The 72,089-nt window shown below is 43.8% G+C and overlaps 1 protein-coding gene across 1 annotated transcript; it reads left to right on the top strand.

Moving 5' to 3' along the window:
* Window positions 1-29,335: 29,335 nt before the first annotated feature.
* LOC134408126 (protein NKG7-like) lies at window positions 29,336-41,524 on the top strand. Its single transcript, XM_063140233.1, has 5 exons — window positions 29,336-29,402; window positions 32,575-32,787; window positions 35,316-35,462; window positions 39,638-39,751; window positions 41,380-41,524. Exons 2-5 carry the CDS (start codon window positions 32,622-32,624, stop codon window positions 41,415-41,417), a joined length of 465 nt encoding a protein of 154 aa, XP_062996303.1. The 5' UTR covers window positions 29,336-29,402; window positions 32,575-32,621; the 3' UTR covers window positions 41,418-41,524.
* Window positions 41,525-72,089: the final 30,565 nt, after the last annotated feature.

Below are 72,089 nucleotides of genomic sequence, written 5' to 3'. Positions count from 1 at the left end.
ATGAGGGAGAGGGCTTTCTCTGTGGTGGCACCCTGACTGTGGAATGCCCTCCCTGTGGAAGGCCCTACTGGTGCCAACACTGATTTTATTCCAGCACCAAGTGAAAACATGGCTTTTTAACAAAGCCTTTAATTGTGAAATTCACTAAGATGTCACATTATTTTAACTGTTTTGATTGTTTTTACGGCTTTTAAATTACATATTGTTTTAACATGGTTCATGGTTTAATTTGTTTTTAGCTGTGTATATTAGGGCTATGCTCTGCTCCAATTCAAATTGCAAATTCAGAGCGGAGCTACCCGATCCGCCAAAGGCGGATCCAAATCGGGTCTGGGGAGCTGCGGAACGAGGCGAAGCAGTTTGCCTCCATCTGGAGGTCTCAACGCAGGTAAGTGGGGGGAGGGGGGCTCACCTGGTGCTGCCACAGTCCGTGCGGCACCGGCGGTGGAGCCAGGTAAGGGGGCAGGGGGAGGGGGGCTTACCTGTGTCTGTCATGGGCCGTTGCAGGCTTCAACTTAGGCCTGGGCCTCAGTTGAAGCCTGCCCCAGACCGGGATGGAGGCAGGTAAGTGGGGGGAGGGGGGCTTACCTGTGACCATCGCGGTCTGGCACCAGCTTCAACTGAGGCCTGGCCCTCAGTTGAAGCCGGCACTGGACCGCAACAGAGGCAAGTAAATGGGGGGGGGGGCTTACCTGGATCTGCCACCGCAGTCCGTGCAGTGACTGCGATGGAGCCAAGTAAGGGGGCAGGGTGGAGGGGGGCTTATTCACCCCCCATTTTGTCCCCCCTTCCCCACTTACCTGCCTCCGCTGCAGAGGCAAGTAAGTAGGGGGTGTGCAAAATCTCAACCCGTCCCTCCGGATCTCACTCCTCTCCATAGAGTGGGAGAGGGTTGGATCGACCCGAAGCAGTTTGGGCCCGATCCAAAAGTTCCGGATCGGGCCATGAAGGGGTTCGGGTGTGTGTGCACACCCCTAATGTATATTTATTGCTTTATACTGTATGCTTTTATCTGTATGCCACCCTGAGATCTTAATGATATAGGGCAGGATACAAATGTTTTAAATAAATAAATCTACTTTGTCATAACCCATGGGTTTGAACTCCCCTATAATCAGGAGATGTGTCTTGGGAAGGGTGGTGGCTTGAGGAACTCATCCTGAAAATGAATCCTGGAAGACACCACTCCTCCAGTGACATTCATGAGAGAAGAACTCCTGAATCTGGCATTCTGACATCCTGGAATAAAGTTAAACCTCTACTGCCTTCTGGACTAACACCTTCAAAGCTTTTGATTGCAATGAACAAATTAGTACAAGAAGTATCATCACTGATAGAGCTTTGTGGGCAATTTCTGATTTAGTAACAGTGAAAAATCTTGTACAAACATCAGAGTTATAACATTTCAACAGGTAGAAAGGATAATGAGCTCATTTAAGCAACCATTAGAGAAGTATATTCATTATATGCACTGATCAAGAAATATGCTCCTGTTAAAGAATTAATAGTGTTTGAGATGTAATTAGATGAAGGAAGCGCTGAGAGCTGGTAATTAAAATATATTGACTGGTTACCTCAAGTAATAAGAGTAAAGGCTTTTCAGGAAAAAAAAAATGGGATGGGGGGAATCAGAAGACCCCATATCAGAAAATGTATCAAAGGAGACACTCTGGTACTCCCTTAATAGGGAAATTCTCTAACTTGTAGCCTTGGTGGTTCACCACTTCAAGTGACCACAAGTAGGAGTCAATGGTGCATGATGGATGACTAAGGAGGGTTATTTAGGGAGGTACAAGAATTTCATTTATGTTTGCAAAACTTCAGAAAATGTCCCATTTGCAACAGATGTAACCATGAACAGAAGCACCTGCAGTCACATTTTGCAAAAAAAAATGTGAATTTTCATGCCTTACTCTATGGGGGGGAAGTACACCTTTCTGCATGCTCTTCTTCTTTTTAAAAGCACATTTTCCCTTTTTGAAATGCACACTTTCCCCATTTGAACAAAATGAGAAAAGAGAGGAATTAAACACATAGAAGTTGGTGTTTGGGGAATCTCCGCAAACATGAAAATCACTTGTTCACCCATGCCTAGGTTTAGTCAGGCAAACATCAGGGAAAGTTGGGCTGGCATTACAGGACCTTGGATAAGTCCAAGCAGATAACTCTGTGTGACTTTGGCCTAATCCACACCAAGCAGGATATTGCACTATGAAAGTGATATATAAAAGGCAGGAGCCACACTATTGCTTTATAGCAGTATTGAAGTGCCCTGACAACTGTTGCGGCCCATTAACACATACCATATACTGCTTCCATTGTGCTATATCCTGCTTGGTGCGGCTCCTGCCTTTTCTATACCGCTTTCATAGTGCAATATCCTGTTCGGTGTAGATTTGGCCAAGGTCTGGCCTTCAACAGCAGCCTTTTATCCTTCTTGGATATCCCACCCTGGAGTTCTGCCTTATTTGTGACGTGTGGGGAGCCTTAGTCCTCTGGGCTGGTGTCCAGCACTGCTTCACCACTCAATCGCTTCTGGTCTTTTTGACATCAGGAAGTGTGAGGCCCACGGTGTAAGGTTGTGGGGAAGTTCCTCAGGGGAATCTGTCTGAAGGGCTGCTGTCTTTGTGGGTCCTACTTTGGGGGGATCTTGTTCAAGAAACTCCTGGCTGAGAGGGTCTTACTGTGTTGGGGGCTGAAGCTTGGTTGTGCACCTCTACTGCTTGTACTACTGGTCATCCTGATGCAACTGATTCTTCCACCTCCTCCAGGTCAGAATCCTGGTTGCTGCTGGAAGTTGGAGTCATGACAAGCCGTTGACTAGGTATGCCAGTCATTTGCAAATATGGTCCTTTGGGGGGCCTGATGGACTCCTGCTAGGAACATTGCTTTCCCCCGTAAATAGAAGGGCACACAAAATTTGCTCACCCACCACTTACTTAATTTGTGCAGACTGTAGTTGCATTTTGCACAAATTAAGCAAATTATGACTGGTATTTGCACAAATCGTGCAAATTACAGCCGCGATTTGCACAAGTTTCTCTTTATAAGGGGAAATACCCCTAGAAAATCCATGCACTGGCCTGACTTGGCAGATTGAGTTGGGCTAACTCATGGGACATGAGCCAAAGTCTAAGGGGTAAGCTGATGAAAGCTCAGTGAGTCCTCCCCATAGATTCATCCAACATCCCTATCCCTGACCCAAAGGTAGTATTATATATGTCATCAAGTTTTGCTGTTTAAAGGAAAAAAGTTTTAAAATCTTATTTTCACATCCACCCCTTTAGGAATATCTAAATTAGGACTTTGAATCAATTTTCTCAACAGCTGGGTTTTAATATATGGATATCTCAATAGGTTTGATAGCTTGTAGATGAATCCACAGGCTATGGCATCTTAAATTGTGTGGTTTAAGCCAATCCACACAGATTCTGATAGGCACAAAACATCTTTGCCCGTGGACTCCCCTGTTCCCATGAATGGAGGGGACAGCTTAGCAGACAAAGAGATGGCATTCTGAAATGCACTTGACATTTCTTCATAGACCACAGGAAATAGTTCAGAAGCAACCACTGAGAGATATCAGAAAATTATCTTCCAGATGGAATGTAGTGATGGATTTGCAGTTCCGGCTGTGCCTAAACCACACAGGAATTGAACATGGGCTTATTGGAATTCAGGGGGTTGTTACCATGGTGCTGAAAGGTTGTGGCAATACATACTGTGAGGAGTCTCAAGCAGTGATGTGTATGCTTAACCTGGAGAAGAGAAGACCAAGGGGAGACAGACTAACTGACTTTAAATATCTGAAAGGCTGTCATTCAAAAGTTGGATCAGTGTTGTTGTCCATTGCTTTAGAGCACGGATGGAAAGCCTCTGATTTATGGGCCAGTTTGACCCACCTGGCCAACCAATCTGACCCATGAGACCTCAGTCCCTGCCTTCTCCCTCAAGCTCTGCCTCCTTCCCAAACTGGGTCTCTTTCGAGCAAGCAGGGAGAAGAATCCCCCCTGTTAACTCTGAGTTCTGACTGGAGATAACAACAGAGATCCCCCTGTGCACCACTCACCCACTGCTATCTCTGATCAATAGCTGGAGATGGCAACAGGGATTCCCATGTGCACCACTCCCTCCCTGTTATCTCTGATGAATAACTGGAGATAACAGCAAGGATGCCCTCAGTACACTGCTCGCCTTCCCAGTTGTGAGGGGGAGGCACCTGATGGAAGAGTGTCAGGCAGAGGAGAACTCCTCCATTGGCTACCTCAATGTAATTGGGCAAAACATTCTTTGCCCCCCTGGGTGTTGATGATACAGTCAGCACCCATCAGGATTTCCCCAATTTGGGGAAAGGGGGTATACCCCCTGCCAAATTCCCCCTAGGCCCTAAAACACCAGGTGTGTCAGGGGAGATGGCCCCATGGATAATCCTTATTCCAACACTGGGGCGCAAAACCCTTATTTATTTATTTATTTATTTATTTATTTATTTATTTATTAAATTTATATACCGCCCCATAGCCTTAGCAGGAGGCCCTCAGGCATCACTTGTCACCACCAGTGATGCCTCAGAATGATCACCATCCCTATCTAGACCAACGTAGCCTGCCCAAACCAGCCTACCTAGAGGAATGTGCCCAACTGAATCAAAAGAACATAAGAACACCAGAAGTGCCCTGCTGGATCAGACCAGGTGTCCATCTAGTCCAGCACTCTGTTCACACAGTGGCCAACCAGTGGTCAACCAGGGACCAACAAAGCAGGGCATGGTGCAACAGCACCCTCCCATCCATGTTCCCAGCAACTGGTGCACACAGGCTTACTGCCTTAAAATGCTGGAGGTAGCACTGGAAAACCCAGCAAATCAACCCAAGGTCCTCCCATCCCACCTACATTGTGAAGCAGGCAAAAGAAGATGCACAGCCCAGAAAATCAGACTATGTGCCAAGAATTCCTGCTCAGCCCTCGAAGGAGTGACCAGTTAAGCCCTTATATTGCATACAGGGAGAGAGGGAGGGAGCCCCTCCTCCATGCAGTCACACCATTGAGCCTGCCAATACAACGGTCTCCTCCAACCTGGTGCCCTCCAGATATTTTGGACTGCAACTCCTCACAGCCCATGCCAGCATGGCTAATGATCAGGAATTGGGGCCATTGTTGTTGTGACTAGGCCTGTTCCCCTTAGGCTGGGGAAAAGAGTTTCAGGTGATCAATTGGATTCAGATTCTGAAGCAGAAGAGACAGCGCCAGAAACGTACCAGCCTACATGGGAAGTGGGGGAGGTGTTCTCATGGGTTCTTCACCAGCTGGGGATGAACCTTCGCCAGGCGTTATCACGGAAAACGTTAACAACACACAGTCTGTGGGAAATCAGTATTCTTCAGAGGAGGAGGGCACTTTAGGGCTGGCTGATCCTAGAGTCCACCGCAGACTCAAATAGGCAGAACTAAAGAAAAGCAAGAGAAGGTTGGCCCGGCTAGCTTCTCTCCAATGGCTTCTTCAGAACCAGCTTCCTTCAGGTTTTTCTGGGGAAAAAAGCTTTCCCTTTTTCTTGAAAGGTTAGACTCTCTTCAGATGGGAAGAGATGTTTATTGCCTGAATAAAGCTTTGTGGATTACGTGGTAGACCTTTATATTGTCTCCCTACAAGGCGGGAGGTTTTGGGAAACACAACAGTTGTGGTCCAAACCATCTGGAGGACACCAGGTTGGAGAAGGCTGGCATATGCTTTTCCACCGCTGACAGTACATCCCCCAAGCTGTGTTACCACTAGTAATGCAGGACGTTCTGTTCTTCTGTTCATTATAATTGGTCCTTTGACAAGCAGCGTCTCCCCTGGTGGGAATGATCTACTCAGGCTGACTGTCCAGGTGAGATTGGAGTCTGATAAATCATTCGAGAGGGAAAATGGCTTCTTTGCTTAGCCAGCCTGCCCCGAGGCAACATGGGCTGCTAAATAAATATTGCTGCAAATATTCTATTACAAATTGTGTTTCGCTTTTAATGATTTGCCATAACATGCTTGATTAAAAACCTGCCTGAGTTCTAAACCTAATGAACCTTAAACTTTCACATTACAGACATTAATTATGTCAGTCCCACTGGCATCCCTACGCAGGGCAGTTAGCCAGCTTTATGAATATAGAACTGAGGGTTTGCTGTGGAGAGACCAACCCCCACCCCAAGCTATTAATTGAGGTGATGCTAGTGAGTGGGACTGGTAACGCTGGCCTTCCAGCAGAGCTCGTGAACTACACATAAACGCTTGGCTACCTACGTCAAGCGCAGCCAACGATTCATAGCATCATGTCTGCCCAAAATTGCATCAACTGCAAGTGAGCTGGAAAAAAAGAAAGTACAACCTAATTATTTTAGATAGGCCACTGATGTTAAGGGATTGGGTATCCGAGAATATAACCCTTTTCATTTTGTAATGGCATTGGTTTTATTATTCAAGGCCACATTGGTTTTGTTATTCGTTCATTAACATCACATTCATTTTGTCATCCATTCGTTAAAATGACATTTGTTTCATTACCCACATCCCTTTTCGCTTCCTTCCCTCTGCTCCCAACTTCTGCAATCGGCAGAAAACTGTATTTTCACAGCTCTTCTTGTGCCTGGCAAATAGGCATAGCAATTTTCCCAGTGTCAAGAGAGGGAAAAGAGGGGGCACCTAACTTCCTCTGTATCCAGAGCAGCAACAAGGTAGAGGAAGTTGCTTGGAATAGGGAAGACATCTGTCAGTTCTGGTTTCATTTGTTTTCTCCCCCCCCATCCCGCCCCCTGGGCATAAGTTCATTTTAGCCTGAATTTGGCCAGGGGAAAAGACACACCCCAAAAATCTGCAGGGAAGCTCGGAGGATGGTGTGGCGTTACCCACATTTCTATTCCCTTAGGTATGTCTGCATGAGTATGTCTAGAGAGTGCGGAATGTTGGACTGAGTGGGTGTGGCTGGTGATGCTGGGGAAAGGGGGAGGAGTCTATATATGGGGAGCTGAGTGGTCTGAGGGGTTCGGTTGGTGATTGGGTTTGGAGGGTAGATGTGTTTAGCTGAGTGATTTCTTGTCAGGAGTTGTGTGAGGAGTGAGTGGAAATAAGATCATAGGGACTAAGGATTGTTATTATTAGATTGGTTACTACCAGTATTCTTAAGAACAGGCAGGATTTGAATAGAATGTGTAGGAACTAAGAACTGTAAACAACCGTAAGGAACTGGGAACTGCACATGGGGCACAGAGCTCCTTAGGAGCTCTGTGCCCATCGGGGGTGGGGTGGGGTGAGCGGGGAAAGTACTTTAAAAAAAATCACCATTTTTCGCATGAGCGCTCGTGCACTCCGTCTGCTGTAACAATAACAACAACAAAAAGGCGGGCGCGATGTCGCGCACTGCATGTAGACCAGGGCAATGATCTCACGATCATAAAATCGTAAGATCTTCGCTGTAAACCCCCCCGTGGTCTAACTGAGGCCTCTGCTGGAGAAAATCTTCCAGTGCCAAAATGCTCCACCTCATATGGATTACAGATTGTCTCCTTGATTTCTGAGCCCCAAGGATTTCTGGTAATTTCAGGGCATCAATATGAACAGTTCATCACACTGGTGGTTCTTGAACTCTAGCATCTACTGACTCTAGCTGTGAAGTGATATTGTCCCATGGGGATAGATGGAAAAAAATAATGATCAATCAAAGGTAATCTTGTCGATTCTCTTTTCCCACAGACACCTGAGAAATGTGACTATTACACGGTTTTGACAATGTGGCTACTCTTGATGTACACCTTCAAATGCATGTGTAGGAGAAAAAAGAGCTTTGCTTTTGCTTTTGGTATAGAACCCACAGCGTTTATGGTGGGTAAGAATTTTCATTCTCTTTGCGCAGTCTTGAAATGTAGCCACACATCTCTTTGCTGGCATAAATTGGTCCTGGGTCTGCTCTTCCAGGATCGATGGCAAAGGATCTTCCCCCAAATGTTTGGAGCACATGTACATATGCATAAGTTCACTCATTTGTGGATAACAAGTGGTGGGGTATAATTCAGAATCCAATTATGTGTTCATTATGCAGCTCTCCCTGTGATATTGATTACAAATGCTGTTGAAACCAAGCACGCGTCTGTGAGCTTGCTCATTATTGCTCAGCATAAATTTGGAGGCCTTATTTTTTATACTGTACATTCGCTGTTGCGTTGGGAGCCTTAGGAGGGAGGGAAGCATTTGCTGTTCCACCAGAGGCAGCAAAATGTCTCAGGCCAGTTCTGCTCCTCACATCCTTTTAGAGCACCTTCTTTGCATACTGAAGCCCCATAGATTCAATCCCTGGCATCTCCAGTTAGAAGAATCCGGCAGAAGGTGATGGGGAAAGGCAGAGGTTGAGACCCCAGAGAGTGGCTGCCAATCAGAGTAGATGTCCTGCTCCAACTACTTTCAGTTCTCTGCTATGCAAAACACAGAGTTGATTACAAGAGAAAAGTCAAGCAAGGGAAAGTCAAGCACAGGTTTACTGGTCAAACATGGATCTTCCAGAAAGACGTCAAAGGAATAGCCAAGGTGAAACACACAGGATATCAGTCAAGCAGATCTAAAGTCCAGAAGGTAGGATCAGGCAGAAGTCCAAAGGTGGATAACACAGAGGGCAAACATGAGTCAAGGTCAGTGAAATAAGATACAGGCACAAATGGCTGATGCAGGCACAAATTATTTCCAGTACTGGCTAGGCTGAAACTGAAAGCTCACCCAGGGCTCAGCTGTAATTCATTATAGCTCTCTGGCAAGAGTCTTACACATCAGGAGTCCTACACACGATGACTCTTCTTTTGTAGCTGAGCACGTCTTCTCAAGGGAACCCTGCTGGCCAGTTTCTTGAGGCAATGATGCTCCTGGAGGTCAGTGGGTTGCTCAGCCTCTGCTTCAGAGGTGGAGTCCCCTGCCTATTGCAGGGATTGACCTGTGGCCATCTCCTCTGAGAGCCCAGGCTCCCCCTGGTCTTGTGACATTGTCTGATTTGGGGTGTTCTTGATCTCTGGGAACTTCAACTCCTCCTCTGAGTAGGATTCCTCTAGTGAGGCCACGAGAGTAAGCCATTTTAGGCTAGATTGACAAACAGAAGGGGACAAGAATTTCACATGAATCCTGCTCATATGGGAACCAGTCCTCCAACAGGGCCCCACAAACGTGCATTGCAATCTTCAAATAACAAACTGCCTGAATTGTAGTTGAGTCTGATACCATGTTTTCTTCAGTCAATGCCTCATCTGTAGGGAAACTCATTGTCTGCAAAGTATATTCATTTATTTGCCATCTTTCTTTAAATAGAAGCCCCACTGTGAAGCAGAGGCAGTTCATGTGAGAAGGCCAGATGCAATGAAAATGTTCACGTTTCTATTGAAAAAAGAGAGCACTTTCCCTGACAACAAAACAAGCTGATTTCTCCCTGGCCGTATATTAAGCTGAATTCACAAAAGCTCATCTGATATATATATATATATATATATATATATATATATATATATATATATATATGAAATGCCTTCCCTAGGGATATTCATTCAGCATTTTCTGCCTTTGTCTTTTAGATAACAAATTAGTTTTATTGGGCCTGGGTGTTGGCCGCATGCATGATTTAGAACCTTAATTTCCCAGGTTTCTAAAGTTTGTCTACAACTTCAGGACAGTTGTAGGGGCATTGAGGACAGTGATGGAAGTGGTGGAACTAGCATGGCCATACCACCTTTCTCCCACTGCATGACGGCAGCCAACAAATGCAACTTTCACCAAATCCAGAATACAAATAAAATGAATTATGTCAAACGGTGAACCCAGTTTTCATGGCAAAACGTATGTGTGTGCGTGCACCTCTCTGTGTGTTTTCTCTAATAACTTGATCTTATCTGTCCACAAAATGGATTCTGTCAAATTCCCTTCAATCCTGTCAAATTAAAATAGTTTTTCCTCCTTCAGGAAAGATTTTTTTATTTTATTTTGATGGCAACTTTCATTTGATCCCAGCTGTTAATCTTTTCCCTTGGCAAAGCACCACATTTGGATTTGTGTCATTTTGCAAGGAAATGTGGTTTGCCCCTTCTCTCTCCCTCTCCACCCCCTCTCTCTTTCTCTTTCTCTCCCTTCTCTCTCTCTCTCTCTGCACATTGTTGTTATCGAAGGGAGGAGATTCTAGGTACCATCATAGCAATTTTGCTTCTCAAAACAATTATTTATAAAGAAAGACATGAGAAACAACAAAGCCATATCTTCATTGTATGCACAAGGCAGGAAGATTTGTTTAGAAAGCACTGTGGGGGATCTATCAAAGAAGCAAATGAGGCTGGGAATAACAGCAACAATAATGATAATATATAGACCTTGGTGACAAGGTGTTCATTATTTTGCAATCAAAGACAAGGTGTAGAAAAATAGCATCCGTAAGGGAAATCACACACACACACACAGAGGTCACCAGCATCTTTAACATTCACATACATTTTGTACCCATCCATTTACATGGACATGTGCCTGACAAATTGTTCAATTATCACTTTTTAAAGTCAGCTCTGTATAATGTGTGGAACAAGTGTAGTATGCTCTTATGATTCCAAGGTGGGCTTAGAACTCTGGCTGAAGGAACCAATGAGGCCCAATGTAGTGTAGAGCAAGCCACGGGAATCTGTGACCTTCCAGATGATATTGGACTACAACACCTATCATCTCTGGTCATTGGCCATGCTGGATGGAGCTGATGGGAGGTGGAGTCCAATAGCATCTGGAGGCCACAGGTTTCCCCATCCCTGATTAAAATCTTATAGAAGGAGCGGGTTCAAATCCCCTAACAGCTCACTGGTGTACCTGAGATAACTCTTACCTATGCTATAGGGGTGGGAAATTCTGCCAGTTTTGAGTTCTCTCAATTTCTCCAATCTTAAATTTGGTTCATCCCAAACTTGGAGATGATTGATGATGATGATGATGATGATGATGATGATGATGATGATCGCACATGAAATGCTGTATTTTTCTCACATGAAATGCAATTTTTCCAATCAATTTTCCCAATGCAATACATTAGGTTGGAGGGGGAAAATATGTGACTTTGCTAGCCTTGGGAAAATCATGTTTCTTCCCCTCCTCCCCGATAAAGGTCATGTTAAGAGGGCCTTTAAGGCCCCCATTGGCTGCAGGGGAAAGCACAAAGGGTGCACACACGTCAGCATGGAAGTGAGTTCCTCCCCGACCTGTGCCCCCTTTGTCCTGCAGTCAGTGATGGGGCAAAAATCTGCCAGCCATGTCCGCTGGTGCCCTGGAGGGCCAGATGTGGGGGATGTCCACTGCCCTCAAGGGCTCAGGCAGATTTTCGCCCCATTGCTGGGACTAGCTGGCTTCTGGTCTGATCCTGCATTCCTCTTCTTATGTTCTTACAAAAATATGCAGCATTGTACCTGCAGTCTGATTCCTGAACAATTCAGGAAAATTGCTTTGACTTGATTCTACTGGATGCATAAACTGATCCTAATGTGCCAGAAATGAGACAACAGGTGTTAGGGCGTTCCTAGACGAGGCCTTAGCGTGCCTTGAGAGCCGGTTTCCCTGCTGTGCTTCCACATGACGCACAGGGGAATCCGGCTCCAGGCCGCACTGAAGCCTCCTCTAACACGCCATAAGCGAAGTCGCTTATGGCGCACCTTTTCCGAGCTGCGGAACGTCTAGAGACTTCCGTGGCTTTTTGCGGCTACTCGCTTACTCGCGAGTACCGCAAAAAGCCGTGGACTGGCCACAGCGCTGAGCGCTGTGCCCATCGGCCGGGGGGGAGGTCCCGGGGGGGGGGGGAGAAGGGAGCACAGACAACACAGAACACACACACGGAGGGAGAAGAAGCACAGACGACACAGAACACACACACACGGAGAGAGAAGGAGGAGAGACGACACACGGGACACGGAGGGAGAGAAAGATCAGGAAGAGATCAGGAGCGGATGGGGGGGGTTAACTGAAAAAAACCTCTTACCTTCTCCGCAGTCTTCGGGCCGCACGTGGCCCCTTTAAACTTAAAAAAAAAATGGCAGATGCTGCAGGGATCCCGACGTCCCTGTGCGTCCAGCGTCTGGAAGCCCGGGCAGCGCGCGCTGACATCAGTGTGCTGTCGCCCCGCCTCCGTGCTGGCTTATCCCGGCAGGTCTAGCAAAGCCCTTAGAGTTTTATTGAAGTTTTGGCAGACCTTTTTTCCGTTTCCTTTTTTTAAAAAAAAGTTTAGTAAACTTACCACATGCACACAGACACAGAAATCTAATGTATGGATCTAATGTTAGGAACAGAGGAAACTGCCCTATAACAGGACAGACTGTTTGTCCATCTAGTGCAGTCGGACTTTCATACTGACTACTAATCATGGCACAACTGCCCTGGGGCTGCCATTTGTGCCTCCAAGAAGCCCCCAATGACCCTTGAGATCTGCTGATGAGATCCTGTTCCAGACTCCATCTTGTGTGTGTGTGTGTGTGTGGCGGGCGGGGGGAATTAGCCTCCACTAAGGGCAGGGCCTTTTTTATACTGGCCCCAATACTCTTATAAAAATGTTTCCCCCCCTTTGTTAGGGAAATCCCAACACCTCTGCTTTCCTCAGACAAGCAAAATGCCCTGGATTTGTCCCCCCCCCCCCCACTGGTCTCTTGGAATTAACCACTTGTTTTGCTTCATTTTATTAAGGTTGCTGCTCTTTGTTGTTTTCAGTTTGTATCCTATCTTTTATTGCTGGCTTGTTTGTTCTTTTAAAATTGTTGTAATCCATTAAGTGGGGTTGGTGAATAGTGGTATGGAAATATTTTCAATAAATAAATGTTGACTGGAAGAGGACTTGCCTGGACTTGCCTGGGATTGAACCTGGGACCTTCTGCTTGAGTTTGCATTGCCATTCTCAGAGTCTGAAGATTCCAGCCATGAAATCACTAGCATGCCACAGTCTCCCCTATGTTGCCACAGACTGAGGTTGCTAAAACAGACCAGGAGGTGGAGCCAAACAGCCTAACAAAATCCAAGCTCATACTGAAGGCTCAAGCTCCATCTGCTGCTTGTTGGAGCAACATACAGGGAAACATGACTGGCTTCTAGCCCCACTTGGAGCTCTCTATGGTGATGTTTTGTTTCTGCCTCACTGAGAAACCTGATTTGCCCAAAGTCTTGGTAAACCCACAGTCCAAGGTGGGACCCTGTAACCCAAACTCCACCAACATCCAATGATGCTAAGCCCTTGCCACTACAGACAGTGAACAGAACATGGGAAACTCAGAGCCATTTGCTGCAGATGGTCCCTCCATGTGTCCTACAGTGATAACAAACAGATTGCATGTAATTTATGGGATGGAATGCATCATTGTAAACTGGAATCATTGAGATTGCTTGTTGCAAATTGGGAGCTTACATCTTCTGAGAGAATACATTTACTCTCTCTACAATATAAGCACAACGTAATTGTGGATAATTATGTTCCATATTTATAGACATATCAAGATGTGTGTGTGTGTGCATATATTATATCTCCTTGATATAATTATACACCTACATTCCAATGAGTGTTTAGTCACTATGCTGTAGGATCACTGCCAATGCATATGCTGTGAAATATGTGTGACAAAGGCTGGCTCTGAAATCCAGAAACTGTGAATGCACTAACGTAGCAGGAAGTCTCAGAAAAGTGATGCTTAGGGAAAGGTCTATATATCCTCCTCTCAAGAGTTCAAAACATTATTTAATTTTCTCCAACAGCTGAAATTTTCACTCCTTGGACACTCTGGGCCTTCCTAGACGAGGCCTTAGCGCGCATTCTGTCCCGGCTTCCCTGCTGTGCGTCCAGATGACGCACAGGGGAATCCGCAGACAGGCCGCGCTGAGGCCTGGTCTTACCCGCCATAAGCGAAGTCGCTTATGGCGCGCCTTTTCCCCAGCTCCGGCCTCAGGCCGGAGCTGGGGAAAGTGTGGAGAGTTCCGCGGCTTTTCGCGGCTCCTCGCTTACTCGCGAGGAGCCGCGAAAAGCCACGGACCTGGCACGATGCGCTGTGCCCATCGTGCCAGGAGGTGGGTGATCCGGGGGGGGGGGGGGAAGATGGCAGAGGGCGACGAAGGAGACAGCGAGGTGATGGCAGAGGGCGACGAAGGAGATGTTGGGGGGGGGGGCGGAGGGCGACGAAGGAGACGATGAGGTGATGGCAGAGGGCGACGAAGGAGATGGTGGGGGGGCGGAGGGCGACGAAGGAGATGGTGGGGGGGGCGGAGGGCGACGAAGGAGATGGTGGGGGGGGCGGAGGGCGACGAAGGAGATGGTGGGGGGGGCGGAGGGCGACGAAGGAGATGGTGGGGGGGGCGGAGGGCGACGAAGGAGACGGCGAGGGGGGCGGATGGGGGGGATTAAATTAAAAAAAAACCCTTACCTTCTCCGGCGGCTTCGGGCCCCACATGGCCCCTTTAAAAAAAAAAAAACATGGCCGACGCTGCAGGGCTTCCGTCGTCCCTGCGGGTCGGCCGTCTAGGAGGCTGGGCGGCGCGCGTTAAAGTTTGCACGCCGTCGCCCCGCCTCCCTGCCGGCTTATCCCGGCAGGTCTAGCAAGGCCCATTGTTACCTGTGATGAAGAGGCAATTAAAATGGGCTGAAATGACATGCAATGCAAGCATTCCTGGATAGTATCACTTGATCAGGGGCTGTCTCCTCTCCTCTCCTCTCTTCTCCTCTCCTAGAATCCTGAAATAGTAGAGTTGGAAGGGGCCTATAAGGCCATCAAGTCCAACCCCCTGCTCAGTGCAGGAATCCACCTGAAAGCATCCCTGACAGATGGTTGCCCAGCTGCCTCTTGAATGCCTCTAGGGTGGGAGAGCCCACAACTTCCCTAGGTAACTGGTTCCATTGTCGTACTGCTCTAACAGTCAAGAAGTTTATCCTGATGTCCAGCCGGAATCTGGCTTCCTGTCACTTGATCCCATTATTCTCTGTCCTGCACTCTGGAAAGATCAAGGAGAGATTCTTGCCCTCCTCTGTGTGACAACCTTTCAAGTATTTGAAGAGAGCTATCATGTCTCCCCTCAATCTTCTCTTCTCCAGGCTAAACACGCCTAGTTCTTTCAGTCTCTCCTCATAGGGCTTTGTTTCCAGACCCCTGATCATCCTCGTTGCCCTCCTCTGAACATGCTCCAGCTTATCTGCATCCTTCTTGAAGTGTGGTGCCCAGAACTGGATGCAATACTCAAGATGAGGCCCAACTACTACCGAATAGGGAAACCAGTACCTTGTGTGATTTGGAAGCTATCCTTTCCTTCCCCTCCCTGGATTTGTCGGAATTTTGGTGGTGGTGGTGGTTGGGCAAGTTAAGGTGGAATCCTGAAATGAAACAAAAAGAGTGGAGAATTACTTTTGAGAGGTGAAATGCTTTTATGGGGTCTTTAATCTCTGCCACCACAGCCCTCGTTTTCCTTTCCCCCTTCTATGTTTTAATGGTTTGCAGCAGCAAAGCCCTGACTACTACTACTCTTCTTTCCCTGGGTGTAAGCTAGTATGTGATGCAGTCCTTCCCAGAGGCACTTTGCAAAGCAAGAATGGCAGCAGCTCCTAGAATTCTGCTGCTCTTGCCATGTCTATGAAGCTGCCAGCAAAGCCACTGGCTTTAAAATGATGAAAGATGAGATCCTATGCATGTTTAGACAGGGGGAAAATGCCTCTGACTCCCAGCATGCCCAAGCCAGCTTTGTTGGCTGGAGCATGCTAGGAGTTGTGGTTCTTTCTTTTTCTATCTAAACATTCATAGGATTGCATGAGAAGAAGAAGAAGAAGAAGAAGAAGAAGAAGAAGAAGAAGAAGAAGAAGAAGAAGAAGAAGAAGAAGACAGAAAAGGGGGCAGACATAAGAATCCCCAATCATAATCCCCCCTCCTCTTCCCTGATGTATTTAAGAAGTCAAGTCATAACCTTCCAAGTGCGACTAAAGTGACATCCCCAAGTCACCATGTGCAAATGGATGACTAATATCGAGTGGCCATTGGATTGGAGCTGCGTGTGTGTGTGCATGCATGCAGGGGACCATATATTTGAATGCTCTTTGCACATAGAAATTTAGCATGTAAATTTCTATGTGCAAATTCTACCCAGCTGAATTTTAAGATGCCTTTTTTTAATGGTGTGCTGCTTTTAATGATGCACTGGTTTTAAACGTATGAATTAGTTTTATGTATTTTATGGTATTTTTATTTGTGTTGTACCCTGCCTCAATCCAGAGGGAGAGGCAGGTAACATATATATATATATATATATATATATATATATATATATATATTTGAAAGAGTTTAGTCTTCTCCCTGAAATGACATGTTCGTCCTCATTCTAAATCCTCTGAATTGAGTGTACAAATATTGGTGCCTTGATTTTGCACTTAGGAGATTGGTAGAGTCATCAAGCACATGCCAGAATTAGAGGGACAGAGGCAATAGTCTGTGTATTATGTATGTAGCGCACCATTATGTAGCAGGGAATTATTATTATTATTACTACAGAGACTACACAGCATGTCTTTGTCTACAGTCAAAACGACGAGTCGCAGACTGTAAAATACATACATTTTGGAGTATACCTGATTGCAGCAACAGGATAATGTCTCTGCTCGATCACTAAAGTTAAAGATTGGCAAAAACAATTTCTAGGTATTACCATTTTGGTTTGAAAATGGTTATTTTCTGCATTCGCATAAAGCAGCAATCATATTCAGATATTCCAAATGCATCCCTAGCATACATTGTAAATTGTCCATGGCCTCAAATAGCCTCAGGCTTGGATCAGTCTGAGACCCACCCCCACCCACCCCTCTTCTTCTTCTGCAAAGGTACTGATAGCCCGTTAATGGGGAATCAGATACACAGAATAAACCTTCTAAAGAAATGCAAATATGTCTAAGCCTTACAGTGACAGTAATAACATATTTTATATCCATGGTTCCTACATGTCTAGTTCTTTCCTCTATGTACTGAGGCTTTATGTATCTAAATCTCACTTTCATTTTACATTGCACAGGTCTAATAAGCCTGGTTCGAAGGGCCAGTAATTATACAAGTCTTGCATTTCACGCAGGAAGAGTGGTGGCTGTAAAGGTGTCAGCACAAAATAGGCATTCTGGTAATTCCATCTTCAGCAGGGTTTTCTGATACTCCATTCCTCTTAGTGCAGAGAATTCTTGCCAGTGATGAAGTTCGCAGTGATATTCAGCAAATTTCCCCCATTCCATTCCACCATCGTCCTGAGGGTTCATTCTCCCCTTCATTCCACTCTTCCAGGGGGAAGAATTAAAATAAATAAATAAATCCAGAACTGGAACATGTCCACCATACCACAGCTCTCAATTCCGTCAGCTTGTTTGCATCTTTTCTCCCATTGATGTTATATACTTCTTCATAAGACACTGCCCCGCGTAAAACAATCTCAATTTGGCCATATGTACAGTATGATTGACTCAAGATTATTTTTGTGCAGTGTTTTACTATTGATTATTAATGTATAGATTGTCTATGAATTATTTATTGATTAAAGGCCACTATAAACCACCCTTCAGCCTTCACCCTTCCTAGGGCTGTGCACTGCCTCAGGCTGAAGCCCTGAATCCGAGTTGCAGCGGAACGCTTCGGCCTGCCTCAGCCCAAATATGAGGTGGTGCCAGCCCAGCCCAAGGCACCCTGAGGCAAAGTGTGTTGGTATTGAAGCCCTTGGGGTGTCTCGGGATGTTTCAGGGCAGTTGTGGGTCATGCAATTGTGGCAAAGCCACATGGACTCACCAGACTCACACCTCCCTCTCCATCTCCCTCCTCTTCATCTCTGGTTGCCACCTGCCACGTGCTGCCACTGGGACATACCTTGCAGTGCATCCTCCTCCCTTATAGCCACATTTTAGAAGTAAAATCATGGGGCTCTCTCTTTTTAATAGATCTATGGTCACAATCTATGGTGACCATAAAATGCCATTTCCCCTAGCTTATGACCATAAATCTATTAAAAAGAGAGAGCCCCCATGATCTTACTTTTAACTTGTGTCTCTAAGGGAAGAGGATGCATGGCAAGGTAAGTCTCAGAGACAGTGGTGGCAGCAGCAGCAGCTCTGGGCTTGGGGAGGTGGGGAAAGGTGAGCAAGGAGTCCAATGGATTCCTGGTTGGTCTTGCACCCAGCTTTCTTGGGTGCTCACCTGCAAAGGCTGGCCAACTTCATGGCAGGAGAATCCCGCTTTGGCTTTGGTCCCAAAGTGAGGTGGCCATGCCCCAAAATGCCATAAGTCAAATCAGGACCATTTCAGACCCTCCAAAACAGCCTCTGAGTTGACGGGTATGTGTGTGCTATGCACAGCCCTAATCCTTAAAGATACCAGGGTAACCCTAACCAGCATAGCCAATGGTGAGGGTGGATGGGAGTTGCAGGCCAACAACTTTTGGAGGGGACTACAAGTTGTCCATCCCTGGAATACAGCAACTGATTAAGCAGAATAAGACAGAAAATCAAAAAGGCTTTACCCGGCTGGCACAAAAAAGGTTGTCCATGTTGGTCAAGTGTCTTCAGTAAGACCACTCCAAAGCTGGGGTGTCACTGCAGAACAAGTCCTTCTCTTCGGAAAATAAAACCAGATAACACAGCCCTGCTAAAGAGAGTGCCCAGAGAAGGGCATCTATAGACAATGATAAGACACAGGCAGGGTGGTAGGAGAAGACGGGTTGTAGTTCAGTGGTAGAGCTTTTACATTGCATGCAAAAGGTCCCAGGTTCAATCCCCAGCTTTTCCAGGAGGTAAGGCAAGGTAAGAATCCTGCCTGAAACCCTGAAGAGCTGCTGCCAGTCAGTGTCAACAATGCTGAACTAGGCCTTTGCTAGACCATGAGTTAGCCCTGTGCGTCCAGATGATGCACAGGGGATCCTGGACCCAGGCAGGGGTAACCCTCCCTTGGCCTGGGATAACTGGCACCACTTTTGGCCCGGTATTAGACCGCTGGCGTGTAGACCGGTCCGCCACTTTTCCTGGCTACTGCAATTACTCGCAAGTAGCTGGAGAAAGTGGCGGACAGGGTGCAGCGCTCCTCAGGAGCGCTGTGGCCATCAGGGCAGGGGGAGGAGATTGGGGGGGGGGAAACGGAGCCATGGGGGATGGGAGAGAAATGGAGCCATGGGGAGATGGGGGGAATCGGAGCCAGGGGGAAGATCGGGGCGGGGGGGGGAGCGGGGAGAACAATTTTTTAAAAATAAAACACTTACTTAAGCACAAAAGCGCTTGTGCGCATCTGTCCCCTTTAAGACGAAGATAAAATGGCCGACGTAACGGGGCTTTCCTTTCCCCCGTTGCGTCTGATGTGTGGAAAGGAGTGACAGCCCATGCTACTTCTAGCAAGGGCTGGCCTTTCCTCACCACCGGATTTGCAGGTAGGTCTAGCAAAGCTCCTAGATGGACCCATGGTCTGACTCAGTATAAGGCAGCTTCTGATGTTTCTAGATCTGTTACATTCCACTTCAGCTCCACCCATTATTCTAAAATGAAATTAAAAGAAAAAAAAAAGACAGCAGGAGAACACTGATGAGGGTCAAAAGCAGGACCTTTGTAGTGCCTCCCTGCAATTCATGTCTCAAAATGTCTTTTCAAAGACTGAGCTCAATTAATTAACATTTGCCAAGCACTTAGCGATTCCTACATGAAAAGTAGAGTCACAAGTGCAAACTATCACACGTCTCGGGTGGCTCCAATGCCACCGGATTATTTTAAAGCTCTCCTGCACATCCCATATTTTTCTCTCTAATTAGGGAAATTGGCCCAAGACAATTTGCATAGCATTCAAAGCTGTAATTCCAGCCCACGCTGCCGCCTGGTCAAACCAACTTTAAAAGTGCAACTATTAACAATAAAACACTCTTTTGCAAGTTAAAAAAAAACCACCCATTGAATGAAAAGGACACCCATTCTCGGAAGGGTTTATTATTGTTGGATGACGGAGGTGGAGATTTTGCACAACAATACCAGGACAAGTGGAAAGTTTCCATCACATTATCTCCTTTTCATATCCACCCCAGCTCATTTTCTAATACCTTCCACTCTCTTTTTTCACTCACTAGAAAATAGGCTTCATCCTACGTACCTGTTTCCCTCGAATTATCCCCTACAAGGCAAAACTGTTGTTGTTTGTTGTTGCTAGCTAAATCACACCCCGGCCGGCAGCGCTCCTAAGATCCTTTGCATACCAGGAAATGGGTTTAAGGGGGGGAAATGTAAAAACAATTATAAAAAATCAACGGATGACCCAATCTGACTCAAATTTGGTATGCTTAAAGCTCTCCTTAATATCTATTACTGTGCCAATTTTGATGTCTTTGTCTTTAAAACTTACGCAGATGTAAGCATTTGTTCAATTATTCTTTAAATCTATCAAATCCTGCTCCTGCACCCCCAGTGGCCACTCAGAAAACAAGAAATGATTCACTCCAAAACTAGTAGCAAAATAAGGCGGGTCTTTTCCCTTTATATTGAGCCTCGTGTGGCGCAGAGCGGTAAAGCAGCAGTTTCTGCAGCTGAAACGCTCCACACGGTCTGAGTTCGATCCCAGTGGAAGCTGGTTTCAGGCAGCCGGCTCGGGTCGACTCAGCCTTCCATCCTCCCGAGGTCGGTAAAATGAGTCCCCAGTTAGCTGGGGGAAAGGTAATAATGGCCAGGGAAGGCAACGGCAAACCACCCCGCTGTAAGGCCTGCCAAGAAAACGTCAGCGAAAGCTGGCATCCCTCCAAGAGTCAGTAATGACTCAGTGCTTGCACGAGAGGTTCCTTTCCTTTTTTTCTTTCCCTTTATAGCACAATTAAAGCAGGATTCATGGGAGTACTTCACAGTCAAAGCAGATTATAAGCTGGAAAACTTCGGAGTCCTTTGCAAGCAATTTGCAGTGATTGCACAGTATAACGCTGGTGTGATAAAGCTCATCATCTCCTTTTCATATCCACCCCAGCTCGTTTTCTAATACCTTCCACTCTCTTTTTTGACTCACTAGAAAATACTCCAGCATCAACATAATTTTTAGTAAAGTGGGTGGGGAAAATGTCCTGATCTGAAGAGATAGCACCTTTTTCATTACCCCACCCCCAAATATCTGACCAAGTATTTATGTATCTATATCTATAGAACTCCAGCATGACATTAAAAAAGGGGAAAAGAAATAAAGATTGCAGCACAGTAACACGAAATGGAATGGGGGGGGGGCAAGAAGAATCATACAATGCAGAACAGACTAGTTTCTTTTCACTGTGTTTTGTTTATATTTTGGTAGGGATGCTTCGAAATATGTCCTACCTGATGGGGTTAGGGATGCTCAAGACTTTTGTTCAGTCTGCACTTTTAAAATATTTATTTATTTATTTATTAAATTTATATACCTCCTCATAGCTGAAGCTCTCTGGGAGGTTTACAAAAGTTAAAAACAGTGAACATTAAAAAAGTGTACAAAATTTTAAACCATCAAAAATATAAAAACAACAGTATAAAACCAGCTAAAGGACTTAATTTGCACTTCTGCACTTTCTGAGAAAGGTGTGGGGCTACGGGATGGGTCAAAGCCTTCTGGGCAATCCCATTGGGCTAGACTGGGACCTCAGCTGGGCCAGATTTGGCACCCAGGCCTGAGTTTCTGCACCCCTGCTAGGGAAAAGGCAGGAGAACAAAATTGGTCTTAGGGAGGAAGTGGGAGGTGCTTCCTAGTCCAGCCCCCCAAGGCAGTTCTTCTGCTGCCTTTTGCTGGTTGGAATATCGAATGTTGATCAGCTCACAACTGCTGATTTTGAAGCAGCTTCTATAAATTAGAAGTAAATGCAATGAAGTCAGAGAGTAGACCTATTGAAATGAATAGGATTTCAGTTAGTCATATAGGGCCTGTTCAGAATGCATCTTAAACCATGGCTTTAACCACAGTGAATAAGGCTTTTTGCTTTATTCACCATAGTTAAAGCCATAGTTTAAAGTGTCTTCTGAACACAGCCTGGCTTTCTGGCTTAACCACCATGGTTAAAGCCATGGTTTAAGGTGTTTTCTGAATGGGGCCATAGTAACTAGGTGATGTCACAACTGATGTAATTTTTGTTCTCCTACCAACCGAACTGAATCAAATTGGTGGACGATGGCAAACCCCAGTTTATTGGGGTGGGGGGATAATTGAAATTAACTGGAAGACCTTTTCTGGACCCCTCATTTACATCATATAGAAAAGTATCTTCTTCAGTCCAGCCCATGAGTGAAATTAAATATTTTGCATGAGCATTTTAAAGGGAAAGATTAATCAAATGTTATTATAGGTTTTATGATTGTGCCTCAATTTGCATTTTTAAAAGCCATGATCTTTCCTAGACTCTGAATACCGCTTTTTGTGTTTACTGCTTAGATTGATTCTCTGTTTGATAGGTTATAATTAAAGCAGGCATATTAAGGATTTAATAGTGCTTCTTATTGTGAAGGAGGATTAAAGGGGAATTGGGATTTACTCTCTCCTTTAATTACTTCGATTAACAGAGAATGTTGGCGTCTGAGATACCAGCTTTCTTTTTGACCTTGGGAAAGTTCCTTCACCCCTTCAGGGATCAAGTTAATTCCAGGTGCACCTGTATTAACTCACTTGCTTACAAGTGGGGCAAAGGAATGTTTATGGCATGCTTCGGAAAATACAAAATCGTATTTTATTTTTTGCAGTTTTCTGAAGGTAGCTCTTTGTCTACTGCAGAAAAACTACCATGTAGAGTCTTAGAAACCTTAAAGGTTTCAATTGTTTTTATCAATTGTTTTTATGACTCAATTGATATCTGTGGACCAAAGTGTGCCTTAGTAACCAGCCTGCCTTTCTCAAGTTAAACAAATGCCAGTATCTCAGGTGAGCAACTAAGGCCGTAGCTAGACCTAAGGTTTATCCCAGGATTTTCCTGGGGTCAAACGTGTTCATCTAAGTGCCACACAGGGCATCCAGTGCTCAGGCAGGGACAAACCCGGGATGATTCTGGGATAAACCTTAGGTCTCGCTACGGCCTAAGTCAGTGACTTAATGGTTCAGCTGTGGGTAGATTTGTGCTCTGGAGTAATTGGGCACACCTACATGATATAAGCCTGCTGAAAATGGATCAGTTGTGAGGATGAGGACAGTGACCAACAGAGAGATGCAGACAGGCCATGCAGATAAATGCAGTCAGCCACATGGGGGATGTTCTTCTTCTCAGCTGCCACCCCAAGCACTGGTCACCTCTGGTCACAGCTGGTGTGAACACTGGCTGGCTTGTCCATGTTTGTTTTCAAAATGTATATTTGAGTAATAAAATTATGAAAAGTGATGCTGAAGTGGTGGCTTCAGGCTTGGCGATTCTACAGATTTTCAGATGCTGCAAAGTACTACAGCGCAACAAAGGTTGTGTTGCTCTTATTGGATGTGGCCATGGACCACTGAGAAATAAGAATGTATGATGGATGATTCTTGTTAACAATGGACAAATCAAGCAGTCACCAAGTAGCCTGTTGTGCCCCTGTGCAAGGGGGGCTTAAGAAACCAGAGATAGAGATTTAAGGCTTAGGAAGGCCAACGCAGACCAGAGAGTTTTAATGCATCTGGGATGCATGCATGCATAAAGCCAGTTTATCACTCCTAAGTGTATCCTGTCTTGCAAATGGAATACAGAGTGTGCAATGGTCTAGTGTGCAATTTACCAAGGCCTTTCTTGAATATTGCTTGAATCAGGGTACAGATCCATCACCAATGCTCTGGCATGCATAGAGGGCAGAAAGGGAGGTAGGCCTCCAGGCAACAGAAGATGGTGGAGCTGTAGGCCATAAAAGAGGTGTACAATGAGAAACAAAGGTAGAAAGATAGCATGGCAGAAGTTGGGGCACCACATGGTATAAGCCAGCCTTCCTCCAACTAGTAGCCCAACACATATAGAGGGCACAACTCCCATCATACCCAGTCAGTGGGACTATTGGCAATTTTGGAAGGAGAATGATGGGATTTGTAGTTGAACACATATAGATGACACCAGGTTAGAAAACTCTGATGTAAGGTCAAAACTAGAGAGGAGGTTGCAAAAATCATGTTAAGAGTTTACCAGATCACAAATGAAGGTTGAACCAAGCCAACGGGTCAGAAAGGAAGGGAACAGATAGCTTTTACAAAGCTGTAATGTATTATTATTATTATTATTATTATTATTATTATTATTATTATTATTATTAATATAGCACCATCAATGTACATGGTGCTGTACAGATAACACAATAAATAGCAGGACCCTGCTGCGTAGGCTTACAATCTAATAAGTTGTAGTAAACAATAAAGAGGGAAGGAGAATGCGAACAGGCACAGGGAAGTGTAAACAGGCACCGGGTAGGGTGAAGTGAATTGATTTGACAACAGATGGAATCTGGTGAGCAAAGAAGAAGAAAAAGATCAAAGGGCCTTGCTAGACGAGGCGTTAGCGCGGTGCGAGGCCCAGCCTCGTCCCTGTGCATCCAGATGATGCACAGGGGATCCCGGACTCAGGCAGGGCTCAAACCGCCCCGGCCCCGGGTTAACTGCCACCGCTTTTGGCACAGTTTTTCCGCAGTCCTGACGGGAGGTATAGCCCGTTCTGATGCTTTCCCTGGCTACCGCATTTACTTGTGAGTAGCCGGGAGAAGATGTGCACTGTGCCCATTGGGCAGGGGGGGGGGAATCACCGGGGGGGGGGAGAGATGGGGCCGGGGGGGGGAAAGAGCGGACCCAGTGGGAGAGATGGGGGAAGAGTGGAGTCAGGGGACATCGGGGGGGGGGGGGAATCGCGGCCTAGGGGCAATGGGGGGGATTGGAGATCGTGGGCGGGCGAGGGGGGCATCAGACATGGCTGGTGGGTGGGCATTGGACATGGCAGGCAGGCAGGCAGCCGGGTGAGGAGGGCATTTGTCATGGCGGGCGGGCAGGCAGGAGGAGGGCAATGGACATGGCGGGCGGGCATCAGACATGGCGGGCGGGGGGCATCGGACATCGTGGGGGAAATTGGGGGCAGGGGGAGCAGGGAACACTTTTTTAAAAAATTAACAAAACCCTACCTTATCATTGTTGCAGTCCTGCGCACATGGCCCCTTTAAGCTGAAAAAAAATGGCTGACGCGACGGGGCTTTTCTTTACCCCATCGTGTGTTACGTCTAGCTAGGAGTGACAGCCCATGCTATTTCTAGCACGGGCTGGCCCCTCTACAGGCTCGGATTCCCAGTTAGGTCTAGCGAAGCCCAAAGATAAAGCAAAAGCTCCTTGACTACGGGCCCTATGCCATTTATTTATTGCATTGATATATTATCCCGCTTTTCACAAGTACAATTTCCAAAGTGAAGTGCAATTTAAAACCCACACACCTATTCCCATCAAATAAAACCAGCAACAAAAACAAGGAAATGTCAAATAACCAGCAAGTAGCATCCATTTCTAGGCAATCAGTCAGTGTTCTGGTCATTAGAAATACAAAGATGTAAACAACTCAAGCAAATAAAACAGAATGTAAATGTGGTGCCTAAAATGTCCAGCCCAAGAGATTTTTCTGCCCGAGGGAAAGGAGAAGTTGCAGCGTTCGGGGTTCTCCCCTAAAGCTTCCTGAATTCCTCCCACCCACTCTTCCTCTACTGCCAAGACATTTTTTCCTCCTGATTTTAGAAACATTGCCACCAGAAAATAAAGATCTGTGGATCCAGTGGGAAAGAGGAGAACGTTTTGAAAGCATAAGGATGTTTTGAAAGCATAAGGGAGAAAGCTGCACTTATTTTAATAAGCTGTTTGGAGAAAAACAGGATGCACATGCATATGTGTGCATACACACACACACAAACACACACACACATTCACACACACACACACAGAGCATTGACCTGTGAGGTTAAGGGAGCAAAAGAAGTTGGACTGAAAACAGACAGAGAGCAGAGGAAGGGGAAATCCTGGGAAAGATGGATGGATGGATGGCAAAGGAATAGATAGAAAAATGAATGGTGTGTGAATGAATGGATGGTGTGTGCTGTGTGTGAGTGTGTGTGAGAGACAGAAATTCTAAATGGGGGAATGGGGGAGCTAAATTAACATGTGCATTGATAGGCATGCAGTAGATACAGGGCTGGTGCTACCATAGAGGCCACTCAGGTGGACACTTACAGCACCAAGGTAAGGGGGGTGCTGAACGCCGCACCCGGAAGCCGCTCTCCCACAGTGGCTCTGAGAGGTTGGCATCCGGGTATGCCATTCCAAAACCACCTGTCTGCCCCAGTGTCCTGGCTTCACTTCAGCTGGGCGCCCACCCAGCCGAAGCGAAGCAAAGTGAGGACGCTGGAGTGCGGCGGGCAGGCGTGGATTCACTTCAGCTGGGTGGGTGCCCAGCCAAAGAGAAGCCAGAACGCTGGGGTGGGTTTTGGAACGGTGTGCCTGGAAGTTGCTCTCCCAGAGTGGCTTCCATCTGGGCGCGCCGTTCCGAAGCCCTCCCCCAACATCCTGGCTTCGCTTCGGCTGGGCAGGCGAGATGGCACCCTGTGCCTAGGTACGCTAGGGTGGGTGTGGGTGAAAGCAGCTCAACTGCCTAGGGCGCAAAATAGTCTGGCACGGGCCCTGAGATGGATAGAGTGTTTGTGTGAATGACCAAAGGGATAAAGCACATGAAGAGCCCTGCTGGATCAGACCAAGGATCCATGTAGTCCAGCATTCTGTTCACACAATCACCAACTATCTGCTGACGGGAAACACACAAGCAGGATATGAGTTCAATGTCACCCTTCTGCAAGTTTGCCCAGCAACTGCTAGACAGAGAGTGTTTAAAATGGTCTAAATAGGGCTTCGGACTATTTCAAACACAATAAATTCACATTAAAACCAAATAATAATAATAATAATAATAATAATAATAATAATAATAATAATTTTATCACCTGCTTCTCCCTCTGGATCAAGGTGGGGAACAACACTAAACACAATATAATACATAAAATTAGTTAAAAGCGCATATAAAACCAATACAATTTTAAAATAACAATCACAACGTTTTAAAATTCTTAGGTTTAAAATTCATCTGGGCAGGCCTGCCAGAAGAGACTAGTCTTCACAGCTGTCTTAAACTCAGAGAGAGCATTAAGCTTCATGCCCTTATATTTTGCTTGTCAGATTTCAGGGCATCTCACTCTCTTGCCTTACAGTACATGCCGATTTACAAGAAAGAGAAACTTAAGTCTTCCAATTTAGTTTTCTCTTTCCCCGAAATCAATCTTTCGAAAAGCCGTTTTATGAGTGGGGGAAATGAGCAGTTGTGTAAACCAGGCGTGGTCAATTTTTCCAGGATGTCATGGGACAAAATGTACAGCTTGAGTTCAGCTTTTCTTTTCTTTTGTTAAGTTTATCAGGGCTGGCAGTCAGCAAGGCAGCATTTAGTCCATAAGACATTATTGCATTAGTTTATATTTCTTGGACACTAGTGCCTTAATGAAGTGCACCTGTTTCATCCTCCACATCTGCCTCTGGGTCATATGATCCCCATGCACACCAATATTTTTCACCTCCCAACACCACACTTATTTCTTCTACAGTGTAACCTGAAGGGTCCCAATCACAATTCCATGTCCCAGTTTAAATCAATTTATGATATATTTTAATCAATTCTTAAGTGTTCCTTGTCACTTTAGGGACCTCCACGTGGGGGTCAATTCATCCACTAACCTACCCATCCAAACACAAACTCTATTATGAACTTGCTTCTACGTCCTGTAAATAATGGTTTTGGCATTATCCCTCCTCTGTGGTTTTGGTTACTCTCTCCCATAAATCAACCTGAAATGGAAAATCAAAGAACAGTTGTAAACGTGATGAAGTTTCTGCTCAGATTATGGAATCATAGAATCATAGAATAGCAGAGTTGGAAGGGACCTACAAGGCCATCGAGTCCAACCCCCTGCTCAATGCAGGAATCCACCCTAAAGCGTCCCTGACAGATGGTTGTCCAGCTGCCTCTTGAAGGCCTCTAGTGTGGGAGAGCCCACAACCTCCCTAGGTAACTGATTCCATTGTCGTACTGCTCTAACAGTCAGGAAGTTTTTCCTGATGTCCAGCTGGAATCTGGCTTCCTTTAATTTGAGCCCATTATTCCGTGTCCTGTACTCTGGGAGGATTGAGAAGAGATCCTGGCCCTCCTCTGTGTGACAACCTCTTAAGTCTTTGAAGAGTGCTATCATGTCTCCCCCCTCAATCTTCTCTTCTCCAGGCTAAACATGCCCAGTTCTTTCAGTCTCTCTTCATAGGGCTTTGTTTCCAGACCCCTGATCATCCTGGTTGCCCTCCTCTGAACACGCTCCAGCTTGTCTGTGTCCTTCTTGAATTGTGGAGCCCAGAACTGGACGCAATACTCTAGATGAGGCCTAACCAGGGCCGAATAGAGAGGAACCAGTACCTCACATGATTTGGAAGCTATACTTCTATTAATGCAGCTTGTAACTGTGCATTTGGTTTATATTTCCTAGATGTAGAACTTGGCATTTATCCCTATTAAATTTCATTCTGTTGTTTTCAGCCCAGCACTCCAGCCTATCAAGACCACTTTGAAGTTTGTTTCTGTCTTCCAGGGTATTAGCTATCCCACCCAATTTTGTGTCATCTGCAAATTTGATCAGCGTTCCCTGCACCTCCTCGCCCAAATCATTAATAAAAATGTTGAAGAGCACTGGGCCCAGGACTGAGCCCTGCAGTACCCCACTCGTTGCCTCTCCCCAGTTTGAGAAGGTTCCATTGATAAGTACTCTTTGTACTTATCAATGGATAAGTACAAAGTTTCCCTGAATATGTACACCTTCAGTTAAACTTCCTTTTTCTCAGGACTTTGCAGGCAGAAATGTTCAGTGAGTTGTAAAGTTGGGCCAAGTAAATTTGCTACTTATTTGTTTTCCCTCCCAGACTGCATTGCATTGGTACTATGCTTCCACCTCCCCCATTCAAGAGCTGGATTCTTTTCTACACGTGTCCACATGGTCTATCATTAAATTATGACGTATTTTAGACTACTTTTAAATTTTCTATGGTCAAATGCTGAAGAAGAACATCAGAAGAGCCCTGCTGGATCAGACCGAGGGTCCATCTAGTCCAGCACTCTGTTCACACAGTGGCCAACCAGCTGTCAACCAGGGAATCAAAAGCAAGCCCATTGTTTCTTTGCTTCTGGTTGAACATCCCATCATACCACAACCTTTGACCATATAAGGGTATTGGCTCTATCTTTCTGGAAAGTCAGTTTCACATTCACTTTTTCTGAATTGCAGAAAAGAAAAAGGATTGTCTTTCACCATTCCACTAATCATCATCCAGCCAGTGAGTTAACAGGTTCCACTGTTCATCTCTTCAAATAACCCTTAGCTGTAAACAGTAAGTATATGTCTCTTGATGTTACCCTTCTACTTAGTTGGCCATTTTTCCATGGCTACTGCTAATATATTTAACATTAGAATGATTTTCAAAACAATGATATCCACTATATAGTGAAATCTAATACATCTATTTTACCTAGGGAATAAATTCACCATGGGGTGGGTGGGAAGGGGCATTTATTCAGTTCACTTATCAACTTTTTCACTTTTGAGTGAATATGTAAACCAAAAAAACCAGCTGTCCTTCAAAATTCACACATCCAATTTTCATATCATTTTGCATTTTTTTTAAAAAAGCATGAAAATTGGCATTTATTTTATACATGTTCCCTTATTTATGCATTTTTGTAGGGAGCTTTCCCTAATATATGAATGTTTGTACACATTTATGTAACATAAATGTTTTTCAATGGTACTTCCCACCTAATGTATGCAGTGTTAACACAATAGTGTAGCCAAGAACTGCATTGGAAAATTCAGCACAGTGTTCTGATCAACATATTGGTCTTGGAAGTACAATTTTGTTTTGTTCACTTAAAAAAAAAGGCAAATTAAACAATAGCTATTCCACATCCCTAGCTTGGAGGCTGGTAAATTGTGATGCTGCATGGATGGAGTAGAGGAAGAGACATTGGGGCTGTTCAGACAACACGCTAAGCCACGGTTAGTCTGCTAACCCTTTCCCAGCAAATAGTTAGGAGATTCAGGAAAAATAAAAGGAAGGACTTCTTCACACAGTGCATAGTTAAACTATGGAACTCACTACCACAAGATATAGTGATGTCCACCCATTTAGATGGCCTTAAAAGGGGTTGGATAAATTCCTGGAGGAGAAGGCTAACGGTGGCTACTAGCTCTGATGGTTATGTGCTATCTCCAGTATTTGAGGCAGTAAGCCGGTTTGCACCAGTTGCTGGGGAACATGGGTGGGAGGATGCTGTTGCACCATGTCCTGCTTTGTTGGTCCCTGGTCAAAAGCTGGTTGCCCACTGTGTCCATCTAGTCCAGCATTCTGTTCACACAAATGTATTTATTTATTTATTTATTTCATTTCTATACCACCCAATAGCCGAAGCTCTCTGGGCGGTTCACAAAAATCAAAACCATGAAGAGCATAATAAAGCAACCAACAAATTAAAAATACAAATACAAAATACAAAAAGCACGACCAGGATAAAACTACACAGCAAAAATTGATATAGGTTAAAATATGAAATTAAAATAGCAGAGTTTAAATTTAAATTATATTAGGGGTTAAAATACTGAGAAAATAAAAAGGTCTTCAGCTGGCAACGAAAGGAAAACAACATAGGCGCCAAGCAAACCTCTCTGGGGAGCTCGTTCCACAGCCAGGTTGCCACAGCAGAGAAAGCCCTCCTCCTAGTAGCCACCTGCCTCACTTCCTTTGGCAGGGGCTCACGGAGAAGGACCCCTATGGATGATCTTAAGGTCCGGCAAGCACATATGGGAGGAGGCGTTCCTTCAAATAACCTGGCCCCAAGCCGTTTAGGGCTTTGAATGTTAATACCAGCACTTTGAATTGGGCCCGGACCAATTCAAAATGTCTCCCTAACCAAAATGTCTCCCTAACCACATTCTCCATACCGTGCATAATTTTGTACATCTCTATCATGTCTCCCCTCAGCCTCCTTTTTCCAAGCTAAACAATCCCAGTTGATGTAACCTTTCCTCGTAGGGGAGATGCTCCAGCCCCTTAATCATTTTAGTTGCCCTTTCCTGCACTTTTCCCAGCTCTATAATATATATATATATATATATATATATATATATATATATGTATGTGTGTGTGTGGTGACCAGAAGTGTACACAGTATTCTAAATGTGGTTGCACCATAGATTTGTATAAAGCCAGTATGATACTAACAGTTTTATCCTCAATTCCTTTTCTAATAATAATAATAATAATAATAATAATAATAATAATAATAATAATAATAATAATAATTCATTTCTTGCCAGCCTCTCCATTTTGATTGAGGCAGGGAACAACAATAAACGATAAAATACAGAATACTCAATTAAAACATAATATACATTGTTAAAAACATCCTAAAAAAAACCTAAAAACATTTTAAAACATCCTAAAATTCCACTGGATAGGACTGCTGGAAGCGATCAGTCTTTATAGCTTTCTTGAATGCTAGTAGACTGTTAAGTTGACGAGTCTCCTCCGGCAGGCCATGGAGACTCGTCAACTTAACATGGAGTTTGCCTTCTTTACAGCAGCTGCACACTGGGTTGACATTTTCATCGAGCTGTCCGCCACAACCCCAAGATCTCTTTCTTGTTCTGTCACCCTGTTTTTGTTTTGATTAATTGTATCTGCAGAGCTCCGCAGTTACAGATGATAAAAATAAAAAGGGGGGAAAGGAACGGGCCGCCAGAGGGAGGAGTAGTGGTTTGCCCAGTCATGTCCTCCTCTGCTGCCTCATTCCTTCCCCCCCACCATTTTTATTTTTAATTATCTGTAACTGTGGAGCTCTACAGATACATATTGTTAAATTTAAAAAGGGGGGGGGAAGAACAGCCCCATTCCTCTCCTACCCCCATTTTTTTACTTTTCCAGAGGTGCGGGGCCAGAAACTTTGCACTTGCCTTCCTTCCTGTGCAGACGTTGGGAAGGAAAGCAAGAGCAGGTGCAAAGTGCCACCATAAAGAAGGGGGCGGGGTGTGTGTGAATCAGCAAAACCCAAGCTAACTGAACTTCTCCAAATTCCACCTCAAAATACATTCCAGCATGAGTCCTTACCAGATTGCAAGCTTTGTATTTGTGTCTGAATTTCCATGCTTATTTCCCCAAATATATGTATATATTATTATTTGTTATTTATTACATTATTATTATTATTATTATTATTATTATTATTATTATTACATTTTTATACTGCTGCATAGCTGAAGCTCTCTAGACGGTTTACAAAGATTAAAAACATTGAACACTTAACAACCAATATACGAAATTTAAAACCATATAATGCCTAAAAAGCAGCAATTGTGCACATTGTTGCAATGAAAGCATGCTGTCAACCCCCCATTTTGGGGGAGGGACTGAGAATCACATTGCAACCTCAGAAATGGATGGTCTTTACTGCAGATTGCATCCGTGTCTGCCAGTGATGTGGAATAACTGTCATGTGTCCTTCCTATAGGTTCATCCCAGCTGTGCTGCATAGTTGTGGACCAAACAGCTCTCACGATGTCTGTCGTGCAGATTAGTGCCGTGACCTTCTCTTTGATCAGTCTCCTGCTGCTTCTGATTTCACTGGGCTCAAACTACTGGGTGCTGCTTTACCCCACTCATTCTGGCCTATGGAAAGTTTGCATTGATACCTCATGCACTTCATACCCGACTGATGTAGGAGGTAAGGTGGTCCCTGTCCTTGGACTGGAGGAGGAGCAATACTTCTCAAGCAGTATGGCATTGAGAAGTATTCTGAAACCTTCATTTCTTAGATTGTGGGGTAGTTTATTACTCTTCAACCCCTTTTAGTCCAGTGTATGGCCAGAGCCGAGAGATGGACAGGCAGATTTTCCTGGACTTTTCAACAGATTTTGATGCCATCAGACATGGTTATGTCCTTCTGTGCTGGCCAGAGTAGCCACTTACAAATTACCTCCCCCCACCAATATATATATATATATATGGAGAGGAAATGCATCACCAAAAAGAGGACAGTGGTTTGTACTAAATTTGCACATGTTAATTTTCACTCATAGATGCAAATTTAGAAATAATTAATATAACTTAAATGCAAATCAAGGCCTTAGCTAGACCTAAGGTTTATCCCATGATAATCCCGGGGTCATCCCTGCCTGCTCCCGGGATATCCTGAGTGTCATTTACATGACCAGGGATGATCCCGGGATAAACCTTAGGTCTAGCTAAGGCCCAAGTTAACCTTACCCTAGTTTGGCAGTCTGTGACCAGGTGACCTCTGTGCCTGCCCATTCAGTCTGCTGTCCAGGACTAGCCATTGGTGGGTAACAGTTCTTATGATTCTTTACCTTTAAACAGGAATTGGACAGGACAGTCCTTCAGACAGAAGATGCCTTCAAATAAGGGATGCTCCAAACCCATTGATATATGTGGGGATGGTTGAACTCACGTTCCATTCATTGGATGCTCTCCGCTGCTGTTCACAGTGCCACATGAGCTTCTGTTCCAGCTCAGTGAGTGTCCAATGCTGCCACAAACCCATCCTGAGCTTCCATTGTGCGCAACAAGGGCGGCTAAGGAAATTACATATTGCCCCTGCTGCATAAATACAAGCTGCAAAGTCCCCATTTACACAAGAGTATTATTAACTGCATTCATTGTTATTTATTATGGTCACAGACCAGCAAAATCAACACCAAAACATACAAAGATAAATAGTGATATAAAAACACACATAGATAAAAAGTGACATAAAAACAGCTTGGTGAGTTGCTTCTCTCAGAAGGATTGCAATGTTATTTTTCTAATTTGCATTGAGGTCGTGAGAAACTTAGAGACCCTTTCAGTAATATGGGAGGACACATCCCTTAAACAGATTAATACCAACGTTGTGGGGCTACATCCAGAAAAGGCAATTAATAAAGGAAAAATTAACTTTTTTCCTGCATTCCTCATACATGTTACAGTGCAAAATGACATGTTCAACAGATTCTGTTGCTCCAGAACCACAGGGACATATCCGTTCATTAACCGGGATCTTACTAAATCGTCCTTCTAGTAATGCTGATGGCAACACATTAAAGCGAGCGAGGGTAAATGCTCTCCTATACTTGGGAATGGTTAAAGCATACAGATATGAAGCTGCAGTGAGCCCATAGTTATTAAGATTATTGTAGAGCAGTGGAGAGCAAGATTTGTTAGCAGCAGTTCTTAAATGCTGTAGATCTAGATCTATTAGTCTTTGAACAACAAGGGATTGGGCCTTCTGCAGTCCATAGTTGCCCACAGCTTCCACAGAGAAGCCCAGCCTAAGTAGCATTATTAACTGCAATAAATAAATATTTTTTTTAAAAAATTGTCACATAGAACGGAGGCTCTGGATGGGGCCAGACAGCTGCTGGGTGCTCATCGGGCCATGTGGCTGCTTTGCCTGTGGGCCCACGAATGAGCCTGGGCTCCCGACTGGGTGCAGGGGTGGCAGACGGGGGGAGTCCATCAGACTCTCAGACCCAACTGGGTGCCTGTGACATCCCTATATATAGTAAAAATGTCCAAACCCATTGATAAATGTAGGCCTCTTCTACACCAAGCAGGAGATAACACTACGAAAGCAGTACATGGTATGTGTCCATGGGTCGCAGTGTTAGCATAGGTGACTCCATTTTCTAAAGGAAATTATGAAGTAGCCATTATACAGCAAGCAAAGTGTCACGTACGTGAAGGAGTCTCCTTGGGTGTCTCCTTGTATCTGTCTTATGTAATGAAAACAATAACCTTGGCTCCAGGCAAAAGTTAGCTTACTGTAACTTACTGTAGAGCAAAGGGGATTGTTTAGCAAAGATTAGCTATGCTCCAGTGTTACGTTCTGATTGGCTCATGCTGCTACTGAGCCCTGCCCTTTGCAGGCTTCAAATGCTGTGCTGAATTCCCTATTCTCTGTCTGACTGCTCGCCTTCAGAGACCAGACCTTGATTACTAATCAATAAAGCGCTTTTGAACCCTCTGTCGCTGGAAGTGTGGAGTCGTGCTTAGGGGCTGATTGGATCTCATCTCTGGGTGAAGAACATTTATCTAACACCAGCAGCTGTCAGTGCACTTCAATACTGCTATAAAGCAGTAGTGCGGCTCCTGCCTTTCCTATACTGCTTCCACACCACTTTCATAGTGCCATATCCTGGTTGGTGTAGATGAGGCCTTAATCGCCTTCTCTCTTTGTCCTTTTGTTTCCTGTAGATGTCATAAGAGCCACCCGGGCTTTTCTGCTGATTGGGATCATCCCTGGTGCCATCTCTTTCTTTGGTCTTTGTGCCACGTGTTGTAAGTCTCACCTCGGCTCCATCTCACTGGCCAGGATCTCAGCTGTCGCTGGCATAATTGCAGGTATTACGGGCTAATATGTATCCACATCCACAGTTAATCCCAATCCCTCAGGTCACACAACTCAAAGCCACAGCTTCTATTAGAATATTCCTGGTGCTTCTGGCAAAGAGACTTGAGAAGAAATAAAAAGTTCACACAAATTCAAAACAAAGGCAAACATTTCCAAATGTGAGTGCCACTTTTTGACCACTTCCAGCTTTCAGTTTTGAAATGGAGCACGGGCCCGATCTACACCAAGCAGGATATAACAGTTTAAAAACGTTATGAAAACGGTATATGTAATGTGTCCTGGGCCTGAACAGTTGTCATAACCATTATAAACCATTATAAGCAGTAGTGTAGATCTTGCCTTTGATGCTCTAAACCATTTTTTTTTAACAAAAATTAATCTGATGGCCAAATTCCAAATGGTACCAAGTCCGATTCTCACCCCGCCAGTATGGCTTGGGTGGGAATTGTCTTTGTGGGCAGGAAGGAGCCAAGTAGACACTGCACACATGTCTCACACATGTGCAGCCCTAAGTGTGGGCAGAGCCAAGTTGATGAAGGCTAGCCCTGCATGACTGGTAATTGGCAAGCCAGAGGTCCTGCTCCTCAGGGGCTGTGCAGCTTTCATGTCAGGATATGGTTCGCCTTTGGGGACCTTCCTGTCTCATCCACTTGGAGCTGTGCAGCCCTGGGAAAGGATGATGCAGGACTTCCCCCCCCAAATCACTAAAGTGCAGCTTGAAAAAGGGGCCGGGTTTCCTGACCCCTGTGTTCAGCTGAGTGGCTCACCCTTATTGGCAGTCTAGTTGCCTGGAGTCAGAATGATTTAGATCCCCACATGTTCATGCACAGATCCAGGGCGGGGAGAATTTCCCTAATTAAATAAAGAGCCCCTAGTTTATCCCAAGCTCTGGTGTTCATGTTTTTATTTCTTGGGTTTCTTCTCTGCTCACAAAGACGTCACTTGAACTTATGTCATTGATTTGTTTAACTTAAGGACCACTTATATCCGGGTAAATTGCCCTTGCATTAAGATCCATCTTTGAGTCCTTACTTTGGCCATTGCTAGACCAGGCGTTAGCACGGTGTGAGGCCCAGTCTCCCTCCTGTGCATCCAGATGATGCACAGTGGATTCCGGGGTCAGGCCGGGCTAACACCTCCCTTAAGCCGGGATAAGCGGATTCGCTTATGGCCTGGTTTTTCCGCAGCCCCAGCCAGAGGCTGGGGCGGCAGAAGGTCTAGCAGGGTCCGTGGCTTTTCCCGGCTGCTCGCTTGCGAGTAGGCAGGAGAAGCCATGGACTGGGCACAGTGCTCATAGGAGTGCTGTGCCCATTGGGCCAAGGGGGGGAATCATGGGGGGGGGGAGATAGGGGCCGGGGGAAAGGCTGGACCTGGCAGGAGAGAGGGGGGGAGAAGGACAGGCACAGGCATCGGGCATCGCGGACAGGGGAAGGGGGGGAAAGAAGGATGTGGGATAGGGCATTGGGCATCGCGGACGGGGAAGGGGGAAAGAAGGATGGGGGAAGGGGGAAAGAAGGACAGGGGACAGGGCATCGGGTAAGGGGGGAGGACGGGCGAGCAAGCAGGCGGGGGGCATCAGGCATTGTGGGGGGGGAATCAGTGGCAGGGAGCGGGGGACCCTATATATATATATATATATATATATATATATATATATATATATATATATTTAAACTTACCTTTTCTGGCGGTGCGCTCCTGCGTACATGGCCCTTTAAGGTTTAAAGAAAATGGTGGATGCGACGGGGCTTCCCCTTGCCCCGTCGCATCTTACGTGTGGAAAAGGGCGATGGCGCGCACTAGTTGCAGCACACCATCGCCCGGCCGGATTATCTGGCAGGTCTAGCAAGGCCCTTTCTGTCCCATCACTGAAGAAGGCCAGATTGATGGATAACAGGGGTAATGCTTTTTTCCTTGTTGACCCTATATTTATGGAATTCATCCCTGCTGGAAATGCCTGTGGTTCCATTAGTTTTTATGCAAATCTCTGAAAACAGTTTTATTTCAATCTGTATTTTATTAATTGCCATGCTCTGGATTAATGTCTAGCTTTCATTTCAAGGGGTATAAGTGTAGCTGCTACTCATATGGGGCTTTAAATAGAATAAATTTGCAAAAATATATAACTTGAACAAAATATGTCTTTAGTAAACATCAGTTTACAGAAATATGCCACAAATTGTTCTTCTGTGTGAAAAATAAATAAATAAATGGATCTATTGCTTGTAACCCAATCCCAATCAGTAACTCAACATTGTAGTTCAAAGTATTAGCCCTGCAATAATATAATTAGGACAAATATCAAGAATGCAAAATAAAAATAAAAATTCCCCATCCCCTTGAAATTCTACTGTACACTACTGTATTAACAGTTCGATTTATCTTATGCAAGGTGTTAAGAGCCCATAATTAAATAGCAATCTTCTTAACATTCAGCTTTCAGCAGAACAAATTGTTCTCTTTTTTAAGTTGTTTCTTCTCTGGCCCTCCCTCTGAGTGAGAGCCCTGCCCACAAAGTGTTTCCTTGTTCACAAAGATATATGGAACAAAAAGGAACTAGATGTTTCAAAGCTTTTTCACCTAACTTCTTATAATCAGGAAAAACCTTCACTTAGAATTGGTCCAGTCTATATTTTTTGAAAAATGATTTCAATGAACCATCACAAGTCATGTCAGCAAGTGCATCTTGCTCTTCTGTAGATAGAGTTGTTAGCTGTACATCACCATATTCAAAAGAATTCCTTATCCATGAGTTTTCAGGATTAGGTGCAGGGAAGTAATCTCTGAAGCTAGTTGCTAAATCACACATATGTTATATTTGGCTTCTGGTAGGAATTCGTCATCAGTGGACTCCAGAAATGAATGGTGAATATGTGAATGGTGCCATGGCCCCCTGGGTAGGTTACACAGACCCCCTGGGGTCCATGGACCTCCAACTGGGAACCACTGGTCCAGACATTCATGCAGTAGTGCACACACTGGTAACTTCAAGGCTCAACTTCTGCAAAGCGCTATACATAGGGCTACCTTTGTACCTAGTCCACCAACTTCAACTAGTTCAAAATATGGCAGTCAGGTTGGTCACCAGTACACCTAGGGATGACCATATTACACTGACTTTAAAATCACTTCACTGGCTGCCAATTAGTTTCTGGGCGAAGTATAAAGTGTTGGTTATTACCTTTAAAGCCCTACATGGTTTGGGTCCAGGTTACCTGGGGGATTGCCTTCTTCCATACAAAGAGCCCCGCACACTCAGGTCCTCTGGGAAGAATATACTCCAGTCAGCCAAAACTAGCTGACAACTATTACTCTGGTCCTTTCTACACTGAAGGATTATCCCAGGAAAATTGAGGGATCATCCCTGCCTGCTCCCGGGATCCCCTGTGTGTCATTTGGATGCACAGGGATGATCCCGGGGAAAAAGGCAGGTGTAGAAATGGCCCCAGGGGACCTTCTCTTCTGCCGCTCCCAGACTGTGGAATGGCCTGCCGGGAGAGATTCGTTAACTTAATAGTCTTTCCAAATTTAAAAAAGCTATAAAGACTGATCTCTTCCAGTAGGCCTACCCTGTGGAATGTTAAGATGTCTGGTTGTTATTTTAATAGTGTATTAGTTTTATATGTTTTTAATCAGTTTTATGCATTGTATGGTGATTTTCTATTTAATGTCATTCCCTGCCAGAGGGAGAGGTGGGTAAGAAATATTCTATTCCATTCTATTCTATTCTATGCAGTAGGTGGGTGGCAGTGGCTCGGCCAGTGGGTTGGGGATTGGGGAATCCATCCATCCCTATTTGGTACCACAAGAGGTGGTGATTGTTACCAAGCCGGCTGCCTTTAAAAGTTAGTTGGGCAGCAGAAATCCATCGATACCCAAAAGGGCTGGGTTTTCAAAGGACAGACCTACTTCTGACTGTAGGAGACAGGATGCTGAGGTGGACCAGACAAAACTTGAGTCAACCCATCAGGGCTCTTTTTATGTTCTAAAGCAGGGGTAGGGAAGCTGTGACCCACAGACATTTCTTCACTATGACCACTATCCTCTCTCACCATTGGCCATGGAAGCTGGGGCTGATGGGAGTTGGAGTCCAACCTATAGGGCCACAGGTCCCTTACCCTGTTTTAATTGATGCTAATGTTAACTCTTCCTTTTGGATTTGTAGCTCTTAGTGTGCTGATTGCCATGGTCATCTTCACAGAAAATGTTAGGGGACAGCTCACTTATGGATGGTCTTTTGGCTTGGGATGGGCCTCTATGGTTCTCTTCCTTATAACTGGTAAGAATCTGGAGAATGGGAATACAGAAATGTATTTATTTTGTTAAATGTATTGCCAGATGTATTTGTTCATTATAGGACGACTTCTTGCATTACAGACCTAATCAGCAAGTTTGGCCCTATCATGTGGCAGAGTCCTCCTGAGGCTGTACCACTTAGGCTGAAGGTGGAGGTTCACATTTTAGACTGCTCCATGGTGCAACATTCCCTAACCGTTCAAACACACACCTAAAACTAAACAAAAACATACAAACAAAACAGCTAGCGGTACAAGAGAATTAAACATGAACCTTTCTAATTGATGTACTAATTTTCCACATGAAGGGGGACTTCGATTGTTTGTTTTTATAGTGGGAAGCATTGAGCAATTTGAGGGGTTTTTTCAGGTTCAGCTTGAAGGATACCAAAATAAGGGAAGCAAGAGAAACCCACTCAAAATAAAGGAAGCAAGAGAAATCCATTCAAAATAAGGGAAGCAAGAGAAATCTATTCAACCAAGTTCATACTTTCAAACCAGTAAAAATGGTTCAAACCACAAGTTCAGACTTTCAAATCATGGAGTTTTCCTTCTAAATTTGAATTTCTCAGATTTTGCAATAGAGTTATCCCATATTAAAAAATGCATACAAAAATGCATGTATTAGGAAAAATAACATTAAAATGCATTTTGTGGATGGAAGGTGAAATAACAAAATGAGACAAGAAGTTGGATTTAAAAGAGGGCCACATTTAATTATGAATTCCTGCAAAGAAAGATGGAGGCCTAGGCGGACATCCTATCTTGGCCAACATCTTGGCCATAAATGGGATTGGGCGATCCATTCATATCCCGACCGGTGACACATGTCTATCGCTACCCGTCAGGATTCCCCTTTTGGGATAGGTAGGCCTTCCGATGTCACTCCTCCTGAGGTTGCAAAACTCTGAGTGAGTGAATAAGGTTGGCCTAAGAGGTAACCCTTATCCCATCCTCTGGTGCCACAGGACTCCCAGCTCAGGGCCTCAGGTATTACCAATCACCACAACAGTGCTTAAGTATGCTCACCAACCTTTCACTTGCTCCCAATGCCTGTACGCCTGCCCCCATCAAAATGTGATGAAATTCAACCAATTAGCCTAGTTAATACTCCCCTGCTATCTTACAGTGTGAAGGAGGTGAAAAAAACTCCCCAAAGAAATGATTGAGAGCAAAAAATTCCTAAATGTCCCCCCTAGGGGCAACTGGTGAACCCACACTGTCTACAGGGAGGGAGGGAGCCACAAAGGACAAAGAGAGGGCTGGGGAGGGGGAGCGCTCCTTAAGTAAGGTCTCCAGTCCCCTCCCCACATCTGTGGTACCAAAGGAAGGCAGCGTATAGTGAGCCTCCACCCATCTCTCTCCCCTCCCCCGCAATTGCCTCCCCACACCCAGGCAAGCCTGGCGTGGTTGTAAGGCCTATACTGGGGAAATTGCTGGCAACAATTGCTAAGCATAGTTCCACTGATTTGGGTTGGGAGGGAGATACAGCTGGACTCAGTTATCTCCAACGATGTTCAGTTAACTAGGTTCAGTTATCTTGGGTATCTCCTATGACATTTCATTCTGCTTCCTCCTTTTCCTCTAATCAATTGCTTTTCTCTCCTAACAGGTTTCCTTGCTTACAAACTACAACCTGGTACATCATAATCAGCATGGGGAAAAGACAGTGCTGCCATTTGAGATGACATCTATTCCAGTCAAATATTGGTAGTAGAGGGCATGTATTAAATTTTTGGCAGTTGAATGGGATATAATTGTGACTCTTAGTTTTTTTTTTAACCAAGTGCATGTTCTAAATTTGTTTCCAGTTTTGCAAATATGATGAACATGCCATTGTGTATCGTTGTCTGCTCTTCACTTTACAGTGCCCATCTCGATCTGTTTCTGAGCTCATTTCAAAGAAATTATCCGTGGCAAAACCTACAGTGGTTTGTGATTTTGGTTGAACTGAACACATGGTGTAAGGCAGGTGAGCATCCAAAATGAACATGAAAAGGGAGAATTTTTTCAGGATGCTAAAAACAGATTTATTGGAAAAAATGTTCTGCCTCTTGCTTTTTATTAGGCCTTCTTCAGGGGGGTGTAAATCTCAGGGGGGTGTAAATCTATCTATCTATCTGGATGAGACAACACAGAACTAAAATAATTTTCAATAGGCCACTATGAATTTTTTATGAGTAATATTGAAATTATGTTATTGTTGACATGTATGCTCAGGCTGTGCTTGCAATGTGCTCTTATAATTGAAAATTATTTTAGTTCACTGTTGTCTCATTCAAGGGCCCCACGAACATTCAGCAATTGCTTGTCCTGGCTTCTGACATCACACCCTCCCCCCCCCCCACTGTGTTAATGTGGCTGCTATTAACAAAGCAGGGGGAAATTGCACACTTCCCCCTATGGGTGCGATGTTGGAAGCTAGGACAGGTGGTTGCCAAGTGCTCGCAGGGGCTCTGGGTGAGTTTCCTCCCCCAATTCTCTGATCTAGCTGTTCCAATTCTGATTTGGAATCAGTCATCAGAAATCTCAAGCCATCAGAAAGTCATCAGAAAGCTGAGTCCCTGAAAGCTCAGCCTTGACAAGCACAGGTGCCTATCTAAGAAGACAAAGAATAAGGAAAGAAATGAAAACTTTTACAGAGAAGTTAGCCTAGTTTCACTTCTGCCTGGCTTTCTACCATTCTCTATGGTTTTGGTTAATCTTTCTCAAAAATTACCCTGTGTTGCAAGTTCAAATATCACGTTCTGCAATTACCTCCTCTAACAAAAGGTCCTGTGGCTTCTTCTTCTTCTTCTTCTTCTTCTTCTTCTTCTTCTTCTTCTTCTTCTTCTTCTTCTTCTTCTTCTTCTTCTTATTATTATTATTATTATTATTATTATTTATTTATATAGGCTTGCAATCAGAAATACAAAGGAACAAGAACTGTGGCTTGCCCTCATTGGCTTATCTGTGGTTTTGGTTACTCTTTCTCAGAAATCACCCTGTGTCATCCCATAAAGCTGAGTGATGAAATTCAGGACAAATAATGAATGAATGAATACATTTTTTATTTGTCTATGGCACAAAGGCCGTAACAATCACAACAATAAAACAAAATGTCTGTATGACAGGCAAAATTCTGTCATAATTAATTCAGCCTTCTCGATGGCTGCTCCGGTGCTCTGGAACTCTCTTCCTGGGGAAGCTAGGCTGGCTCCCTCCGTGATGGGCTTTCGGAAGCAGGCTAAAACTTTTTTGTTCAAGCAGGCCTTTGGAGAATAACCCAGCCCTCCATCAATGTTAATGTCTTATAATTTTGTTGTGTATTTTTTAATTGTTTATGGTTTTGTTTCCCTCCCCCCCCATGTATATTTTAAACTTTGTAAGGCCGCCTTGAGGCCCAGCATTGGGCAAAAGGCGGGATACAAATAATAATAATAATAATAATAATAATAATAATAATAATAATAATATTCTTACAAACTCAAAGAGCCAAAGGTCATATAAAAGAACCAGACTGGGAGAAAAGGCTAAGATATATATCTATATATTAAAAATGTAGCCCCTAGTAACAACAATGACAGAAGATTATAGCAGGTGGTCCCCTCTGCAGTCTATGCCTGATTCCTTTTTTTAAAAAATGGCAGATTTTTTGAGCAGCTGCAGCAAACATTGCCACCTTAATTGTATTCACTTTACTATAATCTGCTAACAGATCACAGATAATATCAGTAGTGGGCCAACCCGCTCTCGCTATCAGAAGATCTCCCAGAAAGCAATCCCTAATATCTTTGCAGGACAAATAAAAGGAAGCACTTCTTTTCACAGTGCATAGTTAACAATGGAATTCACTACCACAAAACATAGTGATGGCCACCAATTTGGATGGCTTTAATAGGGGGGTTGACAAATTCCTGTAGAAGGCTATCAATGCTGACTAGTCTTGATGGCTATGTGCTACCTCCAGTATCAAAGGAAGCATGCCTACGTACATGAGTTGATGGGGAATTTGGTGGGAGGGTGTGGTTGCACTCAGGTCCTATTTGTGGGTTTCTCCAATAGTTGGATAACCACTGTGTCAATAGAATGCTGGATTAGAGGGACCCTTTTTCTGATCCAGCCTAGCTCTTATGTCCTTGGGCCCCAAACCAAATTGTGTCTTCTGTGCAAATTGCTACGTTTACAGTTTAGCCATTGCCCTCTCTCAAAACCACACAGCAAAACTATTAGCTCTTGTCAATCAAGTAGCATGACCACTGAAGTCAGTAGTATCACCCTTTTTTGTACTACCCACATTTTGTGCTACTCATCTATTGCCGTAACTGGTTGCTTTCTGCTAAATTATTCAGCATCAGTAAGGATTTAATTAAAATTTGATAAGATGGTTGATGCAAAATATTTGAGCACCAGCTGATCACTACGATCAAATCTGTTGAAATCTGACAATGCAGCATTGCTAATCTTTATCTGTTTCTGAGCTCGTTACAAAGAAATTATTGGGAAGTTGTGTAACTGGTAAGTGGGTGTGAATATTTCACCCATTGTAAAAATGTAGCATTGGTTCTATGAGCATATTTGTGCAAATAAGGAACTACTGGTTATGTTAATCTGCAACCTAAATTACTTATATCTCCTTCTATGAGCATGTTCACTTAGGCCATAGCTAGACCTAAGGCTTATCCCTGGATTGTCCAGGGGTCAAACCTGTCCATCTAGGTGACACACAGGGGATCCAGTGCTCAGGCAGGGGCGAACCCTGGATGATCCCAGGATAAACCTTAGGTCTAGCTGTGGCCGAAGTCATGATTCCTCTTCTCAGTATCCTTCCAATAGCCTACAGGAAGCCATCTTAAGCTGAGTGGGATATTGGTCCTTCTAACTCACTACTGTCTACTATCACAGGGAATCCACCCCTTCATCTATTGCATTGAGATGGAGGGGATCCAACCTGTCTGTCTGGAACTTTAGTTCATTGACTTTGTGCTATGGTCTCTACCCAATTTTTATTGGGCTGAGAAATCTAAGCCTACCCAGCAAGACTTATTAGCTAGGGATGGACTTATACTTATGGTTTTCATTTCAAACCCCAAGCCTCTAGCCATAGTACTACACTGGATTTTTTGTTATTTGCAAGGAGTTTAGTCAGAGGAGCTACTCAGGGTAAGATATCAGGCATGAAGCCTCAAGCTTTCATAGTTTTCTAAACAATAAATCATTCTCTTCCCTTTGTTCTGAAATACAGCCATAGAGAAGACACAAAATATAGCTGCCAACAATGTTGTTTCTGTTTTATTCATATGAAGGGATACTGGCCAAGATTTCATTTCACATGGGACAACAATGGGAGATATTTCCCCCCTTTTAACTGTTCATTCCCAGGATAATACAATACCCCAGCCATGGGCAGACATTTCCACATATTCAAAGTTAAATATCCAGTAATGCATGAACAGGCATCACCCATTGTTGGCCTGACCAGTATCTAGAAGGGGATCTTTTTTTAATTAAGAGGATTGAGATCCGATCTGATCATAAGATTTTTTTAAAAAAGCACATGACAATGTTGAGATCCAGCGATGAGCAACAGTCATGTAGAATACCTAGGGTTGCACAGTTCCATCTGCATCAAAAAATACACCCAGACCTTCACAATAAGGTCCAAATGATGGTTGGAAGGTGGATGTGTATCTACCTCCAGATGGACATTAGTGTATGCATAAATTACAGATGTGCAAATCAGCAAAACATGAGTTGATTAAAGTTCTCCAAATTCCATGTTGAAGCTCATTCTAACTAGTGATGCTCTTGAATGTCATAATTAGCCCACTCACTGGTCAAACCTCTCCCATTCATAACACTCATCTTCTTAATTAGTCACTCACCTTCTTAATTATCCATGATGCTCTCTTCTGACCTTAAAAATAGTATTAACAGAGAAATCTATGCTCCCTGAGAGGCCATCCCTGGGGTCATAGCTTACATTGGTTACCTCCCTCCAAAGGTAGAGAGAAAGAGAGGTCCACCTGCTAAGGAGAAGATCCAACCTAGGACCTCCACCATTCCAGCAGCCATGGCATATTGAGGGTGGTGGTGGAGTACCAGGACAGGTTGTGGATCCATGCCCTCCCAATTCCCAGACATGGCCTCAAAGTTGCAGCAGATCTATGTTATGCCTGGGCTGGCAAAATTCATCCCCCTATTGGGAGGGGATTTACAGGTAGGAAATTGGCTGGAAAGGGAAAACAGAAACATGAATGCCAGTCCTCCCTAACTTCTGCTTTGCTGGCATAAGAATGGCAAGGATTTGGATGAGGCATCTCATCTACTTTTGGATCTCCAGACTTATCTCAAAAGGGCTGCACTGTAAAGAGACAGAATCTGGTGACTAGTAACTTCCTCAAATGTTTAAGACTTCCTCCACCTTGTTGCATCTAGATGTTGTTGGACAACACATCCCAGCATGCTGGCTGGGCCTGATAGGAGTTGACATCCAAAACATTCAGGGGGTCTAAGAGCTGGGTGGTACCATCATGACCAGCTGTGTATCTGCAATCTTGGCTACCATCACCTTGTTGTTTTTGTGCTTTTCTACTAGTCCACCAATAAAACAAAAATCAAGTTGATGTGGCTACATCTGCCAGGTAGTTCCCGTAGGCATACAGTTTAGGAATACTAATAATGAGTTATAGTAAAAATAATTTTCAGGAACAAATGCTACCCAGCTTTAACATCACTATTGCAAAATGTGTGTTTTCTGTACTGCTTTTAAGCTTCCAGTGTATTGTTAATAACCCACCAGCATTTATTCGAGAAGCAATTACTGTCTTATTAGTTGACCTTTACTGCTTAGTGAAGTGCTTGTATATGTAATAGCTTTTACAACGCCATTCTAGGGAATAAAATGCAGGCTAAATCTGCTTGCGGGCAACCAAGAATTGAGAGCATTAGAACATCACCATATGACCAAGGAACAGTGCAATAGACTTGCCCAAATCTATAAGGACGGTGCCAGGAATGAAAGGTACAGAATAAGCTGAGGTTGGTGAGGAATGCTAAAAATGCTAACATAAATGCCATGCTAGTAACAGGAAGAAGATCAGGGAAGGGGGTAGTTTTGCTGCATAGAGAAGAGGGTGAATTGTTAACAGGTGAGGGAGAGAAGGCAGAACAATTCAACACTCTAATTTTCCCTCTGTCTTCTCCCAGAAGGGGAATTGTGTTCTACCTGGGACAAGTAGAACAAATGAAATACAGAGGGATTTGCAGCCCAGACTAAGTAAGAACATGGTTAGAGATAGGGCTGTTGGAAAAATATGTAATGGTTTCAAATGAGTTTGGATTTTGATGGATCTGACCTGCAGATTCCCTAGCAGATTGGCTTTCCCCCGTCATGCAGAATCCAGAGATTTTCAAAATGCTTTTTCACTTGTGTGTGTGTGCGTGCAGAATTTGCACTAATTCACATCAACACTCAGGCCATGGCTAGACGAGGGCGTCAGAGGGCAACAATCTCATCGCCCTTGTCTACACGCAGTGCGCGACATAGCAGCTGCCATTTTGTTTTTCATTTTTTAAGGGAGAAGGAGCACACGAGCGCTCATCTGTAAAAAATAAATTTAAAAACCCCTCACCCTCCCTGATGGGCACAGAGCTCAGGAGCTCTGTGCCCCATGCCTGGCTCCTCACGATTACTCATGAGGAGCTGGGACAACCCACAATGCCTGCCCACATGTTTGGGGGGAAAACAGGGAAAAAGGCTATGCCGATATCCCAGGGAAAGGGAGGGATCATCCTTCCCTGCTCCTGGGATCCCGTGTGTCATGTGAACACACAGGGATGATCCTGAGGTGATCCCTGGGATATTGACAGATCTAGCCATGGCCTCAGTCACATTAGTGCTAATTTGCCTTAATTATTGAAAAAGCAAATTTGGGCAAGTCGAACAAAAGTTCTGGTTAAAAAAATCCAATTCTGTCAATGAGCGGAAGATGGAATGAATGACACCTGACAATCCATGAAATGTAGATGGATTGGATTTAATGAAAACTGTCCATTCCTAGTACGTAGATAGTTTAAATGAGTTCAGATGGATTACATCCCTGGGTGCTGAAGGAACTTGTAGATATTATTTCAGAGCCACTATCTATAATCCTGGAGGACAGGTGAAGTACCAGAAGACTGGAGATGGGCAGATGTTGCCCCCATCTTGAAGAAGGGGGAAAAGGTTGATCCAGGAAACTTCAGACCAGTCACCCTAATGTCATTACGGGGCAAAATTCTTAAACAAAGGATCAAATGTGATCATCTCAAAAAATAATGCATTAAATACTAGGAGTTAACATGGGGTTGTCTAGAATAACAAACATGGGTTTGCCTTAGAATTACTAGTTTGGGAATTCTGTGGATACAGTATATCTTGATTTCATCAAAGCGTATGAAAATGTTTTCCATGAGATCTATGTTGACCAGTCATTAAAATGTGTGTTGGACAATACTAGGGATAGATGAATGAGGGATGTTTGAGATTGCTAGGATTCTCCAAAGATGGTCTTGCTCCTTGTTTCTTGCCCAATTCCTGATTGTGTTTATGATATGCATGTATGGGGATATCATGCAAATCAACCAGTGATCAAATGTGGAATTTGTACAGATTCCCTGAAATTTGTGCATCTTTCTTCCATAGGCTAAAGCAGGGCTTGGCTGAGGGTGTAGAAGGGTCGCTTATCAAATTTGCATATGGCATGAAGCTAGGAGGGATAGCCAACACCATTTAAGACAGGATCAAGTTTGAAAAGGATCTGGACAGGTTGGAACACTGGGTTAAATGCATGTTTCTACAGCTAAATTTGCGTAAAATTCTGAAAAGTAAAAGAACTGGTCCACAAGTCCATGGAATCTTAGGAAAAGCCAGTCTGCTGCAGATTTGGTCGGTCAGATTCATAGATATCAAAACTCATTGGATTCTGTTGTGGATTTCTCTGAAATCCATATTCTGTATCCAAGTTGTTGTTGGTGGTGGGGGCATGAGAGAAAAGGGTGTGTTCCATCCTTGCATGTTTCCATTGACCTGTCCTTGTGTAGGGTGACTCTCTGAGGTAGAGATCCTCTTGCCATAATGTGGACATTCCAGAAGTACAGCTAAAACCATTCCGTTTAATAGGTCACCACCACCCTTCCGGACCAGAGTTTAATTTGGCAGACCTTTTTCAATTGCAAAACCAACATGTCAAAATCTGCTATATAATTTGCAACACTATCACAATATACAGTACAATGGTTTTTGAAATCTGTAGCCAGTAAATCAATCCTCTTTCTCCACTTAGACTTGTTTGCATGTAATCATGAGCTCTAAGTAGCAATCTGAGCTTTGATGACTTTTTTTTTAAAAAATTGCTTAACAACTGACATTTTCACAGGCTCTCTTAACCTGCTGGGTTTATAGCAGTCAGGAAAACCACTTGTTCTCAAATACTCATATGGGCAGGAAGTCTGTGTCTGTCTCTCTCTGTGTGTGCTTGTGTAGTTAACACATCTTTTGCAGAAGAAGACAGGAAAAACAACAACCATGCAGCCTTATAATTCTAACGTGGCTAGAACAAAATTAAGTTGTATGAGAAGTTTGTTTCAGTTCAGATGTACCCAGTTTGCACCTTGCTGATTGAACACAGACCTGGATGCCATCTGTGGTCAAAGTCCATACATCACAAAGTCTTTTTTTTCCTTTTTTGTGTGTTTCCCCCCTTTTTTACTGTGAATATCAACAAACAGAACAGAAAATACACCATGAAAACAGAAAAAAAACCATACATTGTGTATAAAAAATTATCATAATTTTCCATTCTATGTACCTTTCAAAAAAGAAAAGAAAAGGGAATTGTAGTCCCAAACATCTAGAAGGCATCAACTTGGGAAAGGCTGCAATATATTATAGAAACTTATACATTAATGTAGAAAAGCCTGACTAGATTGTCAGTTGCTGAACCTCTCAACATTATTATTATTATTATTTATTTATATAGCACCATCAATGTACATGGTGCTGTACAGAGTAAAACAGTAAATAGCAAGACCCTGCCGCATAGGCTTACAATCTAATAAAATCATAGTAAAACAATAAGGAGGGGAAGAGAATGCAAACAGGTACAGGGTAGGGTAAGCAGGCACTGGGTAGGGAAAAACTAACAGTAGAAAGTAACAGTAGAAGTCTGCACAACATCAAGTTTTAAAAGCTTTAGGAAAAAGAAAAGTTTTTAGCTGAGCTTTAAAAGCTGCGGTTGAACTTGTAGTTCTCAAATGTTCTGGAAGAGCGTTCCAGGCGTAAGGGGCAGCAGAAGAGAATGGACGAAGCCGAGCAAGGGAAGTAATGGTTTCTTTCAGCCACAGGAACAATATCTTTCCCCTTTCTTTTTCTCAGATAGCTAAACAAGAGACTCCATGATGGCAGCAGCTTCACTCCCCTTTCTGCAAGTCTTTCAGGCCACAGCTAGACCTAAGGTTTATCCTGGGATCATCCAGGGTTCGCCCCTGCCTGAGCACTGGATCCCCTGTGTGTCACCTAGATGAACACGTTTGACCCCTGCACGATCCAGGGATAAACCTTAGGTCTAGCTATGGCCTAAGTCTACTCAGCAAGCCCTGAATTTTAAGGTGTTCCCTTTCATGATCCTAGGGTGACCATATGGAAAGGAGGACAGGGCTCCTGTATCTTTAACAGTTGTATTGAAAAGGTAAGTTCAGCAGGTGTCATTTGTATATATGGAAAACCTGGTGAAATTTCCTCTTCATCACAACAGTTAAAGCTGCAGGTGTCCTGCCCTCTTTTAAATCTGGTCACTCTAGTATAGCTCCTGCACCTTTAACTGTGATGATGAAGAGGGAATTTTACCAGGTTCTCCATATATACAAATGACACCTGCTGAAATTATCTTTTCTATGCAACTGTTAAAGATACAGGAGCCCACTCCTGCTTTTCATATGGTCACCCTACATGATCCCAGTTCCCTCTGTAATGCTGTTTTGTTGAGGAAACAACAAGGCTGGTGTCCTCTCTGCCCAATAAATTGCCATGGGCCTTTTAGTTCCAGGAATGTGCATATCAGCAAAACTCCAGATTGTCCATGTTCTCCAAATTCCATTTTGAAGCTCATTCTGAGTCCGACTGTGAGCTTTTTTTGCATGAAAACCCATGCATATTCTCATGCATATTTTTCCAGGTAGACACATCAATTTGTATGCAACTTTGAAATGTATGCATTCTTCACCCATTGATTAAAGCATATTTATGTGCATTTTTCCTGAAAGTATTCATGCACATTTTTTCAGTCCATGAATCACATTGCAAACTTTGTAATGTGTGCTTCAATTTTATTACCTATGTGGGAATACTCATTCCAAGAGATATATCTCAATTGATCAAAATAAATTTAAATAAACTGATTAGTGAGATTACACAAGATATAGATGGGCACCGTTAAAGTTGAGCCTGTGGGGTAAAGTTGACACACTTAAGATGAACCTTATACCTTGAATTCTTTATGTTATGCATGGGATTCCTTTACTTATGCCTGGCAAATATTTTCAACAACTTAAAGCTTTGTTTTGTAATTTTTTCTGGGGTTCTTCTCCACCTCGAATATCTCTGAAATGGATGCAACTTCCAATTAAAGAAGGTGGGTTTGGTTTTCCAGACCTAGCTTTGTTCCATCGGGCTTACCTATTGTCTTGTACTAAGTTCTGGTCATCTTCTGCTCCCTCAGAACTGCCACCATGGTCAGTTATGGCAGGCTTATGGTTAGAAACTCTTCCCAAGTGGACAGCACTCAGTTCTCATTATATCACTATTCAAACTGATACATGAACCAAAAACTCAGTTATCCTTTGAAATGTGCAATTCTCTGTATTTTGTAATTGGGGTTCTCCAATCAAAAAATGCATACAGAACTGTTTATATTATTTATTTTTATTTATTTTCAATATTTATATACTGCTCCCCATTCAAAATTTTGGAGCGGTGTACAAGATAAAATAAAAACAGAATAAAACACTTTAAAATCGATGTTAAAAGATGCAAAATGTACAGTGAACTGTGGCTGGTCATTAAGGAAAGGCTTCCTGGAATAATGACATTTTCAGGAGGCACTGAAAGGAATACAACGTTGGTGCTTGCCTGACCTCCAGAGGCAGGGAATTCCTTTGGAGAAAATGCACACATGGAAGGGAATTACTCCAAGAATGGTCTATATTAGGAAAATACGTACATTAAGCAACATTGTGAACAAAAACGCATGTATTAGGAGGGCTGCCATTTTGCAGACGGAAGGCGCAATGGGAGAAGGAGCATTTGTTAGCCCTTGTGCTGTTTTCCCAACATCCCCCTCTGAAGCTTATGGGGGAAGTGATTTAATTGCAAAAATGTCTTGGAGAGGAAAAGGTGACATAGAAACATAGAAAACTGCTGCGTACCAAGTCCAACCATCATCATTATCCACAATGACTTATAATGGCTATCCAGCCTTTCAGACAGGAGGGCTTTCCCCAAGACTACCTGTAGATGGCTAGTATTAAATCTGCAACCTTTTGTATGCAAAGCTTGCACGCTATAATTAAGCTACGTGTCTTTTCAAGCTATTATGAGTATTATAAGCTATTATCAATGGCTACTAGCCCTGATGGCTGTGTGTTACCTCCAGTGTCTGAGACAGTAAGCCCATATTCATCAGTTGCTAGGGAACATGGTGGGGGTGCTGTTGCACCACGTCCTGCTTTGTTGGTCCCTGGTTGACAACTGGCGGGCCACTGTTTGAACAGAGTGCTTGACTAGATGGACCCTTGGTCTGATCCAGCATGACCCTTCTTATGTTCTTATCTGGTAGCCCCCAGAGAAGGAAGAAAGACAGAAATAAATAAATAAATACATGTTGGTCAGGTTTATTAGGTTTATTTCCGTCTTAGCCATACAGAGAATATAGTTTTCCTACTGGCCAGTTTAGAAATGTAATAAAGAAATAAACAATTAAATAAATAAATCAGACCCAGTGAAATAAATAGGGCAAGTCAGTCATGAATAAGCTAAGTTAGTCTACTGTAAGAATGTTTAAGTCTGGGTGCAACCCTTTCTAGCCACTTTGGGCTTCCTTTTGGCCAGAAAAGATTGTCTTTGGCTATGAGATGAAGTGTTTGTTCATCACAGTTGTCATATGGTTTGCATGATATATTTTAAAAAGGAATGCATTTTTTTTAAAAAAAGAATGACTGTTAAAAGAAAAGTTACTTAAAAAAAAGGAAAGGAAAAAGAAAAAGAAAAAGAAAATATATCTCCCATTCCCTTAGGAGAGAGCAGTTCCTCCCATTCAGGGTGGCCTTTGAGACCCTGGTAATTAAAACTCCTCTTATAGATGTATCCATGCCCCACATGTCATCCTGAGCTCTCTACTAAGATTAATGATGACTGTACAACCCATTTTCAGCGCTAGGCTGTGATTTCACAGTTAAAACTGGCACTCTGACAGATGGAGGAAATAACTCTCAGATACAAATTGCCAACTCTGCAGTGCCTGTGGCCTGCTCTCGGCCAAGGAAGGGACCTTGTTAGTTCTGACACTAATACATGGCTCATTAAAGGCTCATATTATTACAAATATAGCCATTTGTTACAGTAAAAATAAGATTCATCACATTCCAGAGAGATGGAAGAGATAGGAAATGCTGCAAATGTAGGAAGAGCTCTAGTCCATTAACCTTCAACCACAGCTACCAGAAGAGAACATTGATGGAGAGAGTTTTTTTTTTTTTTAGCTCATTCTGAATTTAGAAAGGCAGGGTAAAGGAAGAGATGGGAATTCATCTGTACCAAGCTTGCTGTGATGGAAACAGACCCAACAGATTGGAATGCAATCATGGTACCAAGGTCACCAAGCTTGGAAATATGAATTTTGGTAGCTTGTAATGCCTGAAATACAAGGCGAGCATCCAAAAGATATTTTTACAGCTGGAATTTTAATTCAAACTTGAGTACTTCCAAAGGTATTGGAAGTTGCAGCAGAACTTAGAATCACATTGTATCTTAAAGACCAAGGGCTTCTCGACACAAGGCTTTTATTGTGCACACATGATTGGTCACTCATGGAATTTTGTGTGTCCTTTACATGATGTTGTCAACCTCCGGGGTCTCTCCCACATTTTATTACCTTTATCCTGGCTTTTTTAAGATTGGGGAAAATGCAGTAATAAATTTAATTCATGGTTTGAAGTGCTCCAACAGCTGCTGAATGTCTGGAATCCCACTATATCACAGCACTATCTAGTGGTGATATAATGAGTCATATTGAAATTGCAGACAAAGGAAACCCCTAAAAAAGAACATGTAATGGAGCTAATCTTAATCCCGCAAACAATCCAGAAGCAGAAGTCCTGGTAAAGGTGTGGGATAAAAGCCTGGTGTAGAGAAGCCCTAAACGCATTTATTAAGGCATCAGCTTTTGTGGATTAGATTTACATCAAGTGTTACCTTCTGTTGGCAGTAAGTATGAGAAAATCAGTCTATTTCTAGTCAGTACTACTATGTGTTCTTCACCCATACTTTCCATTCTATTCCTGCATTAATCTGTATTTAAAAAAGCCTACATGAAATTTTGCATTTTAATGTGTATTTTAATTATATTTTCTTCCTGAACATATGCATTACTTCATAAACTTTATCTCAACATTCACATTTCGAAATGCATCTTTTCTTTAAATATGAATTTTGAAACCCATGATGTGGCATTTAAATCATTCAGAACTGTGCGGCAACATCCGGAGAAATGTTTCATCTGGTGGATAGCTATGTTCTGGTCCACACATTCATTTGACAAATGCCGGTAAGTTCAGTTCATGTTTGGATTCATAGACTGAATTCCTCAAGCGTCCCTAATTAGCAAGAAATGTGTGTCTGTGCATGTGTGTGTGTATAAAGAGAGTGAGATAAAATTGTTAACCATAGAGTAAAATGAGAATGAAATGCAAAAAGAAAATTCAATTAAAACCTAAATGCATGCGAAATAAGCACAGTGACCACTCACAACAGCACTAATTGGCAATAGCAGAATAATCCAAATACTGCTAGTCTAATTAACACATATACTGGGGCAGGAAACCATTAAACGCTCTGAGAATGGGTTTTATAATATTTCAAAGCAGCATCCATTAGCACTAAGGTGAGTTAACACTTACATACCTCGAGACCATTTGGCCACTTGAATCAAATAATATTTTACATGGAACTGCGGCAGTGTGCAGTGTATCCCCACTTATTCCTGTCTCTGTGTGAGCATTACTGCTCAAATAAAAAGCTGGGCTTTGCTGGAAAAAAGTGTGCAAATCTGAATTATTACACTTTTGGGGGCTGAATTCCAGAACACCAATAGGGGATATTTAAAGCCACCCAGATGGTAACTATGGCCTTAGCTATACCTGTTAGCCCGTGACGGAGGAGGGAAGATCTCGCGTTGTGTTTAACGCGAGATCCCTCCTCTGTTTACATGCGATGCGTGATGACCTCAGAAGGAGAGGCATCGCTGTGGCGTTACACCCCACAAGTCAATTCCAAATGTATGCCTGCAGTTTGTAAGTCTGTGGTTTGTAGAAAGTTGGCCTGAGTGGGCGGAGTTAGCATGTCTTGGGAAGGGGGAGGAGTGATATATAAGGGAATGACTGAGGGGATTGTGAGTTCTGTTCTTGATCTTGTTCTTTCCAGGGAGACTTCTAAGGGACTCTTAGAGTCTGTAGTGCTCTCTGTATTTATGGTACTAAAGTTTTGGGAAATTTGAGAGTCAGTGTAGTGAGTGGTGTCTTTAGAGTGTAGTGTGCACGTAGTGGAAGTATATTAATCAATACTGATAATAAAGAAAGTTCAAGAGTGATTGTGTGAGAGAAAGGAAAGCGCGAATGTGAGAGTGACAGGATTGCATGGAAGGTTTCAAAAAGGTTTTAAAATGTTGTTATTTGAAACAAAGCTTATGAACTTTTAAAAATAATTTTTGATTGTTTTGTTTTTAAAACTACCACAAAAATCCCACGTGTCTGTTTGGCGTTTATCATCTTAAGTTTACACATTCAGCACCCACTCTGACAATCATTCACCTAAGCAGATATAACTCACAGCGCATTATTATAAATATTAATAATCCTTCTCCATTTTTAACCCCTTTCTCCACATAGTTTGGAGGAAGGTGGTTTTTATCCCTTGCCTCAGGCGTATCAAGAGGTGGTTCTTGGCTTGAGCAGGGAGTAGCCTCGGCCAGGTCTGGTGTTCAGCGCCTGTGTCGTGGCAGTCGCACCCACCACTTTTTTAATTAAAGGGCCAGCAGCGCACGAACGCTTGTGCACATAAGGGAAGTGTTTTCATAAATTTAAATTAGTTTCCCCGCTCCCCCCACCCTACCCATGATGGGCCCATGTGCGGCTCCTGGCTCCTCATGAGGAATCGCATGGAGTCAGGTCAATGCGTGGCATCCGGCCACACATTCCACGGTCTTGGGCTCAGCCCGGGACCATGGAAAAAGTGGGCCCAAAGGGGTGGGCAAGATCCCAGGGCAAGGGAGGGATCATCCCTCCCTGATCCCAGGATCCCCTATGTGTCATGTGGATGCACAGGGATGATCCCGGGGATCACCCCAGGATTTTGCCCGGTCTAGCTATGGCCTATGTCTTTATCCCCTGAGACATGATGGCCAAGTCTATCTAGTGCTTTGCTAAAAATGTCTTCTTTTCCACCATTCTAATTCAATTTGAGAGAAAAGAAATTGCTGTCAGGAAAAAAAAATCAAAGGAGAAATTTTCACAGCAGTTTCTCGCCGACTCTGGAATTCCTTGCTGAGACAGGCCAGACTACGGGCATCTCTGTTGTCCTTCCGCCAGCAGGCAAACGTGTTCTTAGTCAAGATTTTGGTATGTTACCTGCTCTGCTGCTGAAAGTATGGATGTCAGAGAACTCCACAATGAATTCAAATGGGTTTAGATTTCTATAAATTCCATCTGCAGATTATGCAGCAAACTGGCTTTTTTGAGTCATGCAGATTCTGCGAATGTGTGGACTGATTTTTTTAGGGGGAGGATTTGTACTAATTTGCATTAACAAGTGAACATTAGCAGTAATAGACACTTTTAAATTGCTGCTACTATAAATTAGTGCTAGTGTGAATTAGCGCAAGTAGAATGGAATTGTGTTTGTTTGTTTTTAAATCTGATTCTATCAATGAGCAGATGACAGAATGAAAGACACCTATCTTCAAAATACAGATGGACCAGATTTAACAAAATCCATACATCCCCAGCTAAAGGTTTTTGGGTTCTTTTTAATTGGATGGGTGATGTCTATTTCTTTCATTGTGTTTATAACTGTGCTTTAATGGGTCTGCTTTTATGCTGTGTTTTAATTAAGATTTTGTTTTTTAATCTGTATTCTAATATGGTTCGCTGCCTTGAGCAACATTTTTGGCAGAAAGGTCAGATATAAAAGAAATAAATAAAAAACATATTAGAATTTCAAAGGAATTCTCGTGGATGGGGTGTGGGATTCTTGTGCTAACTATAGTTACATGATGGCTTGGATGGGGGCATCATGGAGAGAAAGAGAATGAGAGAGAGATGGCCTGTTCAGGCAATACTCTCTAGACCATGGTTAGGCCGCTAACCCTTTTGCAACAAATGGTTAGTGAGCATGTTTAAATTGTGGCTATGTAGTCACCATGGTTAGGAATGGTTCAGATGACATGCTAACTCATGACACACTAAGGGCCTTGCTAGACGAGGCCTTAGCGTGCTTTGAGGGCCAGTTTCCCTGCTGTGTGTCCACATGACGCACAGGGGAATCTGGCACCAGGCTGCACTGAAGCCTCCCTTAACGCGCCATAAGCGAAGTCGCTTATGGCATGCCTTTTCCGCAGCTCCGGCCTGAGGCCGGGGCTGTGGAACGTCTAGCGACTTCCGTGGCTTTTTGCGGCTACTCGCTGCTCGCGAGTAGCCACAAAAAGCCACGGACTAGGCACAGTGCTGAGCGCTGTGCCCTTCGGGCCAGGGGGTGGGATCCCGGGGGGCGACACGGGAGAGGGGGAGGGAGGGCTGGCACAGGGCGACGAGGGGGAGGGAGGGCTGCCACAAGGCGACGAGGGGGAGGGAGGGCTGGCACAGGGCGACGAGGGGGAGGGAGGGCTGGCACAAGGCGATGAGGGGGAGGGAGGGCTGGCACAGGGCGATGAGGGGGAGGGAGGGCTGGCACAAAGCGACATGGGAGAGGGGGAGGGAGGGCTGGCACAGGGCAACACGGGAGAGGGGGAGGGAGGGCAGGGAAAGAGGGGGCAGGGGGCTTAATTTTTTAAAAAACCCTTACCTTGTCCGCAGTCTTCGGGGTGCATGTGGCCCCTTTAACAAAACAAAACAAAAAAAGGCTGACGCTGCAGGGCTTCCGTTGTCCCTGTGCATTGCCCGTCTAGGAGGCGGGGAGGCGCGCGCTAAAGTTAACGCGCCGTTGCCCGTCTAGCAAGGCCCTAAGACATAATGTTTAGCTTAAAATACTTCACCACCATGGTTTAGTGTGTCTTTTGAACAGGGTCATAGAGAGAACCTTGGCTTTCATGTCACTGGCAGTCTTGAGCTTCAAGCTTCCCATGCTTTGATTAAAGCTCAGGGAAGACCTCAAGAGGAAACTCATACCCTTCTTTTCAGACCATGATTAAGCACAGGCAGCTGTATGAGGCTGCAGAGTGATAGACAGATGTATAATAGAAAGCAAACCACCACAACACAGCACTATTGGCCATTCCACAGTGATGAGGTAAACAACAGCAACAAAAGAAATTCTAATGCACCCTAAGAATGAGGCAGGAAAAAAAAATAGAAGCCTCATTTATTAGGGAAGGAATCCTTTGGGGAATCATAGAAAAGAAGAGTTGGAAGGGGCCTATAAGACCATCAAGTCCAACCCCCAGACTTTGGCACAACATCACATTGTGCAAGCCTTTCACCCTAAGTGGTTCACACTTGATGAATAACTGAGTACAAAGAAAAGTGCAGCAATATCTTGCAGTGCTGCCCAATGCCTTCAGTGGAACCTTTCCCCACCTGACCATCCCAATCTATTGAGAAAATAGAAGCCCATTTTAGAAGTTCTAAAACTGCCAATAATCAGTGTGTGGATGGGGGATCAGGGTTATATCTTCTACCCTCAACTTTATGTTGAGCAGGTTGATCATTCCTTTTGAAAAGGCCCTACATGCATTTCTGATTTTTGCAGGGTATAGTGATCAATTTGGAACATCTGGATAGAATTGTTATAAGGCTTTTTGGGTGGGTGGGTGGGTGGGGAGTACTATTGCTTAAATAATAACTTCTGTGCTTACATCGACAGTTCTTCTTGTAAACATTCATCAGCAAATGTGTTTTGCTAAATGGCCTTTTAGGAGGTCGAGAAATAAGAATTCTGTTTCCTGTATTTTTGTTGGTGTTGATGATACAGCTTGGATTCTGAAAGACTGGCTTTTATTCCATTTCTCACTTCCATTATGCCCTTTGCCATCACTTTCCTTGCTAGCTTAGCACCAACTTTGTCAACAAAGCTGGTCAAACAGAGATTAAATGAATTTCAAAACACTGGAAATTCAAGATAGCACTAAATCCTCAACTTGGATAAATCAGTAGTGATCAAGTGATGGCAGCTTTGCCAGCTCTTAAACATTTGTCATCACCTTTATGCAATGGTGCTGAGTAGGCACCCAGCAGTGGCACAAGAAAGGTCAGCTAACAGTCTGTGCCTCTTCGTAGGAACTCAGAATACCAAAACAGCCTATTAGCCATACTGCAAAAAGAACCGTTATAAATCTGGTGTCTGCCCAGCCCAATGGCTTGGGCAGGAAGCTGGTGGTTGCATGAGGGGAGCAGCGGAATACGACACCCCCATGTGTCTCAGAACAGGTGCCACGTGAGGTTGGGCGGGGATGAGCCTATAAAAAACAGCCCCACCTGAGCGAACAGCCTCTTTTGATTTCAGCTCCCACCCTTCTTCTAGTATGGGATTAGCCAGTTGCTCCCTTTGGAGACGGGGCGGCTGAGTAGGATATTTTTCCATCCTGATGGTTTTTGCCTACTGTGGCGTTACACCCCACAAGTAAATTCCAAATGTATGTCTGCAGTGTGTAAGTCTGTGGTTTGTAGAATGTTGGCCTGAGTGGGCGGAGTTAGAATGTCTTGGGAGTGGGGAGGAGTCATATATAAGGGAATGACTGAGGGGATTGGGATAGCTTGTTCTTGTTCTTTTCAGGAAAGCTTTTCAGGGAGACTTGTTAGGTACTCTTAGAGTCTGTAGTGCTCTCTGTATTTATGGTACTTAAGTTCTGGGAAATTTGAGAGTCAGTGTAGTGAGTGGTGTCTTTAGAGTGTGGTGTGCACGTAGTGGAAGTATATTAATCAATACTGATAATAAAGAAAGTTCAAGAGTGATTGTGTGAGAGAAAGGAAAGCGCGAATGTGAATGAGTGACCGGATTGTATGAAAGGTTTCAAAAAGGGTTTTAAATGTTGTTATTTGAAACAAAGCTTATGAACTTTTTAAAATAAATTTTGATTGTTTTGTTTTTAAACTACCACAAAAGTCCCACGTGTCTGTTTGGCATTTATCATCTTAAGTTTATACATTCAGCACCCACTCTGACAATCATTCACCTAAGCAGATATAACTCACAGCGCATTATTATAAATAGTAAAATCCATTCTCCATTTTAACCCCTTTCTCCACATAGTTTGGAGGAAGGTGGGCTTTATCCCTTGCCTCAGGCGTATCAAGTGGTGGTGCTTGGCTTGAGCAGGGAGTAGCCTCGGCTGGATCTGGTGTTCAGAGCCTGTGTCGCCCCATAAGAAGTGGTGGCAGATGTGAGGTCTGGTGTTCAGAGCCTGTGTCGTAGCACCTACTTCATACTGGAGGTTTTATGTGGAAGGGTGAGTAAATAGGTCTATTCGTGGCAGGGATGTACGGGAATTGCCTGTATTAGATAGGGACGGTGAGCACTCTGGCACCCTTTGGGTTTTTGCCATATCTGGATGGCCTGCTCTGTGGGGGCTATGCGGCTCACGTTTCAGGATATGGTATGCCTTTGGGGACCCTCTTGTCTTCACCTACTCGCTGTCATTATGGCAGTGGGCGGGGGTGTCATAGGGCGGTCTCCCCACACTTATAAAGTGTCACATAAGCAAGGAACAGGACTTTCCAACTCCTTGCTTTGGAGAGTGGATCGCCCTTTATGACAGGCAAGTAGCCTGAGGTAAGGACTTAATTCCCGTATTCTCACATGTAGATCCAGGGAGGGATGAATCTATTATTCATAAATAAAGAGGCCCTAGTTTAATCCAAGCTCTCGTATCCATGTTGTTATTCCATGCTTCCGCCTCCACTCGCAACTGAGAGTTTTGTCCATCCCTCCATGACAGTGCTTACCCCTGGATCAGCTAGTATTCACACAGAAGTTCTTCATTGTGTCCTAGCAAATTGCCATCATACACAAACACAGAAGATCAGCTAGTATTCATGACACTGGTGCTTAAATTGTAAACACGGTGTCTCCAGAAACACAATGCAGAAACTAAGGATGCTGTGAGCACCTGACTGGGTCCAGGAGTCACCCTGGACCTACTCCTCCAGACCCAGTGAGGCACTCCCAACATGAGCACAGAACCCTGCCCATGTGCTTGCAAGGCCCTGGCAAGCACTCATCAGCCGCCCGCCCATGCACCAAGAACCTGCACTTCCTTGTATTGTGTCATTAATGTTACCATTAATGTAACATGGGGAATTGCCCTATAAATTGTGCACTCCCCACATGCAAATGGCGGCCTTAAAGGCCCCATTGATGCAAGGGTAAAGTCATAGAATAGTAGAGTTGGAAGGGGTCTATTAGGCCATCGAGTCCAACCCCTTGCTCAATGCAGGAATCCACCCTAAAGCATCCCTGACAGATGGTTGTCCAGCTGCCTCTTGAAGGCCTCTAGTGTGGGAGAGCCCACAACCTCCCTAGGTAACTGATTCTATTGTCGCACTGCTCTAACAGTCAGGAAGTTTTTCCTGATGTCCAGCTGGAATCTGGCTTCCTTTAACTTGAGCCCATTATTCCGTGTCCTGCACTCTGGGAGGATCGAGAAGAGATCCTGGCCCTGATCAGATAATCTTTCCAGAACCAAGCCTGGCCCTGCTGTCCCTGCCCAATGCTCTAAACCCCTCCTTTACCCATAAAGAATTGGTATTTATCCTCCTTACGGCAGCTCGTTTAGAAATCGCCGAACACTGGAAGGATCCGAAGGGCCCTACACTCACTGGATGGAAAGGGAAAGTGTGGGATATAGCCTGCTCTGAAAAATTAACCTACCACCGCAGAGTCTCATCGGGCCAACTTAGCTATGACCCATTCAATGAAATATGGTCTCCTTTTCTCAATTACATCAATGGTACAGATGTGGCATCCAACTCTGGTTTAACAAATCTTCCTCTGACCACAGTAAATTGAAGGAAACAAGCTGGGGTCGGCATCTACAGAAATCGTGTTTGTGTATTTATTAGAAACGCTGTCTGACTTGTATGTTTTTATATATATATTTAACTTTTTTAAAACTGCTTTGTTAAATAGAGTTTAATAAATAAATATTTTAAAAAAAGAAGAAGAAGAGATCCTGGCCCTCCTCTGTGTGGCAACCTTTTAAGTATTTGAAAAGTGCTATCATGTCTCCCCTCAATCTTCTCTTCTCCAGGCTAAACATGCCCAGTTGTTTCACAGCTTGGCAAGCATTGGCAGTCTCTGGTGAATTGAGCATCTTCATGTGTCTTGATGGTGTTGCTGAAAGCTCTGGGATGGCCTCAACTAACACTGAAATGTACCAGTGTCTGGACCCATAGTTTGCTTCCGTCTTCCTGCTTTGCTTTACATTGGTTTGTTTCTGGTAGTAAATACATCGGAATGGCCACTGCTACGACAACAGCTGCTAGCTTTAAGAGATCTACACTTTGTCCGGCTTGTTTACACCCTTTGCCTTCAGGAGGCTCAGTGGAGAAAGTGACCTCAGGGTTTAGTTTCTTGGGAATTGAAATGTAACCTGCTTTTTCACACTGTCAGTTCTGCAAGCCAAACTCTGTACTTTATGTGAAAGGGAAATGCTTAGATATGTCAAAAGAGGTTTCCTCTTTGCTGTTAGCTTTGTGTTTTGCCACAGGAAGCTGGGTGAATCCCCTCATCTCATCAATAGTGGTGAAGAGCAATAATCTTGACAAAATCTAAATAGAGGTGTCTCTAGTAAACTGGTTGAGAAAACAATTGCCTGGGCAAATCTCGCACAGCCCATAAATCCGTATGCTTATAAATGAGCTCAGAAAGTGCATAACAGTAGTCCAGAATCCTAATTCACAAAGAGAAAGGTGGTGATAATTGCTTCCCAGAGTTTATTAGCTGTAGCCAGCTGGTCTATTTCTTTCTTTTGTTGCCTTCTCTTTAAACAATGGGAACATCAACCAAGTCCCTTTTAAATGTTGGATTTATTTGGGTGCCCAAATGAGAAGCACAGATCCTTTGAGTGAAGCACAAAGCATGGTTAGTTGCATACAGATATTATCCCTTTCTATTTCCTCTTAGCCTCAGTACCCTTACAAAATGGCACAACTAGTGCTGATTCCAAATGCCCCCACCATCTATTACATGTCTATATCACCCCGTAGCTGATGCTCTCTGGGCAGTTTATATAAGGTTGAAACATTAAAAATGATATTCACCACCCTATTTACATGCTGTAAATGTAAGAACATAAGAAGAGCTGTGCAGGATCAGCCCAAGGGCCTATCTAGTCCAGCATTGTGTTCACACAGTGGCCAACCAGCTGCCCATGGGTAGTCTACAAACAGGACATGACTTCAAGAGCACTCTCCCACTTACGTTCCCCAGCAACCGATATTCAATGGCATACTGCCACTGATACTGGAGGTAATATATGGCCATCATCTCTACTAGCCACAAAGTTGGGGGACATTTTGGTGATGTGGAGTGTGGGAAGAGTAAACAAGGTACACTTATCTGTGGTGGTGATTGTGCTTCACACTGCTAGTGAGTGCCAATGTTCTACAACGAGAACTCAACTTCCTACCCAGAAGGTGCTTCCAGTGTCTGTCCACACTCTGATGCAGATAACTTTCAATCCTCCAGAATTCTTTGAACATCTCCTACTGGCTGAGATAAACTTATCAGATGCAATGCCGCAGTTTTCTAAGGGGGTGGGATTCCAACCTAATCTTGGTGCCATGCTATGTTATGGAATGAAATGGTGTAAGAAGAACACATCCCTGGTTTCTTCCATACCCAAAGATGTCCCCCTGCCTGGTCTGAAGAGCTCTGGGCAGGAACGATGTTTGACACACAGGGATAATCTAGGGATGATCCAAGGAAAAAAAGGCTGGTGAAGATATGCCCTGCATTTTTTAAGGGCGAATGGTCTCACGCCAGACACCAAACCTCCCTTGAAAAGTCAAAGACTCTGAAGATTTAATTCCTACAGAAAAACACTGTTTTGACCATGTCATTGGGGTTCTGGATCAGTGAGACATTTTATTATTATTATTATATTTATTGAAAACATACATTTTCAAGTTGAAAACATACATTGGGGGGGAACCATAAACGTTTAAAATACACAACAAAATTATAAGACATTAACATAGATGGAGGGACAGATTATTCTCCAAAGGCCTGCTGGAACAAAAAAGTTTTAGCCTGCTTCCGAAAGCCCATCAAGGAGGGAGCCAGCCTAGCGTCCCCAGGAAGAGAGTTCCAGAGCACTGGAGCAGCCACCGAGAAAGCCCTCGCCCATGTTCCCACCAAGCATGCCTGTGAAGATGGTGGGACTGAAAGAAGGCCTTCTCCAGAAGATCTTAAAGCACGGGCAGGCTCATAAGGGAGAATACGTTCTTTCAAATAGCCTGGACCAGAGCCATTTTGAGGGTTGGGGTAATAAGGAAGAGGGTACTGTGTTGAGATTTTAATAAAACTATTTCCCTTCAGTTGTAAATGGACAACCGGAGTGCAGTCCATGAATTCCTCTTCAATTACTTCTTCAGATAAACTTTAAACAATTATGTCGCTTGCTGGAGTCACCTTAACTTTGAAGGAGCCTCCCTCTAACTTAACAATAATGAGCTAATGAAGCACTCCGTTTAATGGCACTAATAAACACCTCAAGTGTCAGCTTCGGAAATTATCTAGTCCACACTATGGTTATTGCTTTACATAAACAAGAAATATCCTCACATTACTGTTATAAAAGGTACAGAGCAGTCATTTTTATGCATACAAGTTTGGAAGACACTTTAACATGACTGAATACATGGTCTGAAATATATGTATCTATACAACATACCTGCAGATTTTGTAGCCTTTCGATGACATGTCAGTCAAAATCAAGGCGAGAAGTATGCTTAATCCAACTGATTTCAGTGGGGTTAAGTGTGCTTCATCCTGTGCTTCATTGTGTACTAGGGATGTGCTCCGCTTCTAATCGGACCGGAGAAGCAGTAGCGGAGCGGGGGGCTTCGCCTGCCCTTAAGGCGGAGGCGAAGAGGATTGGGGGGCCGGCGGAGCGTGGCGAAGAGGATCGAGGTGAAGGCGGATCCTTCGCCTCGATCCGGAGCTCCGCCGGAAAGGTAAGTGGGGTTTACCGGGCCCTGCCGCTGTCGCTGTCGCCCATGCCGCTGTCGCTGTCGCCCCCCGCCCTCCTCTCCCTTACCTGCCTCCGTCCGCGGTCCGTCAGCGTCTCCAATTGAGCCCGTGGTTCCAGCAGGAAGTCTGGGCCGCACTTGCGGCCCAGACTTCCTGGTGGAACCACGGGCTCAATTGAAGACGGCGACGGACCGCGGACGGAGGCAGGTAAGGCCCCCCTCCTCCTTACCGGGCTCTGCTGCTGTCGCTGCATGGGCGGTGATGGTGGCAGGGCCCGGTAACCCCCCCTATGGGGGGGGACCGGAGCTCCGATCCGGATCCGGAGCTCCGAGCGGAGCGGAGTGGGCACAGGCGGAGTGGGGGCGGGGCGGAGCGGGCCGATCCGAAAATGGCGGATCTTAAAGTGAAGCGGAGTGGGGTGTCCGTGCACACCCCTATTGTGTACATCAAATACAAAACTATGTCAACAGACATAAGATCATAAGAAGAATTCTCCTGGATTAGACCGAACAGGAAGCTTACTCAAGCAATTTTTTTTTACCATTGTATTTTACCATTGTGGGCAGCTAGGGGCCTTGAAAAGCCTGTAGTCATTTCCTACTGTTGCCTGCCCTACAAACTGTTATTGAGTGGCATCCATGGCCAGATCTACACGTTATTGCGAAGGCGCCTTTTTCAAAGACGTACCTAAAAGAAGCACCTCTTTCTTTACTGTGTGTACTGTGAGCTAGGCAGCGCCGCCTGCGGAAGAATCTCTACCCCATTCAAAGACGCTACTCTGGCCGCTTCCCCCTCGCGTGTTCTTCCATTCGAATAATCCCCGCTCCCACCCGGCGGCTCTTCTGGTGCGTCCCGGTGGCGGCGGCTCCTCCTGCAAAACACTTTTCTCCCTCGGTGTGTTTGTATTTGCATTTGCGTGTGCGAGCACACACCGAAGAGAGTCCCGGGGAGATGACACCGCGGGGGAGAGCGAGAGGCAGGAGCTGAACTTGGATGCCGCGCGCACGCAAATGTCTGGAAAGAAAGATAGAAATAAAGAAATGGTAGCCCTGCCCAATTCTGGCTCTGATCCTGCCAACCACTGGCTCCAGCTTTATCCACTGGCAGAATGTGGCCCTGAACAGATTGTGTTGTTTATTTGTTGAGTCGCTTCTGACTCTTCGTGACTTCATGGACCAGCCCACACCAGAGCTTTCTGTCCGCCGTCGCCACCCCCAGCTCCCCCAAGGTCAAGTTCGTCACCTCCAGAATATCATCCATCCATCTTGCCCTTGGTCGGCCGCTCTTCCAAAAAATACTCCCGACTCATGCTTTAAACCTATCTAAACTTGTGGGCATCAACATATCGTGCAGTATAGTGAATTCCACAGGACACTTAGATTCATACTGTGGCAAAGGCATTTATTCTATGTAAGTCATTGCAACTTACTTGTATATAGTCAAATAGGTGCTTTGGGAATTCTTACAAAGACACAGAGTGCTACTTTATCTCAATTATTTGCAAAATGTAAAATAAAATAATGTAATGCATTTTGGGGGTAGGAGAGAGGGAGGAATGGTTTGGAACTAGCCAGAGTTTCTTGGCATCAACTCTTCTCACCATTATATATTTTTTCTCCTCTTTTTCATCCATCTTCATTTCAGGCAGGTGGGCTGGGCTGTATAGAATTTTTTCTCATTGCCAAACCCAACCCAAAGTGCCTTGAATAGAGGGCCAGCTCCATATTTGGGGATGTCCTCTGGCGTGTCCCCTCCTATGTCAGCAGACTCCCAGACATGGTCTTACCTGGTGGTAGAGAGAACAAATGTAAGCTGCTGGTCTTAAAGGAATCACACTGGCTGCCAAAGCATTTCTGGTCAGAATTCAAGGTGTTGATAATGATGCTTAAAGCCCTCAACAGCTTTGGACCTCGATACTTGAGGGAGCACCTCTCCCTATATCTGCCCGCCCAAGACCTGAGTTCTGTTGGAGGAGCCCTTCTCTGTGCCCCAACAACAACGCGAGATATATGCTATGGTGGGATGTGGGAGAGGACTTTCTCTATTGTGGCACCCTGGCTGTGGAATGCCCTCCCCCTGGAGGCCTGACTCACACCGGCACTGGCTTCATTTCGGCACCAGGTTAAGACATGGCTTTTTAACAGAGCCTTTCATGGCTAAATCCACCGGCCTGCACACTGCCTTGTTTTAATTGGCTTTTACTGTTATAAAATGCCATATTGGTTTTAACATATGTTTTAATTTGTTTTATTGTATATTTATTGTTTTATTTTATATGTATGATTTTATCTGTACGTGGTCCTGAGGTCCCTGTGATATAGGGCAGGATATAAATGCTTAAATAAATAAATGTTTAAATCCCCACAATTCCTGCAAGGTAGTGTGGTGGAACCCGAATTCCTCCAAGGTAGTGTGGATTCCTCCAAGGTAGTTTGGTGGAACTCTTTAAAAGAGAGAGAAATTACGTTCTATGGCAATAATTTGCTATAGCAATAATTGCCCAATAATTTCAGGAAAGGTTAACATATTTATAGGGTCAGTTCTCCTCAGATACAATGGCAGAACTTTCCCACCAATCATAATACAGCTCTTCAATGCAATAACCAATGAGAAGCAAAGCATTTAGGCATGTACAGAGTTTAAGCACTTCTCTGACTAGAGTACACTACATATATGGGTATTGCAACAGTTACAGGAAATACATCTCTATCTGTTTCATTATTTTGGTTATCTTGCTTTGCAGACATCTTACTCCACCCTCCCACTGCTGGTGTTGACACCGTCTCATGACATGGCATTTATGCATGTGCAAAGTGCAGATAATTCTAAGACTAGAAAACCAATATGTAGATGGGTATTGTAATCTTGGAACATCTGTTCCTGTTCTCGCTGAGAGGCTCACACTCTGACTAATGTGTCAACACTTCTTGTTGGTTGAGCAAGTGTTGCTCAATATATTTTCAGCTACAGTTTGCATCAGATTGCTATAGAACGTAATTTCTAAAAGAAAGGGCTTACATCAAAACAGGGTGGGCACAGACAAGACAGCCCATTCACACATTTCCACGAAAGTAGTGTCAATCCAGGACATTGTGGGGAATTAAAGTGATGACCTGTAGAGTGGTCAGCCACTTACATTTCCCACAATGCTTTGCTCTATGAGGACAGGCTGGAGGAACATGGGATGTTCAGTCTGGAGAAAAGACTGAGGGGAGACATGTTAGCCATGTTCAGGTACATAAAAGGGTGCCACACGGAAGGTAGTCAAGAACTATTTTCCATTACCACAGACGTTAGGACCCAAAATAATTAGTATAAGTTACAGCTACCCAGATTTCAATTAAATATAAGGAAAAACTTCCTGATGGTATGATCTGTACAACACTTGAACTGTCTACCCACGAAGGTTGTGGGTTCTCCATCTCTCATGGATGGTTTAATTGGTTTCCCTGCACATTGCAGAGGGTGGGACTAGATGATCCTTGTGGACCCTTCCAACTTCACAATTCTATATAAGGGACATTTAAACCATCACCTCACTGACCCAACTTCTCAAAGCAGTACAATTCATGTGGGATTTTTTTTTTTTTTAAAAAAAATGAATCCGTGCTTTGAAACTGTCCATTTACAGTTGAACCTTGAACCATGACTTCCTTGTGGCAAATGCTTTTCTTGTAAAGAGCAGCACATTTTCAAAGGCATTTAAAAGGCCAATGGTTGCTATGGTGCTCTTCAGTTAGACTCCTACATGCCCCTCATTGTATCCAAGAGTCACCATGACCTCCCATTAATCAAATGGTGTTCATTAAGAACATTATATTCTGGGTTGTTTGTGCGTGTGTGGAAGAATCCACAGATATTGCATTTCTGTTACTTTTGCAGAGTCAATTCAATCTGTTATTCAGCTGGATATTGCGGTAAAGCTGATCTCTGACAATGTAGTAAAGCAGATCGAGTGATCTGCTGTATAATGCTGACCCAAACTGTTAATACAAACCCAGAGGATAATTCATACAAAATCAATGAACAATCATTACCATAGCCTGGGGGGGAAATCAAAACAATTCTACATGTTTCCTGGTCATTTAAGGTGGGATGGATTTTAGCACATGGGTAAAGGAAGGAGATTGATATTATCAACATTCAGTATTATCTGTTCAGGAATATGAATTTGGTAGCTTCTAATAACTGCTTCTTTTGGGGTGGATGGGAGGAATGGGCAAACAAAACCCTTTCTTGGATCAGATGCAAGGAGCCCCAAGACACATTTATTTACAATATTTATATACCACTCCATATTTAAAATAGATTCCAGAGCAGTGAACAAAGGGATAAAACAGTAAAAAGACAAAAAGAATCAAACCAGCATATTAAAATTCTTCCATTTAAACAGAATGCCAATAAAAACATAGGCTGGTCAGTTGAAGAATGCTTTCTGGAAAAAAGCTGTTTTCAGGATGTGCCAGAAGCAGCACAGTGATGGCGTTTGCCAGACCTACAGGGGCAGTGAATTCCAAAGGAAAGGGGCCACCACACTAAAGGCTCTTCTTCTGATGAATTCCAGCTGGGCCATATGTCCATGTAGAACCACCAGGAGCATGTTCTCTGATGACCTCAGTGACTGGGCAGGTTGGTATGGGAGAAGGCGGGCTCTCAGATATCAGTTTTATTCTGGTTGTACTTTTATATTGTGGTTTAAATTTGTCCTTTATGGTTTAAATTTTTGTGAACCAGCCAGAGAGCTTCAGCTATTGGGAAGTATAGAAATGCAGCACATAAATAAACAAACAGCACATAAATTATTATTTATAATATTTATAATTTATGTACTGTATTATTTATTTACGCATAAATAAATGCATAAATTCCCAGTCCAAGTTGTTTAGGGCTTTGTACACTAGTATTTAGATATTGCTGTTTTTATGCTTTTAAATTTTTTGTATATTTGTTTTTAATGTTCAATGTTTTTAACTTTTGTAAACTTTTGTAAACTGCCCAGAGAGCTTCGGCTATGAGTCAGTATATTAACTCTGATTAAAATACTAACTCTGTATTTTAATCTTATATCAATTTTGCTGCATGGTTTTATCCTGTGCTTTTTATACTGTATTTTGTATTTGTACTTTTAACCTGTTGGTTGTTTTATTATGGTTTTAATGTTTGAGAACCTCCCAGAGAGCTTTGGCTATTGGGCTGTATAAAAATGTAATAAATATATAAATGTAATAAATAAATAAATAAATTTCAGTCTGATTAGTTTGCATTATAAGTTGTAAAGACTGAATTCCTCAAGCACCCCTAATAGCAAGACCCAGACAGGAGCTATACTATTGCTTTATAATGGTTAATAATAGTATTTATTTATTTATTTATTTTATTTACTTATTACATTTTTATACCTCCCAATAGCTGAAGCACTCTGGGCAGTTCACAAAAATTAAAATTAAAACCATGAAGAGCATAAAAACAACCAACAATTTAAAAACACGAATACAAAATACAATATAAAAAGCACAACCAGGATTAAAACCACACCGCAAAGATTGATATGGGTTAAAATATGGAATTAAAACAGCAAAGTTTAAATTTAAGTTAAATTAAGTGTTAAAATACTGAGAAAATAACAGTTGGGGCCCAGGACACGATCCATACACCCTTTTCAAACCGCTTTCAAAGTGTTATATCCTGCTTAGTGTAGATCTGGCCCTAATCTTTACCAGCTCCTCTTGTTACGAAAGAGACAACCTTTTCTAATAAATAAATAAATAAATCTGATTCAGATTTAGCAACCGTCATTAATTCCTTGAACAACTGCTTAATAGGAACTAATGCAATGTACTTTCTCCTTTTAAGCATTTCATCCCTCCAGTTTTCCCATCCTGCTACTCGTTACCCCCTCCTGCATCTTTCTGATGCTTTCACTACCATCATCTCTGAATGATGGGATGGGGGAGATATACATTTACTTCTTAATTTTGCACAAAGTTATTCTTCAAAATTTGTACTTCTCCAAACTTCGCAGTGGAGTTCTCTAACCAAAAGATGCATACAGAAATGCATAAATTAGGGAAAATAACATTCAAATGCATTGTTAGGGAAATTGCCTGTAAAAAAAATTAAAAAATTAAAATGGGTATGCTAAGCAAAGATATCACTAGGGATGAGCACAAAAACACTTATAATTTTTCATTCAAACTTCAAAAAACTCCCCCCCCCAAAAAAAAATAAATAAATACAGGACAAACTGAAGACTGGAGGAATGAGAACCTGAAAGAACTCCAAACTGACAGATCCATCCATCCCTACTCTGAAGCCCTAGACCAGAAAAACGGATGTATTTAGAGAAATGAGAATATATGCACCACATTTCTCCAAAGCCCACAGCAGATTGCTATTCAGCATGTTCATATATTCACACGCCTAGCAAAAATTTAGAAACATCTGTTAGATGAGTGGGATTTTATTTCCCAATGGTGATGCTGCAAATGTCTAATTTAATCCAAGAGAGTTTCGAAACAGGAAGAAGGTGGCCTGCACTTGCTGGGAAGTGTCATTGGGCAAAGGAGACATTTGCCCAGAGGACTGAGCACATGGGGGCTGTCAGGTACCTATCTGCAATACAGAGGAGC

This window comes from Elgaria multicarinata, chromosome 13 (genome assembly GCF_023053635.1).
Source record: "Elgaria multicarinata webbii isolate HBS135686 ecotype San Diego chromosome 13, rElgMul1.1.pri, whole genome shotgun sequence".
NCBI lineage: Eukaryota > Metazoa > Chordata > Lepidosauria > Squamata > Anguidae > Elgaria > Elgaria multicarinata.
The sequence above is the reverse complement of the archived record's forward strand: the minus strand, read 5'-3'. Positions and strand labels throughout refer to the sequence as shown.

Bases quoted from the DNA above. Each gene is read 5' to 3' on its own strand.
- LOC134408126 (XM_063140233.1), top strand. From the start codon at position 32,622: ATGTCTGTCGTGCAGATTAGTGCCGTGACCTTCTCTTTGATCAGTCTC. The intron at 35,463-39,637 runs GTATTACGGGCT...TTGGATTTGTAG, and splicing joins TGTCGCTGGCATAATTGCAG to CTCTTAGTGTGCTGATTGCC. The intron at 39,752-41,379 runs GTAAGAATCTGG...CTCTCCTAACAG, and splicing joins GGTTCTCTTCCTTATAACTG to GTTTCCTTGCTTACAAACTA.